This window comes from Pan troglodytes, chromosome 9 (genome assembly GCF_028858775.2).
Source record: "Pan troglodytes isolate AG18354 chromosome 9, NHGRI_mPanTro3-v2.0_pri, whole genome shotgun sequence".
In the NCBI taxonomy this organism is placed as follows: Eukaryota; Metazoa; Chordata; class Mammalia; order Primates; family Hominidae; genus Pan; species Pan troglodytes.
This window is the reverse complement of record NC_072407.2, coordinates 42,760,705-42,832,793: the sequence shown is the minus strand read 5'-3', so window position 1 is coordinate 42,832,793 and position 72,089 is coordinate 42,760,705.

The following is a 72,089-nucleotide window of genomic DNA, read 5'->3' as shown; positions in this document are numbered from 1 at the left end:
TATTAATTTTTCATGGAAAGACAGGGAATGTTAAGAAAGTGCAAGACTGAAAGGTATAGAATTAGAAATATTGCTATTCTGTATATGTAGTGATGGACTATGTGTCCTTCCTATAATCCAGAAAGCCAATACTATTTTTGGTCTTTGTCCTTCCAACTTTGGCAGCATTACCACATGTAACTACAAATGCCTTTATAATAGCAAAGTTTCAAGAATTCTAGATATTAGAGAAATATATAGCTTTAAAAGTTTGCAGAGGAAATCTAATCACTTGATATTTTATTTACTATAAAAGCAGTTAAACTGCTTAATGATTTTGTCCCTGGAGAAGAAGCATTACAGTGGCCATGTTACTTTGCAGTTACAATTATTTGCCCAACTAACACCTACCATCCATTCCTTGTTTGAACATAAATCCAACTTGTTTAGTTATCTTAAGATACCCCATTTTATTTTATTTTTTTTAAGTATATGACCTAATTTGACCAAATAAATTTTAATACAAGTATTTGTGGATCTTTTTGGAAATGCTATTTATTCATTTTGAGACGGCAATCAGAAGTAAGTTGCTTTTTAATCTCTGCTTCAATTTCACTGGATATTATCAGTCATGTATATGAGCTTCGTAGCTGCTGTAGCCATCTCATGACTGTAGTGAAAATGAACCTTTGAAGTAAGAAGGTAAATCCAAGAAATTTACAGGAAAACAGAATAAGAGCAACTCACCTTGGAAGAGAGTCAATTCTCTTAATTACTATTTGTGTGAACTAATAAATTTCCATATTTTTACAGTTTGGATGGGCCTATTAGTTTCCAGGGGCTTTGGTAACAAATTATAACGAACCTTATAACAAACCTGATGGCTTCAAACAACAGAAATATATTCCCTCACAGCTCTGGAGGCCAGAAGTTTGACATCAAGGTATTTGCAAAGTTGCTTCTTTCTGGAGACTCTGTGAAAGAATCTGTTCCATGCTTAACTCCTAGCTTCTCGTTAGCTGCCAGCAATGCTTGGCATTCATCAGTATGTAGACACATCACACCAGTCTCTAACTGAGACTTCTCATGTCCTTCTCTCAACTGTTCCTCTGTGTGTCAAATCTCTCTCTTCTCTCTCTTATAAAAACATTAGTCATTGGACTTAGGTCTCACCCTAAATCCAGAGTAATATCACCTAGAGATTTCTAATTTAATTCTATCTGCTAAAATCCTATTTCCAAATAAGGTCACCTTCACAGAAATTGGGGGAAAAGAGTTAGACATATCTATTTGGAGGGACACAGTTCAACACAGTTGAATTTTTGTTACTCGCAGACACAACCATTCTGATTGATCCAGACTCCAATTTTATTCAAATAAATAACTCCTTTATTCTGTACCAAAATTCTAGGATCCTGGTCCTTCAAGATAATATAATTCTACAATTAAACTTTTTAAAAAGTTAGTTATCTAATGTATTTCTTGCAATAAAAATTCTCTTCAGGGGGTTCATAAGCAATGGTTGTCATACTATTTTAATTACTCTGAAATTTATGTTTTTCATGATATCCAAATTACTTCCAGATAATTTTGATCATTTGAAATCTTCTGTGAACGAAAAAAGCATATCTTGTTTTTGAGGATCCCAAATTATGTGGCTTATCTATATGAAAGAAGACTTTAAATCTTTATTAGGGCCATAAAAGTATGGTATTAACAGCAATTTTCTAAAATAGTAAGCTAGATTGACAGATGGAAAAGAAAAAGATCTGCTTTAACAGTAAAATTTCTACACAGTTGACTCTAGGTGAGTTTACTATTAAAACTCAATAAATGTAATATTTTGTACTACTATGCATAGGGGATTATTTCAACTTATCCTGAGACATAAGTTGAAATGAACTTTGTGAACTTTGAATGGAAAATAAAATATAAATGCTTATTTTCTCTGTCATACAATAAAATGAGGGAGAGACATGGAACATCCAGAACTAAGACAGACAGAAAAAAATTCCATTAATTTAAAATTATGTTTATTTTAGGATATTTTACATGTTTATTTAATATGCACCCAATGGGATCAGTTCATGTGTCCTGCCATTTCCATTAAAAAAAAAACTACAGTTTTTGATGCTCTTGCAGTAGACATAATAACTTGTTAAAGAAATGGTGTTATACTTTTGAGCCTTTTAAAGCATCTTTGAAAGTAGTATCTGGTGAGCCAAATGTATAGGAGTTTTAACATGAACTATATGAGCAGAGTCTGAGTATAGAATACCATGTATTCCTGTTATTCTGAAGAAACAGACATGAACAAACTTCTGCCCAATGATCAACTTGCACACCCAGTCAGATGTCGTCCCCAAGGATAAAACCATGACAAAACACTTAACAAGTACATTAGTATATTAATGTGAAGAAAAAAAATCAATAAATATGTTAAGAAAATTTGGTATAGTGGGAGATACTCTTCATAGATACTTTTTTTTTGTTTTTCCTTTTTTTTTTTTTTGAGACGTAGTCTTGCTCTGTCGCCAGGCTGGAGTGCAGTGGCGCAATCTCGGTTCACTGCAACCTCTGCCTCCCGGGTTCAAGTGATTCTCCTGCCTCAGTCTCTTGAGTAGCTGGGACTACAAGCATGTGCCACCATGCCCAGCTAATTTTTGTACTTTTAGTAGAGACGAGGTTCACCATGTTGGCTAGGATGGTCTCGATCTCTTGACCTCATGATCCACCCACCTCAGCCTCCCAAAGTGCTGGGATTATAGGCATGAGCCACCATGCCCGGAGATAGATACTTTTGATTCAAATACTGCCTTCACCTTTTTCCAAGACAATGATCCAATTACTCAGTTTAATTTTTTTATTATAAAATAAAAATAGAGATTCATTTTGAACAACACTAAATTCTCCACTACACACTTATTAGAATAGTGAAAAGTCAAAACACTGACAACACTACATGCTGGCATGGAGGTTGAACAACACAAATTTTCATTTATTGCTGGCAGGAGTGCAAAATGGTCTAGTCTTTTTGTTTGCTTGTTTAAGTTTCAGGGGTATATTGCAGGTTTGTTACACGGATGTATGTATATTGCTGGAGTTTGGCTTTCTATTGATGCCATCATACAAATAATGAAAACAGTACTCAATAGTAGTATTTCAAAACTTCCCCTTGCTTCCTCCCTCCTGCTTTGAGAATACCCACTGCCTACTGCTTCCATCTTTATGTCTGTGTGTACTTATTGTTTAGCTCCCATGTATAAGTGAGAAGACGAAGTATTTGATTTTCTGTTTCTGCATTACTTCAGTTAGGACAATGGCCTAGCTGCATCCAGGTTGTTGCAAAGGACAAGATTTCATTTTTTTTATGGCTGGGTAGTATTCCATTATGTATATGTACCACAATTTTTTAATCCAATCCACCATTGATGGGCATCTAGGTTGGTTCCTTGTCTTTGTTATTGTGAATAGTGCTGTGACAACATAAAAGCACTGGTGTCTTTTTGGTAGAATGATTTATTTTTGTTTGGGTAGATACCCACTAATTGGATTGCTGGGTCAAATGGTCATTCCATTTTTATTTCTTTGAGAAATCTCCATGTTGTTTTCCCCAGAGGCTAAAATAATTGACATTCTCACTAACAGTGTATAAGTGTTCACTTTTCTCCACATCCTTGCCAGCATCTGTTAATTTTTACTTTTTAATAATAGCCATTCTGACTGAAGTAAGATAATATATCATTGTAGTTTTGATTTGCATTTCTCTGGTGTTTAGTGATGTTTGGCATTTTTTCATATGCTTATTGGCTGCTTGTATGTCTTTTTTTGAGAAGTGTCTGTTCATGTTCTTTGCCCACTTTTTAATGGGGTTTTTTTTTCATGCTGATTGGTTAATGTTTCTTATAGATTCTGTTTGTTAGTTCTCTGTTGGATATATAGTTTGCAAATATTTTCTCCCCTTCTCTAAGTTGTCTGTTTACTCTGGATAGTAAGAGCATCTTTTGCTGTGCAGAAGCTCTTTAATTAGGTCTGACTTGTCAATTTTTGTTTTGGTGCATTTGCTTTTGAGGTCTTAGTCATAAATTCTTTGCCTAGGCCAATGTCCAAAGAAGTTTTTCCAAAGTTTTCTTCTAGGACTTTTATAGTTTGACATTTTACTTTGAAGTCTTTGTCTTGAGTTCATTTTTGTCTGTGATGAGAAGTAGGGGTTCAATTTCATTCTTCTGCATATGGTTAACCAGTTTTCCCAGAACATTGTATTGCATAGGGTGTCATTTTCCTGTTCTTCATTTCTGGATTTCCTATTCTGTTCCATTGGTCAATGTGTTTATTTTTGTACCGCTTCCATGCTCTTTTAGTTACTAGCCTTGTAGTATAGTTTGAAGCCAGATAATATAATGTCTCCAGCTTTATAACTTTTGCCTAGGATTGCATGAGCTATTTGGGATCTTTTGGTTCCACATGGATTTTAGAATTGTTTTTTCTAATTTTGTGAAAAATAACATTGGTTATTGGACAGGAATAATATTGAATCTGTAGATTGCTTTGAGCAGTATGGACATTTTAACCATATTGATTCTTGGCATTTTTTGTGTAATCTATGATTTCTTTCAGCAGTGCTTTGTTAACAGTTCTTCTAGAGCTCTTTCACCTCCTTGGTTGGATGTATTCCTAGGTCCTTTATTTTGTTGTGGCTACTATAAATGGGATTGAATTATTGATTTGGCTCTCAGCATGAATGTTATATTGGTGTATAGAAATGCTACTACTTTTAGTATATTGATTTGGTATTCTGAAACTTTACTGAAGTTGCTTATCAGGTCTAGGAGTCTTTTGGAAGAATCTTTAACGTTTTCTCAGTATAGAATCATATTGTCAGCAAAGAGAAGTAATTTGACTTCCTCTTTTCCTATTTGGATACCTTTTATTTCTTTTGCTTGCCTGATTGCCCTGGTTCAGATTTGTTGTGCCTTGTCTCTGCCACAAGACAAGGATGTCCACTCTCACTAGTAGAAGTGAGAAGTGCTAGTTTTCAGGGGGAGTGCTGCCAACTTTTGCCTGTTCGGTATAATGTTGGCTGTGGGTTTGTCATGGATAGCTCTTATTATTTTGAGTTATGTTCCTTCAATGCATACTCTGTTAAGGGTTTTTATTATGAAGATAGATTAGATATGTTAGATTTTATGGAATGCCTTTTCTGCATTTGAGATGATCACATGGTTGTTGTTTTTAATTCTGTTTATGTGGTGAATCACATTTATTGATTTATGTATGTTGAACCATCCTTGCATTCCAGGAATAAAGTCCACTTGACCATGATGAATTATTTTTTTTTGATATGGTGCTTTATACAGTTTGTTAGTATTTTGTGGAAGATTTTTGCATCTATGTTCATCAGGAATATTGGCTTACATTTTTCTTTTTATGTTGTGTCCTTGCCAGGTTTTGGTATTAGTATAATACTGGTTTTGCAGAAAGAGTTAGAGAGGAATGACTCTTGGCACAGCTTTTCTTTGTATGTCTGATAAAATTTGGCTATGAATCAAAATCCATCTACTGTAAGGTTTTGTTTTGTTTTGGTAGGTACGTTTTTTTAAAATTACAGATTCAATTTTGTAACTCATTATTGGACTGTACAGGATTTCAATTTCTTTCTGTTTAATCTTGGGAGGTTGTATGGGTCCAGAAAATTAAAAATTTCTTCTGGATTTTTTAGTTTGTACAAATAGAGATGGTGAAAGTAGTTTCTGAAGATCTTTTGCATTTCTATAGGATCAGTTGTAATGTCACTTTTGTCTTTTTTAATTGTGCTAATTTTGATATTTTTTCTTTATTAGTCTGGCTAGCAGTCTATCAGTCTTCTTTATCTTTTCAAATAATCAACTTTTTAAAAATTGATTCTTTGTATGGTTTTTGTTCTCAATTTAATTTAGTTCTGCTATGATTTTAGTTATTTCTTTTATTCTACTAGGTCTGAGTTTCGTTTGTCCTTGTTTTCCTAGTTCCTTTAGGTGTGACGTCGAGTTGTTAATTTGAGATATTTTTAACTTCTTGGTGTAGACATTTAGTACTATACAATTTCCTCTTAACACTGCTTTTGCTGTATCCCAGAGATCGTGGCATGTGATGCCTCTATTTCCATTTGTTTCAAGGACATTTTTAAAATTGTTGCCCTAATTTGGCTATTTACCCCAAAATCATTAAGGGGCAAGTGGTTTAGTTTCCATGTATTTGTCAGGTTTTAAGAGTTCCTGCTGGTATTGACTTTAAATTTTATTCCACTGTCTTCTGAGAAGATGTATAGTATGATTTTGAATGTTTTGACTTTATTAAGAATTGCTTTATGACAGAGCATGTAATCAATCTTAAGAGTATATCCTTGTGTAGTTGAGAAGAATGTATATTCTGTGGTTGTTGGTGGAATATTGTAAAGGTGTCTATTAGCTCCACTTGGCCAGGTGTCCAATTTTAGTCTTGAATTTGTTAGTTTTGAGCCTTAATGTTTTGTCTAAATGTTGTCTGTGGGGTGCTGAAGACCCCCACTATTATTGTGTAGCTGACTAACTCTGTACATAGGTTTTATAGTAATTGTTTTATAAATCTAGGTGCTCCAATGTTGGGTGTATGTATAATTGGGATAGTAAAATCTTCTTGATGAATTGAAAGCTTGATCATTATGTAGTCCATTTTTTGCCCTGTCTTTTTTTTTTTTTACTGTTATTGGCAAACAGTCTGTCTCATCTGATATAAAAATAGCAATCCCTGCTTTATTTGTTTTTCATTGGCATTATAGATGTTCACTCATCCCTTTACTTTGAGCCTATGCATGCCATTAAAGATGAGAGCGTCTCTTGAAGACAGCAGAAGGTTGAGTTATTTTTTTTCTAATCCAATTTGCCCCTCTAAGTCTTTTAAGTGGAGCATATAGGTTATTTACATTGAAGGTTAATATTGATATGTGGGGTTTTGTTCCTGTCTTGGTGTTTTTAGCTAGTTGCTTTGCAGTCTTGATTTGTATTTGCTTTATATGGTCTGTGGGCTTTGTACTTACACGTGCTTTTGTAGTGGCAAGTATCATTATTTTGTTGCCATGTTTAGAACTGCATTAAACATTTCTTAGAGATCCAGGCTGGTGGTGACAATTTCCCTTAGTCTTTGCTGGTCTCAAAATACTTTATTTCTCCTTGTTTGTGAAACTTAGCTTTGTAGGAAATGAAATTATTGGATGGAATTTTTTTCTTTAGGAATGCTAAAAAATAGACCCTCAGTCTCTTCTGGCTTGTAAGGTTTTTGCTAAGAAAGCCACTGTCAATCTTAGGAAAATCCTTTTTTAAGTAATTTGACCCTTTTCTCCAGCTGCCTTTAAAATTTTTTATTTCTTGTTGATTTTGGATAGTTGGATAATTATATGCTTTGGGGATGGTCATCTTGTATAGTTTCTTACAGGAGTTTCTGAATTTCTTGGGTCTGCATGTTGACCTCTAGCAAAATTGGGGAAATTTTCCTGAATTAAACTCTTGAATATATTTTCCAAGTTGTCTACTTTTTCTTCTTCTCTCTCAGGAGTGCCAATAAGTCATAGGTTTTGCCATATTACATAATCCAATGTTCCTCAAAATCTTTGTTCAGTTTTTAAAGTTATTTAAAAAAAATTTGTCTCACTGGTTTGGTTCAAAGGAACAGTTTTCTTGCTGTAAAAGCCTTTCTCTTTCTTTGTCTAGCCTATTGTTTAGGCTTCCAACTGCATTTTGAAATTCCCGTAGTGAATTTTTCAATTCCAAAAGTTCTTTTTTGTTCTTTTTTGTTTAGCCATGCCATCTTTCATATCTTGAACCTTTTTTTGTGCTTGTTTGTCTCTTTGTTTTGGATTTCAGCTTTCTCCTCAATCTCACTGAGTTACCTCGCCATTCATATATTTAACTCTCTATCAACAATTTCGGACATTGCAATCTGGTTAGGACCCATTGCTAAGGAGTATATACAATCTTTTGGAGGTGACAAAACACTCTGGCTTTTTAAGCTGCCAGAGTTCTTGCTATAATTTCGACTTATCTAAGGGATCTCTTGCTTCTTTTTTTGAGTTTTCTATCATTTGGACGGGGTTTTAATTTTTTTATTCTTTTTTTCCCTTGAGGGTTTGACTGTGGTGTATGTTGTGTATAATTGAATGGCTTTGGTTTTGGGTGCTTTCAGAGGACCAAAGCTCGGAAGGGGTTCCTTGTTTGCAAATAGGTTCTTTGCGGTGACATTCTCAGATCCTGCTTGTTGATGTAATTTTTTTTTTTTTTGGTTTGGTGGTGCAATTCATGCTGAAGTCCTATAGATGGTGCTTAAGATTAAGAGCCAGTGAATGAGCTGATGCCCTACATACATGCTCTGATGGAGGTAGCAAGAAGAGATTTTGATGTGGTGCACTGAAGCACAGGGGGAAGAACCTGGGGAGGTATGAACAAGTTCCTCATCTTGAGCTAGCAAGAAAACAATCAGCTTCCCTATTACACCCCTGTCATGGGGTTCGCAGTCTTCTGTTTATGAAGCCTTCATCTTTGGTACCCAGCTGCAGCTTGGCTGTGGGCAAAGGAGCGTCTACCTTATGGCTATCACTAGAATGGGGTTGGTGGCAGAGCCACTTTTCCCTGTCCAGGGCAGGTAATTTCGCACTCTGTCCTCCCTTGCAGGGGTGCTAGAACTCTGTGTAGGGAGGGGTAGTTGGGTGCCTTCCTTTGTTTTCAGCTCTCTGGAAAAGCATGAGAAGCACTTTTTTCAGTGTGTGCTCACTTTCTTTGAGGATGGAGCCACCGGAAAAATGAGATAAATGATTTCTTTAATTGCTCACTCACCAGGCCCTGATAGGAAGAAGTACTACTGCATCTGACACAGTGTATGGAGAGGTGGGGGACAAAATATTACCCAATCTCCACATCACTTCCTAGTCATCGATGGGACCCCTTTTGCAGTTGGTGCCTCACCTGCATTTCCTTTGCCCCCGGAGGGGCTTTGCCAGGCCGTGTTCTTCACCAAGGGTTAGATCTCCAGGAGACTCACAACTTCCTGGGCTCCACCAGTTCCCTGTGCTTGCCAAAATCAGAGTGGGTTGTGGGGTATGTTTGTGAGTGTTCCGGTGGTGCAGTGGTTCAAGAGCAGAGGATCCCCAGGAAGGAGAGTTGCACCATGGGTACCCAACTGGTATGGTGCCCACCCTCTTAGCTTGGGTCTGAGGGGTATGTGGCATGGCTGCACAAGCTGACCACTCAGTTCTCTGTTTATGAGAAGTTCTCTGATTGCTACTGATAGTGCTACCATGGATTGCAAGGGCAGGGGGGCACCCAACAGTTTAGTAGTCAGCAGCTTGGCAGAGGGTTCTGGGAGGGGAGAAGCACTCCCACCTACCCTTTCTGCTGGGCTTTGAGTGTGTTAGGGGTCAGTCTAGACTTTTGCTGCTTTTTTTTCTATACCCCAGCTTCTTTCCATGGGTGCTCTGATGGATCCTGGCTCTCTTCTCTCCATTTTCTGTTTAAAACTTGGCCATGCACTGGTATCTTTGATCTAATTTCTGAGGAGAACTAGTATGTATGTCCCTAGTCTGCTATGCCATGTTAAAAAAAAAGATATAACCACTTTGGAAAACATTTTGGCAGTATTTTAAAAAATACACTTCAGCAATCATACTCCTTGGAATTCATCCAAATAAATTGAAAACGTATGTCCACAGAAAACATGCATTAGAATGTTTCTAGAAGCTTTATTCATAATTGCTAAAGTGTCCTTTAGTTGGTGAGTGGATAAATAAATTGTAGTACATTCAGACAATGGAATATTACTTAGCAGTAGCAAGAAAGCTATCAAGCCAAGAAAAGAACTGGAGGAAACTTGATGGCTTATCACTCAGTGAAAGAAACCAAACTGCAACTACTATAGACTGTGTAATTCCAACTATGACATTCTGCAAAAGGCAAAACTATGAAGTAAAGAAGATCAGTAGCTTCCAGGGGTTAGGAAGAGGGAGGGATGCAAAGACAGATGAGATGCTTTGGGCTCTCTGTCCCCAACTAAATCTCATCTCAAATTGTAATCCCCACATGTTGAGGGAGAGACTTGGTGGGAGATGATTAGATCATCGGGGCAGATTTTCCCTATTCTGTTCTTGTGATAGTGAGTTAGCTCTCAAAACAGCTGATGGTTTAAAAGTGTGTGGCTTTCTTCGCTCCCTCCCTCTCCTGCCACCATATAAGATGTGCCTTGCTTCCCCTTTGCCTTCCGCCATGATTGTAAGTTTCCTGAGGCCTCCCCAGCCATGCAGAACTGTGAATCAATTAAACGTCTTTTCTTTATAAATTACCCATTCTCAGGTAGTTCTTTATAGCAGTGTGAAAACAGACTAATACAGCAGAGAAAAGTGTATTTTCAGGGAAGTGAAATATTGTCTGATACTACAATGATGGATAATGTCATTATACATTTGTCAAAACCCATAAAATGAGTACACTACCAACAGTGAACCCTAATGGAAACTATGCAAATATATCCTAGGCAAATATGTAAACTATGACCTTTAAGTATTAATTTTGTGTCACTGTAGATTCATGGATTGTAACGAACATATGATTCTTATGCAGAATGTTGATAGTGGGGGAGTATGTGCATGTGTGTGGTCAGGGGCCATATAGAAACTCTATCTTTTTGGGGTGGAGCCAAGATGGCTGAATAGGAACAGCTCCAGTCTACAGCTCCCAGCGTGAGCAACGCAGAAGACGGGTAATTTCTGCATTTCCAGCTGAGGTACCGGGTTCATCTCACTGGGGAGTGTTGGACAGTGGGTGCAGGACAGTGGGCTCAGCGCACCGAGCATGAGCCAAAGCAGGGTGAGGCATCACCTCACCCAGGAAGCACAAGGGGTCAGGGAATTCCCTTTCCTAGTCAAAGAAAGGGGTGACAGACGGCACCTGGAAAATTGGGTCACTCCCACCCTAATACTGCGCTTTTCCAACGGTCTTAGCAAAGGGCACACCAGGAGATTATATCTTGCACATGGCTCAGAGGGTCCTATGCCCAGGGAGCCTCGCTCACTGCTAGCACAGCAGTCTGAGAAAAAACTGCAAGGCGGTAGCGAGGCTGGGGGAGGGGTGCCCGCCATTACTGAGGCTTGAGTAGGTAAACAAAGTGGCCAGGAAGCTCGAACTGGGTGGAGCCCACTGCAACTCAAGGAGGACTGCCTGCCTCTGTAGACTCCACCTCTGGAGGCAGGGCATAGCCAAACAAAAGGCAGCAGAAACCTCTGCAGACTTAAATGTCCCTGTCTGACAGCTTTGAAGAGAGTAGTGGTTCTCCCAGCACACTGCTGGAGACTGCCTCCTCAAGTGGGTCCCTGACCCCCGAGTAGCCTAACTGGGAGGCACCCCCCGGTAGGGGCAGAATGACACCTCACATGGCCAGGTACTCCTCTGAGACAAAACTTCCAGCGGAACGATCAGGCAGCAACATTTGCTGTTCACCAATATCCACTGTTCTGCAGCCTCTGCTGCTGATACCCAGGCAAATAGGATCTGGAGTGGACCTCCAGCAAACTCCAACAGACCTACAGCTGAGGGTCCTGATTGTTAGAAGGAAAACTAACAAACAGAAAGGACATCCACACCAAAACCCCATCTATATGTCACCATCATCAAAGACCAAAGGTAGATAAAAACACAAAGATGGGGAAAAAAACAGAGCAGAAAAACTGGAAACTCTAAAAATTAGAGCGCTTCTCATCCTCCAAAGGAATGCAGCTCCTCACCAGCAATGGAACAAAGCTGGATGGAGAATGACTTTGACGAGTTGAGAGAAGAAGGCTTCAGATGATCAAACTACTCCAAGCTAAAGGAGGAACTTCGAACCCATAGCAAAGAAGTTAAAAACCTCAAAAAAAAATTAGATGAATGGCAAACTAGAATAACCAATGCAGAGAAGTCCTTAAAGGACCTGATGGAGCTGAAAACCACGGCACGAGAAAACATTTTAAGGCCAGGCATAGTGGCCCACACTTGTTATCTTAGCACTTTGGGAGGCTGAGGTGGGAAGATCATTTGGGTTCAGGAGTTTGAGGATACAGTGAGCTATGATTATGTTATGGTACTCTAACCTGGGTGACAGAGTAAGATTCTGTTTCTAAAACAAAAAGCAATGACAAAAAAACCAAAAGATTTGCTGCATTTCATTCTAACTTATTTTTGTTTATATAGCATTTGTCCTGCATAATACTAAGTAATGCTAAATAGTACTATTATTAAATAATATTAAATATTATTGAATAATAACAATATTCAATTTTTAATTCTAAAACTATTTATTGTGTACCTATTATGGCTCCAAAACTCTTCTAGGCAATCAAAATACAATTATAAACTTGGAAGAGAAATTCTCTGTTTTCATGAAAGTTGAATTCTAATGAAAATTTAATACCCAGAAAGACAAATCTAGAAATAATATATTTGTATTTACTGATCAGGATTTAAAAAAATAACAATAGTAAGGAGTGTAAGAACTAATACAAATTAAACATAAGCAGCTTAGTTCTTCTTACTGGAAATAAAGGAAGAGGTATATCCTCCATTCTCTTTTCTGAGAGCATTTATTTTAGAAAACTGATCATTTTAAGTTTTTTTGTATCTCTTTGAAATGTACATAAATCTTTTTGAAAGTTAAATAGCCTCTTGACAGCTTTTAGACCCAGAGATATCTTTCCCAAGGACTGGGAAACTATGTAATTGAAATGTAATCAACAAAGATAGCACCTTACCTCCTCTTTTCCTCCTGTTTCTATGAAAGGGCAAGAGACTAACATCAGTGGGCGCCTTTCTCCAAGTTGCAAAACTAAGTGTTGTAACAAACATGTAAGAGGTTTATTTTTCTGTCAGATGAAAGTAATTAGTTAACACAGAAAGACACTCTATGAAGTGAATTTGTGCTGAACTATGTGTGACAAACAGTGCTGTCAAGTCCTCTTATGTGAGGCTAGCTGTTGTTTATCTTGAGAATACATTTGTAATGGGTTGTATATGCTTCTCTATGTAAAAAAGTGAGACTTCTGTCTTTGCAGTCTCTTAGTGGATTGCTTGTGATTTGTGTCACGTACTGTTTTAATTCTTATTAAACAATAAATTTGTGTTACTTCTCTTCCACCTTTGTGGTGGAGGAGAGACTTCTGGGCTTGAAGGAGATTTTGTTTATAATTATATTTTCTCAACATGGAATAGAAAATTATGCAATAAGATGTTTGTGAGGATGTGGATTTAGAGAGAATGGCCTACAAATTCTTTCTAGGGAAACGATAATTTGAGTAGAGATCTGAATGTTAGAAAAGAACTAGCTATATAAAATATCTATGGAAAAGAATCCAAGTAGTGAAAATAGCAAACATGATAGTTCTGAGACAAAGATAAGCCTGGTTTATTTTAATAACGGAAGTAGGCCAATGTATGTAAGGCTTAAAGAATGATAGGAAAAGTGATAAATAAGATCAGAAAGATAAGTTGACATCATGTATGGCTTGCTGTCATTAAGAAGACATTTTTTAAAAGATTCTATGTGTAATTGTATGCATCGCCTTGCTCATGATTTCAAAAATATTACTACTAGGTTTTCTTTGTACAGAATAGGCTATGAAGGGGAAAGAGCTGTAGCAAGGAGGTAATTAGGAGTCTATTATAGTTGTCCAGGCAGGAAATAGGGCTAGAATAACAGTGGTGGAGGTTTTGAGAGATGATTGAATTTGGAATAAACTTTGGAGATAGACAACTCCATTTGGAAAAGAAGACTATGAAAAACAGAGAAATCAAGAATACTCCCTAGGTCCTTGTCCTCTGCAATTGTATGAATGGTGACACCATCATAAACTGTGGTAGGCTGGGGAAGACTAATTTTAAGGGGGAAATAAAAAATTCCATTCAGCCATGTAATGCTTGAAACACTCATTAGATACTCAAATACTGACAGTGAGCAGCGAGAGAAAAAGAGTCTGGAGTTCAGAAATATATTTTAAGAAATCAATAGTGTAGACTGTATTGTAAACCAAGGGTCTGAATAATGTCATCTAGACTAGAGTATTGCTGGTGATAAAAAGATAGATGTAAGCTGTTCCCTGAGACACATAGGCATTTAAAGAACTGAAAAAGGGGGAGAGGCTAGGAAAGGAAAATGATGAGTCATTAGTACAGTAGGAAGTAAAAGAAGACTGTGATTTTACATATGCCAAAAAATGATTTTGAGTTGAAAGAAAGTTGTCAACAGTGTCAGAGACGAGTTCAAGGGTGATAAGAACAGATATTTGAATTTTGTATTTAGAAAGGTAGTCATTGGTGACCTTGATAAGATCACTTTCAATGGAATGATGGGGAAGAAAATCTAAATTGAGTGGAATAAGGAGGTGAGGAAAAGAAGACTAAATATAGGCAGCTCTCTTGTTAGTTGATGGGAAGCATGAAAAGCTGTGCATTTTTAAAAAATAACCAGGATTGATTTTATGTCAGATTCCAAGACTCCAGCTATTTTATTGTCTTTTTCGTTGTTGTCAATATGCCCCCACCATCTCTTCAGATACATAAATAGAGAAAAATGACAGAGACAACAGCAATAAATTCAGCATGAAAAATGACAATATATACACTCCAAAGTATATGCGTCATCTTGCAAACATAGGATTCTTAATATGAACACGATTTAGTGGGGTTGATTTATGCCACCTCCTATTTCTCTAGAAAAAGAATAATACCTATTTTATAAATGTTTAAAATCATATTAAAAATACTATATGAATTTTGTTTTTCTATCAACCACATGCTAGGTCTTTTCAGAATTTTTTTTTTAAAAATCCTGTAACCATAGTTTTCTTTTAAGCAAAACTAAACAACTTTCCGTCTCCCCTGATAAATTACTATTTTTTAATTTTAATTTTCCTCTCAAGTTATACTTAATATTTTTAAAAAATATTTTGGAACTTTTTTGAGTAGTTTATTCATGATGCATACCTGGGTGAAATGTTTTTTGAAGCTTCACATATGAAATTGTTTTTATTCTTTTCCAGAGTAATAAATAAGTTGGTTGGATACGAGGATCTTGGTACATGGCAGGCCTACTCACATTCTCTACTTATTTCCTGGGTTTTTTAAAAAAAGCTGGTTGATGTGTATGTTTCCAAGAACCTTTTCTTCTTTTGGAATTTTTGGAAATTTTTCTTTGACGTTAAAATAAAAAAGTATATCCTATTTAATTCTATATTTGCCCTAAAACATTTTGATTACTCTTTTTTTAAACTTTTCTCCCTTCTTTAAATTTTTTTTTTTTCCGGACAGGTCTCACTACATTTCTTAGGCTGTACTGGAACTCCTGGGGCTCAGCTGATCTTCTGCCTCTGCCCCCTGAGTTAACTGGTACTACAGATCTTGTAGGTTTTGTTTTGTTTTCAAGATAAGAAATTTTTTTCTTCTGCTAAGGAGTCTTCAGTGTTTCTTCTACTTTCTTTTTTGTTCAGACCTAATATGCATACTGTGCAATCCCAGTGTTAGTTTTACAAATATTTTCTATTAAAATAATTTTCAAACTGCATATTATTTTTCTGCAGTGTTCTGATATTTTTCCCTGGATTGTTTCTCAGTATTATAGGATTATTTCTTGACTTTCTCCTGCAAAATACAAATTTGATACTGTTGATAATCCTATTCACACTCATGCATGCTTCTGCATGCTTCTCAGTTCCCATGATTTCTTAAATCTTTTCCTTTACAAATCTAGTGTATGTGCCTTTCACTTGCAGACCCAAAATCAGTACTGTAGGGAAAAATACTAATTCCAAGATTTCTTCCCCACAGAAAACAGGAATTTTGTTGTTGTTGTTGTTGTTGTTGTTGTTGTTTGTTTGTTTTGATAATTCATTCTTCCTTGATATTATTTCAAAAGACACTGCCTCAAGATGGTCTATTTATTTTAATTTTTTATCTTCAACTTCCTTAGCCACGTTTAAAATTTTTAAGTTTGAGATATGCAGAAAGAAAGCCTCATATAATTTATCCCTATGATCTAGAACCACGTGTTTACTGTACTTTTTTTTTTAAGTTTCAACAGGTTCTTAATGTAATCTGCCCCCACCATCTCTTAAGATATGTAGAGAAAAATGAGAGAGAGAATAACAACAAACTCAGCATGCAAAATAACAATATATACTCCATTGTATATGTGTCATCTTGCAAACTTAGGATTCTTAGTATAAACACAATTTAGTGGGGCTGATTAATGCCACCTCCAATTTATTTAGAAAAAGGATAATACCTATTTTATAAATGTTTAAAATCATATTTAAAAATTACTATATGAATTTTGATTTTCTGTGAACCACATGCTAGTTTTCAAATTTACTTGATGACTCTATGTCTAATACCAAACCTATGTCAAGAAACATTAATTCTTTAATCGGAAAATAGAAATATGAGTGTATCTGACCACAGTAACTCTATAAAAATGTATATTCTTATATAAAATCACCTCATAAGGCAAATTATTTTTTATTTATTTTTTATTATTTATTTAGAGGCAGGATCTTGCTGTGTTGCCCAGGCTACAGTGTAGTAGTATGATCATAGCTCAGGCAGCCTGAAACTCCTGGACTAAGTGATCCTCCTGCCTCAGCCTCCCAAGTCAATAAAAGCAACATTTTGTCCAGAAACTAAAACCCTGGGAATCGGAGCAAAAGAGGAGGCTGCAGTGTTTGAATAAATCTATACGTGTGTGAGTGAGTGTGTGTGTGTGTGTGTGTGTGTGTGTGTGTGTGTGTGTATGCAGTGAATTTTTAGGCTATGATCTACCTAGTTAAATCAAGTAGGAGAAGACAGACTTAAGCCTAATTAATGAGGAATCCATCTGACAGAACCAACACTCAGTATCTCCCAGTAAAGAACATGTTCTTAGCTATACCCACTGATAACTAGAAATTTTTGCTGGAAATACAATTTAAAAATATAAGCAAAGTAAAATTCTTGGGAATGAATAAAAGGCTCAATGATTAGAGCTGGGGGCAAAGGCCAGGGCTGCCATATCATTGAGAGTCACTCGATGGGGGATCTTAGATGCTGGGCTGTCTGTCACTACAGCACCAATGGATGACTGAACCCTTCTTCACGTTAAGTCAAGAATTGTACCAAACAGCTTTGAAACAGCTTCATGATTGAGTAGTGCTTGGAAAATAAGCAGGCAGTTATGTTGTTTTTAAAGGTTAATGAAATACAAGTCCCTGGAAAATATCCTTCTAAGCAGTTGATTACAGTATACTGAGAAAAGAATAACTGTTGAGGGTGCCAAAACTATTAGCCCTAATGAACAGGTAGAATAAGTGACTTTCTACACTGGATAATTTCAAGGGCCACAAAAGCCTCAACAAAACTCCATATTATCCTTCAACATTACATTCATTTATCCATTCAACACAAGTTGATAATAATATATTTTTTTCTTGCCAAACTGCAGATCCCCGGAATGAAGATGGGGAAGATGGTGTTTCTGTGAATTAACAATAATAATAATAAAATAAAAAATACTTGAAATTCTTTTCAGTCATAGAAATGTTGAAATGTTTTGTTTAATTTTTCTTTGTGTATTTATTAGCATAGTGGTTGAAATGTTGTGGATTCTCATAGAATATTTGTGTAACTTTCATGTAGGGTAAATATAAAAACAGAAATCAGAAATCAGGCTGGTAGGAAAGTACCAAATGATGGTATTCCTTAAGGGGATGCATTAAGTTCATTGTGTCAGGGGTTACACATGAGAATAAGAAAACTAAGTGTGCTAAATACAAGACCTGCCTTCTTTACAATATGATTGTGGACCAGAAAATGATCAATACTAGGCCTCTTTGCAAACATTGTACAACTCCCTCTCATTATTTTCCTGTCTGGAAAAATTCTCCTTGTGTATGCAACAGACATCTCATTCCTCCTTCTGTCCTTTAAACTGGAAGAACTCCTTATGTTGTCTATGCATGGATAAAACAAGAATCAACCTAAACACAAACATTTTTTTTCTATCAATCAATTAAGGTATTCAGACTGAATCTTAAAATGAAATTCTATTTCATTCATTCCCCAGCACATCGTGGCTGAGAAATGCAACTGGTATTATAAGTAAATGAGTCATGTTAGGAGAGTCCAGACATTTAACATCTACTCCCGGAAGCCTTCACGTGCCCTGTTCAGACAATAAAATCCTCTAAAAATGCTATGATGTATTTCATCTATGAAATGTTTTTATCCAATTTGTAAAACTCAGGATGTGAGTCAAGGCAACCAGAAGAATTCAGTTTGAGATAATCTTAATGATTTAAAGCCTGCAATGACTGATTAGGAATTCTGAGCTTTTTTGATGTAACCTTTAAAATATCCTTCAAAAATCTTCCTATAGCTTGAACTTGATATCTATACTCTTTTTTTTTCTGTACTTTGTTTTTATTATTATTATTATTATACTTTAAGTTTTAGGGTGCATGTGCACAATGTGCAGGTTTGTTACATATGTATACATGTGCCATGTTGGTGCACTGCACCCATTAACTTGTCATTTAGCATTAGGTATATCTCCTAATGCTATCCATCCCCCCTCCCCCCACCCCACAACAGTCCCTGGAGTGTGATGTTCCCCTTCCTGTGTCCATGTGTTCTCGTTGTTCAATTCCCACCTATGAGTGAGAACATGCAGTGTTTGGTTTTTTGTTCTTGAGATAGTTTGCTGAGAATGATGATTTCCAGTTTCATCCATGTCCCTGCAAAGGATATGAACTCATCATTTTTTATGGCTACATAGTATTCCATGGTGTATATGTGCCACATTTCCTTAATCCAGTCTATCGTTGTTGGACATTTGGGTTGGTTCCAAGTCTTTGCTATTGTGAATAGTGCCGCAATAAACATATGTGTGCATGTGTCTTTATAGCAGCATGATTTATAGTCCTTTGGGTATATACCCAGTAATGGGATGGCTGGGTCAAATGGTATTTCGAGTTCTAGATCCCTGAGGAATCGCCACACTGACCTCCACAATGGTTGAACTAGTTTACAGTCCCACCAACAGTGTAAAAGTGTTCCTATTTCTCCACATCCTCTCTAGCACCTGTTGTTTCCTGACTTTTTAATGATCGCTATTCTAACTGGTGTGAGATGGTATCTCATTGTGGTTTTGATTTGCATTTCTCTGATGGCCAGTGATGGTGAGCATTTTTTCATGAGTTTTTTGGCTGCATAAATGTCTTCTTTTGAGAAGTGTCTGTTCATGTCCTTCGCCCACTTTTTGATGGGGTTGTTTGTTTTTTTCTTGTAAATTTGTTTGAGTTCATTGTAGATTCTGGATATCAGCCCTTTGTCAGATGAGTAGGTTGCGAAAATTTTCTTCCATTTTGTAGGTTGCCTGTTCACTCTGATGATAGTTTCTTTTGCTGTGCAGAGCTCTTTAGTTTAATTAGATCCCATCTGTCAATTTTGGCTTTTGTTACCATTGCTTTTGGTGTTTTAGACATGAAGTCCTTGCCCATGCCCTGAATGGTAATGCCTAGGTTTTCTTCTAGGGTTTTTATGGTTTTAGGTCTAACGTTTAAGTCTTTAATCCATCTTGAATTAATTTTTGTATAGGGTGTGTCCTCCATCCCTTTATTTTGAGCCTATGTATGTCTCTGCACGTGAGATGGGTTTCCTGAATACAGCACACTGATGGGTCTTGAGTCTTTATCCAATTTGCCAGTCTGTGTCTTTTAATTGGAGCATTTAGCCCATTTACATTTAAAGTTAATATTATTATGTGTGAATTTGATCCTGTCATTATGATGTTAGCTGGTTATTTTGCTTGTTAGTTGATGCAGTTTCTTCCTAGCCTTGATGGTCTTTACAGTTTGGTATGTTTTTGCAGTGGCTGGTACCAGTTTTTCCTTTCCATGTTTCATGCTTCCTTCATGAGCTCTTGTAAGGCAGGCCTGTTGGTGACAAAATCTGTCAGCATTTGCTTGTCTGTAAAGGATTGTATTTCTCCTTGACTTATGAAGCTTAGTTTGGCTGGATATGAAATTCTGGGTTGAAAATTCTTTTCTTTAAGAATGTTGAATATTGGCCCCCACTCTCTTCTGGTTTGTAGAGTTTCTGCTGAAAGATCTGCTGTTAGTCTGATGGGCTTCCCTTTGTGGGTAACCCAACCTTTCTCTCTGGCTGCCCTTAACATTTTTCCTTCATTTCAACTTTGGTGAATCTGACAATTATGTGTCTTGTAGTTGCTCTTCTCGAGGAGTATCTTTGTGGCGTTCTCTGTATTTCGTGAATCTGAATGTTGGCCTGCCTTTCTAGATTCGGGAATTTCTCCTGGATAATATCATGCAGAGTGTTTTCCAACTTGGTTCCATTCTCCCCGTCACTTTCAGGTATACCAATCAGATGTACATTTCGTCTTTTCACATAGTCCCATATTTCTTGGAGACTTCGTTCATTTCTTTTTATTCTTTTTTCTCTAAACTTCCCTTCTCACTTCATTTCATTCATTTCATCTTCCATCACTTATACCCTTTCTTTCAGTTGATCACATTGGCTCCTGAGGCTTCTGCATTCTTCATGTAGTTCTTGAGCCTTGGCTTTCAGCTCCATCAGCTCCTTTAAGCACTTCTCTACATTGGTTATTCTAGTTATACATTTGTCTAATTTTTTTTCAAAGTTTTTAACTTCTTTGCCATTGGTTTGAATTTCCTCCTGTAGCTTGGAGTAGTTTGATCGTCTGAAGCCTTCTTCTCTCAACTCGTCAAAGTCATTCTCTGTCCAGCTTTGTTCTGTTGCTGGTGAGGAACTGTGTTCCTTTGGAGGAGGAGAGGCGCTCTGCTTTTTAGAGTTTCCAGTTTTTCTGTTCTGTTTTTTCCCCATCTTTGTGATTTTATCTACTTTTGGTTTTTGATGATGGTGACATACAAATGGGTTTTTGGTGTGGATGTCCTTTCTGTTTGTGAGTTTTCCTTCTAACAGCCAGGACCCTCAGCTGCAGGTCTGTTGGAGTTTGCTAGAGGTCCACTCCAGACCCTGTTTGCCTGGGTGTCAGCAGTAGTGGCTGCAGAACAGTGGTGGCTGTAGAACAGCAGATTTTCCTGAACCGCAAATGCTGCTGCCTGATTGATCCTCTGGAAGTTTTGTCTCAGAGGAGTACCCGGCCGTGTGAGGTGTCAGTCTGCCCCTACTGGGGGGTGCCCCCCAGTTAGGCTACTCGGGGGTCAGGGACCCACTTGAGGAGGCAGTCTGCCCGTTCTCAGATCTCCAGCTGCATGCTGGGAGAACCACTACTCTCTTCAAAGCTGTCACACAGGGACGTTTAAGTCTGCAGAGGTTACTGCTGTCTTTTTGTTTGTCTGTGCCCTGCCCCTAGAGGTGGAGCCTACAGAGGCAGGCAGGCCTCCTTGAGCTGTGGTGGGCTCCACCCAGTTTGAGTTTCCCGGCTGCTTTATTTACCTAAGCAAGCCAGGGCAATGGCAGGTGCCCCTCCCCCAGCCTCGCTGCCGCCTTGCAGTTTGATCTCATACTGCTCTGCTAGCAATCAGCGAGACTCCGTGGGCATAGGACCCTCCAAGTCATATGCAGGATATAATCTCCTGGTGTGCCGTTTTTTAAGCCTGTTGGAAAAGGGCAGTATTAGGGTGGGAGTGACCTGATTTTCCAGGTGCTATCTGTCACCCCTTTCTTTGACTAGGAAAGGGAACTCCCTGACCCCTTGCACTTCCTGAGTGAGGCAATGCCTCGCCCTGCTTTGGCTCACGCCCGGCGCGCTGCACCCACTGTCCTGCACCCACTGTCTGGCACTCCCTAGTGAGATGAACCTGGTACCTCAGATGGAAATGCAGAAATCACCCATCTTCTGCGTCGCTCACGCTGGGAGCTGTAGATCGGAGCTGTTCCTATTTGGCCATCTTGGTGCCACCCCAATATCTATACTCCTTATGAAATAATAGAAATAGAAGATATATCTAATTTTTCTGACTCTTGTAAAAGGAGTAAAATGATAAGGGAAAAACTAATGTTGGAACGAGGGAAATTCATAAAAACAAACATCAGCATCAAAAGTCTTGCAAGCTGCCTGTTCCAAAAAGCACCACATTTCATAGGGCAAGAAGAGCCTCTGCCTCCATCCCATGCTTCAGAGCAGTGCTTCTCAAACTTCAACGGGCATACTTACAGATCCACTTAAAATTCATATTCTGGTCCAGTAGATCTGAGGCAGGCTTGAGCTTCTGCATTTCTTATGAAATCCTAGGTGAATGTTTCTTAAGCTCAACACCACTAGCATTTTGCACCAACTGATTCTTTGTTTTGGGGACCGCTCTTGTGTACCGTAGATTTTTTTTAGCAGCATTTCTGGATTCTACCGACTGGTTGCTACTAACACTCTCCTGAGCAGTTGTGACAACTAAAAGCCCCTCCAGATAAGGTCAGATGTACTTGGGAACTATTGTTTTAGGAGATGCTGATGCTGCTGGTTCTAAGGAGAGAGATCTTTAGAGGGCTCCACCTGGTATCTCCATATTTAATTCACTTTTCCACAGAGTAAGAATTCTCTGGGTTATGAGAAGGATACATCCTAAGCCTATGCTTCCCTACTTCATGATGCTCTAGGTAACTAAAACTTGGGGATTTCCTGCTGACATGATCTTGACTTCCTTCCAAAATTCATGGTGCCCCGTCTACTGGATCGGTTTCCCCAAGGAGCGCGTATGTCACTAGGCATATATGTAACCCTTGGCTTTCAGCAGGGTTGGCCAAGGAGAGATGTTCTGAAAATGGGTGGACAGAGCTGAGGCATGTGTGTTGGGATGTCCACATGGATGCATTTCTATCGCAGCACATGAATAATTGAAATGGAGAAGAAAAGCCTATGGGGAGTCACAGAGTGGAGCTGAGGCCATGTCCTCTCCATACTGCCATCTTTTAGTGAAGAAACTTAAAAGTCTAAAAATTTTAATTTCAAGTTTGACTTTCTAGGTCAATGTGAAGGCATACTTATCGAAATAGGATGGTACAACATATTTAATTGAATGATTTTGGAGGATTGATTTATTATTTTAAAATGAATCACATATGTGCCTCCATTTAACTCTTGCCTTGAGAGGCCATAAATGCTAAGGACTGTCTTAGTTTCAGAGTTGGTGGAGAATTCTGAATGTTTGATATCACAGTAAGGTCCTGATGACGGGGGAATAAAGAAAGTCTTTTTTTTTTGTTTTTTTCAGAAGAGAAAATTCAGTTGTTTAACCTGAAAAACACGTTGGGGATTATAAAACGTAGCACAAAATGTAAAGCTTAACCTGGAACACAGTTTCTCATGAGTCTATTTTACTCAAAGACCATTTTCATTGTGCTGCATTAGACATTGGCAAGTTTTGCTGTAAAGTGTCAAATAGTAAATATTTTAGGCTTGGCAGGCTAAACAACTCTGATGGAACTACTCAATGCTGTTGTAGCTAGAAAGCAGACATAGATAATATATAAAGGGATGTTTGTGGCTGTCTTTTAATAAAACATATATTTTTCAAAAAACTGGCTGCATTTTTCTAATCCTTGTGTTATATTCCCCCTCAGTACAAAGGGACTTTAAGGTAGCATGTTAGTGTGACACAATATTAACTGTTAAAATCAATCTATTCACTATGGAGAAGGTACAGATCAAAATACATGAGCCAGATTTTTGAATTTTTGCCCACTTAGTCTCAGAATCTTGACTGTAATAGTATTTGTCTTCTATTTAGATATGATAATCTCTCTGTAATGATGCATAAAGGTGCTTTTGTAACATGAGACTGATAAAGACATACATACATACCATGCACACATACATACATAAACAAAAAAATAAAACTGACTGAAGGCACACTCTGAGATAAAATCATATATAAGTTGGGCGTGGTGGCTCACGCTTGTAATCCCAGCACTCTAGGAGGCCGAGGCAGGCAGATCACCTGAGGTCAGGAGTTCCAGACCAGTCTGGCCAACATGGTGAAACCCTGTCTCTACTAAAAATACAAAAATTAGCTGGGTGTGATGGTGGGTGCCTATAATCCCAGCTACTCAGAAGGCTGAGGCAGGAGAACAGCTTGAACCCAGGAGGCAGAGTTTGCAGTGAGCCAAGATAGGGCCATTGCACTTCAGCTTGGACAACAAGAGCGAGACTCTGTCACACACACACACAAAAATCATATATAATGAATATTGAGTTACCTTAAATTTGACATAAATTTATCAATACTTCTTCATTTGGAATTGGCATAGATCTTTAAAATAAGATTCTAAAAGAATGTATTTTTTTGTTCTTTTCTGAATTATTTTTCAATTTGTGTTTTCTAAGTTTTCTTGATACAGGTCTATGTATTGTACTTTTCTCAACTCACTTCACTGTATGTCAGGATGTCATTCTCTACTACAGAGATACACTGGGGATAGAGGAGGCCAAGTTCCAGACAACTGGAATAAAGTGAAAATTACAATAAAGTTAGCCAAAACTTTTTTGGTTTCCGAATGTATATAAAAGCTATGTTTATGCTGTATGGTAGTCTACTAAGTATTCAATATCGTCATGTCTAAACATTACTGTATATACCTTAATTAAAATATTTTGTTGCTAAAAATTCCTATAATCATGTGAACCTTAAGCCAGTCATAATTTTTTTTTCTGGTGGTGGGTATTGACTTGATGCTGACGGCTGCTGACTGATCAGGGTGGTGCTTGCTGAAGGCTGGGATGGCTGCGACAATTTCTTAAGACAACGGTGACATTTTCTGTATTAACTCCTCCTTTCAGAAAATACTTCTCTATAGCATGGGATAATGTTTGACAGCATTTTACCTATGATAGAACTTCTTTCAAAATTGGAGCCAATCCTCTCAAATTATGCTGCTTTATCAGCTAAGTTTATATAATATTCTCAATCTTGTATTGTTATTTTAACAATGTTCACAACATCACAAGGAATAGATTTCATCTCAAGAAACCACTTTCTTGACTTGTTCATAAGAAACAACTTCTCATTCATTCAAGTTCTGCATGAGATTGTAGCAATTTAGCCTCATATTCAGGCCATAGTTCTAGTTCTAGTTCTCCTGCTATTTCCAATGTATCTACAGAAACTTCTTCCACTAACACTTGAGCCTCTCAAACTATTTATAAGAGTTGGAATTAACTTCTTTCAAATTCCTGTTAATGTTGATATTTTGACCATCTCTCACAAATCATGAATGTTCTTTTTTTTTTTATTATACTTTAAGTTTTAGGATACATGTGCACATTGTGCAGGTTAGTTACATATGTATACATGTGCCATGCTGGTGCGTAGCACCCACTAACTCGTCATCTAGCATTAGGTATATCTCCTAATGCTATCCCTCCCCCCTCCCCCCTCCCCACCACAGTCCCCAGAGTGTGATATTCCCCTTCCTGTGTCCATGTGATCTCATTGTTCAATTCCCACCTATGAGTGAGAATATGCGGTGTTTGGTTTTTTGTTCTTGCGATAGTTTACTGAGAATGATGGTTTCCAGTTTCATCCATGTCCCTACAAAGGACATGAACTCATCATTTTTTACGGCTGCATAGTATTCCATGGTGTATATGTGCCACATTTTCTTAATCCAGTCTATCATTGTTGGACATTTGGGTTGGTTCCAAGTCTTTGCTATTGTGAATAATGCCGCAATAAACATATGTGTGCATGTGTCTTTATAGCAGCATGATTTATAGTCCTTTGGGTATATACCCAGTAATGGGATGGCTGGGTCAAATGGTATTTCGAGTTCTAGATCCCTGAGGAATCGCCACACTGACTTCCACAATGGTTGAACTAGTTTACAGTCCCACCAACAGTGTAAAAGTGTTCCTATTTCTCCACATCCTCTCCAGCACCTGTTGTTTCCTGACTTTTGAATGATTGCCATTCTAACTGGTGTGAGATGATATCTCATAGTGGTTTTGATTTGCATTTCTCTGATGGCCAGTGATGATGAGCATTTATTCATGTGTTTTTTGGCTGCATAAATGTCTTCTTTTGAGAAGTGTCTGTTCATGTCCCTCGCCCACTTTTTGATGGGGTTGTTTGTTTTTTTCTTGTAAATTTGTTTGAGTTCATTGTAGATTCTGGATATTAGCCCTTTGTCAGATGAGTAGGTTGCGAAAATTTTCTCCCATGCTGTAGGTTGCCTGTTGACTCTGATGGTAGTTTCTTTTGCTGTGCAGAAGCTCTTTAGTTTAATTAGATCCCATTTGTCAATTTTGGCTTTTGTTGCCATTGCTTTTGGTGTTTTGGACATGAAGTCCTTGCCCACGCCTATGTCCTGAATGGTAATGCCTAGGTTTTCTTCTAGGGTTTTTATGGTTTTAGGTCTAACGTTTAAATCTTTAATCCATCTTGAATTGATTTTTGTATAAGGTGTAAGGAAGGGATCCAGTTTCAGCTTTCTACATATGGCTAGCCAGTTTTCCCAGCACCATTTATTAAATAGGGAATCCTTTCCCTATTGCTTCTTTTTCTCAGGTTTGTCAAAGATCAGATAGTTGTAGGTAAGTGGCGTTATTTCTGAGGGCTCTGTTCTGTTCCATTGATCTATATCTCTGTTTTGGTACCAGTACCATGCTGTTTTGGTTACTGTAGCCTTCTAGTATAGTTTGAAGTCAGGTAGTGTGATGCCTCCAGCTTTGTTCTTTTGGCTTAGGATTGACTTGGCGATGCGGGCTCTTTTTTGGTTCCATATTAACTTTAAAGTAGTTTTTTCCAATTCTGTGAAGAAAGTCATTGGTAGCTTGATGGGGATGGCATTGAATCTGTAAATTACCTTGGGCAGTATGGCCATTTTCACGATATTGATTCTTCCTACCCATGAGCATGGAATGTTCTTCCATTTGTTTGTATCCTCTTTTATTTCCTTGAGCAGTGGTTTGTAGTTCTCGTTGAAGAGGTCCTTCACATCCCTTGTAAGTTGGATTCCTAGGTATTTTATTCTCTTTGAAGCAATTGTGAATGGGAGTTCACTCATGATTTGGCTCTGTGTTTGTCTGTTGTTGGTGTTTAGGAATGCTTGTGATTTTTGTACATTGATTTTGTATCCTGAGACTTTGCTGAAGTTGCTTATCAGCTTAAGGAGATTTTGGGCTGAGACGATGGGGTTTTCTAGATAAACAATCATGTCGTCTGCAAACAGGGAGGAAGTCTGCAATTTGACTTCCTCTTTTCCTAATTGAATACCCTTTATTTCCTTCTCCTGCCTGATTGCCCTGGCCAGAACTTCCAACACTATGTTGAATAGGAGCGGTGAGAGAGGGCATCCCTGTCTTGTGCCAGTTTTCAAAGGGAATGCTTCCAGTTTTTGCCCATTCAGTATGATATTGGCTGTGGGTTTGTCATAGATAGCTCTTATTATTTTGAAATACGTCCCATCAATACCTAATTTATTGAGAGTTTTTAGCATGAAGGGTTGTTGAATTTTGTCAAAGGCTTTTTCTGCATCTATTGAGATAATCATGTAGTTTTTGTCTTTGGCTCTGTTTATATGCTGGATTACATTTATTGATTTGCGTATATTGAACCAGCCTTGCATCCCAGGGATGAAGCCCACTTGATCATGGTGGATAAGCTTTTTGATGTGCTGCTGGATTCGGTTTGCCAGTATTTTATTGAGGATTTTTGCATCAATGTTCATCAAGGATATTGGTCTAAAATTGTCTTTTTTGGTTGTGTCTCTGCCCGGCTTTGGTATCAGAATGTTGCTGGCCTCATAAAATGAGTTAGGGAGGATTCCCTCTTTTTCTATTGATTGGAATAGTTTCAGAAGGAATGGTACCAGTTCCTCCTTGTACCTCTGGTAGAATTCAGCTGTGAATCCATCTGGTCCTGGACTCTTTTTGGTTGGTAAACTATTGATTATTGCCACAATTTCAGATCCTGTTATTGGTCTATTCAGAGATTCAACTTCTTCCTGGTTTAGTCTTGGGAGAGTGTATGTGTCGAGGAATGTATCCATTTCTTCTAGATTTTCTAGTTTATTTGCATAGAGGTGTTTGTAGTATTCTCTGATGGTAGTTTGTATTTCTGTGGGATCGGTGGTGATATCCCCTTTATCATTTTTTATTGTGTCTATTTGATTCTTCTCTCTTTTTTTCTTTATTAGTCTTGCTAGCAGTCTATCAATTTTGTTGATCCTTTCAAAAAACCAGCTCCTGGATTCATTGATTTTTTGAAGGGTTTTTTGTGTCTCTATTTCCTTCAGTTCTGCTCGGATTTTAGTTATTTCTTGCCTTCTGCTAGCTTTTGAATGTGTTTGCTCTTGCTTTTCTAGTTCTTTTAATTGTGATGTTAGGGTGTCAATTTTGGATCTTTCCTGCTTTCTCTTGTGGGCATTTAGTGCTATAAATTTCCCTCTAAGTACTGCTTTGAATGCGTCCCAGAGATTCTGGTATGTTGTGTCTTTGTTCTCGTTGGTTTCAAAGAACATCTTTATTTCTGCCTTCATTTCGTTATGTACCCAGTAGTCTTTCAGGAGCAGGTTGGTCAGTTTCCATGTAGTTGAGCGGTTTTGAGTGAGTTTCTTAATCCTGAGTTCTAGTTTGATTGCACTGTGGTCTGAGAGATAGTTTGTTATAATTTCTGTTCTTTTACATTTGCTGAGGAGAGCTTTACTTCCAACTATGTGGTCAATTTTGGAATAGGTGTGGTGTGGTGCTGAAAAAAATGTATATTCTGTTGATTTGGGGTGGAGAGTTCTGTAGATGTCTATTAGGTCCGCTTGGTGCAGAGCTGAGTTCAATTCCTGGGTATCCTTGTTGACTTTCTGTCTCGTTGATCTGTCTAATATTGACAGTGGGGTGTTAAAATCTCCCATTATTAATGTGTGGGAGTCTAAGTCTCTTTGTAGGTCACTCAGGACTTGCTTTATGAATCTGGGTGCTCCTTTATTGGGTGCATATATATTTAGGATAGTTAGCTCCTCTTGTTGAATTGATCCCTTTACCATTATGTAATGGCCTTCTTTGTCTCTTTTGATCTTTGTTGGTTTAAAGTCTGTTTTATCAGAGACTAGGATTGCAACCCCTGCCTTTTTTTGTTTTCCATTTGCTTGCTAGATCTTCCTCCATCCTTTTATTTTGAGCCTATGTGTGTCTCTGCACGTGAGATGGGTTTCCTGAATACAGCACACTGATGGGTCTTGACTCTTTATCCAACTTGCCAGTCTGTGTCTTTTAATTGGAGCATTTAGTCCATTTACATTTAAAGTTAATATTGTTATGTGTGAATTTGATCCTGTCATTATGATGTTAGCTGGTGATTTTGCTCGTTAGTTGATGCAGTTTCTTCCTAGTCTCGATGGTCTTTACTTTTGGCATGATTTTGCAGCAGCTGGTACCGGTTGTTCCTTTCCATGTTTAGCGCTTCCTTCAGGAGCTCTTTTAGGGCAGGCCTGGTGGTGACAAAATCTCTCAGCATTTGCTTGTCTGTAAAGTATTTTATTTCTCCTTCACTTATGAAGCTTAGTTTGGCTGGATATGAAATTCTGGGTTGAAAATTCTTTTCTTTAAGAATGTTGAATATTGGCCCCCACTCTCTTCTGGCTTGTAGGGTTTCTGCCGAGAGATCTGCTGTTAGTCTGATGGGCTTCCCTTTGAGGGTAACCCAACCTTTCTCTCTGGCTGCCCTTAACATTTTTTCCTTCATTTCAACTTTGGTGAATCTGACAATTATGTGTCTTGGAGTTGCTCTTCTCGAGGAGTATCTTTGTGGCGTTCTCTGTATTTCCTGAATCTGAACGTTGGCCTGCCTTGCTAGATTGGGGAAGTTCTCCTGGATAATATCATGCAGAGTGTTTTCCAACTTGGTTCCATTCTCCGCATCACTTTCAGGTACACCAGTCAGACGTAGATTTGGTCTTTTCACATAGTCCCATATTTCTTGGAGGCTTTGCTCATTTCTTTTTATTCTTTTTTCTCTAAACTTCCCTTCTCGCTTCATTTCATTCATTTCATCTTCCATTGCTGATACCCTTTCTTCCAGTTGATCGCATCGGCTCCTGAGGCTTCTGCATTCTTCACGTAGTTCTCGAGCCTTGGTTTTCAGCTCCATCAGCTCCTTTAAGCACTTCTCTGTATTGGTTATTCTAGTTATACATTCGTCTAAATTTTTTTCAAAGTTTTCAACTTCTTTGCCTTTGGTTTGAATATCCTCCCGTAGCTCAGAGTAGTTTGATCATCTGAAGCCTTCTTCTCTCAGCTGGTCAAAATCATTCTCCATCCAGCTTTGTTCCGTTGCTGGTGAGGAACTGCGTTCCTTTGGAGGAGGAGAGGTGCTCTGCATTTTAGAGTTTCCCGTTTTTCTGTTCTGTTTTTTCCCCATCTTTGTGGTTTTATCTACTTTTGGTCTTTGATGATGGTGATGTACAGATGGGTTTTTGGTGTGGATGTCCTTTCTGTTTGTGAGTTTTCCTTCTAACAGACAGGACCCTCAGCTGCAGGTCTGTTGGAATACCCTGCCGTGTGAGGTGTCAGTGTGCCCCTGCTGGGGGGTGCCTCCCAGTTAGGCTGCTCGGGGGTCAGGGGTCAGGGACCCACTTGAGGAGGCAGTCTGCCCGTTCTCAGATCTCCAGCTGCGTGCTGGGAGAACCACTGCTCTCTTCAAAGCTGTCAGACAGGGACATTTAAGTCTGCAGAGGTTACTGCTGTCTTTTTGTTTGTCTGTGCCCTGCCCCCAGAGGTGGAGCCTACAGAGGCAGGCAGGCCTCCTTGAGCTGTGGTGGGCTCCACCCAGTTCGAGCTTCCTGGCTGCTTTGTTTACCTAAGCAAGCCTGGGCAATGGCGGGCGCCCCTCCCCCAGCCTCTCTGCCGCCTTGCAGTTTGATCTCAGACTGCTGTGCTAGCAATCAGCAAGATTCCGTGGGTGTAGGACCCTCCGAGCCAGGTGTGGGATATAGTCTCGTGGTGCGCCGTTTTTTAAGCCGGTCTGAAAAGCGCAATATTCGGGTGGGAGTGACCCGATTTTCCAGGTGCGTCCGTCACCCCTTTCTTTGACTCGGAAAGGGAACTCCCTGACCCCTTGCGCTTCCCAGGTGAGGCAATGCCTCGCCCTGCTTCGGCTCGCGCACGGTGCGCGCACCCACTGGCCTGCGCCCACTATCTGGCACTCCCTAGTGAGATGAACCCGGTACCTCAGATGGAAATGCAGAAATCACCCGTCTTCTGCGTCGCTCACGCTGGGAGCTGTAGACCGGAGCTGTTCCTATTCGGCCATCTTGGCTCCTCCCCCGAATGTTCTTAATGGTATCTAGAATGTTGGATCTTTTCCAGAAGGTTTTCAATTTCAGATACATGAGAGGAAGATCAAAATATTTAATTTAAATTAATTAATTTAATCTTCTATTTATGACAGCTATATCCTTATGGAATGTATTCCTTAAATAATAAGACTAGAAATTTGAAATGACTCCTTGATCTATGGGCTGCAAATGGATGTTGTGTTAGCAGGCGTGAAAAAAAAAAAAAGTTAACCTCCTTGTATCATCAGAGCTCTTGGGTGAGTAGGTACATTGTCAATGAGCACTAATGTTCAGAATGAAATCTTTCTTTCTAAGCAGTTGGTTTCAACAGTGGGCTTAAAATATCCAGTATGGGCTTAAAATATGCAGTAGACTATACTGCAAAATAGATGTGCTGTCATCCAAGCTTTGCTGTTCAATTTGTAGAAGACAAGCAGAATATATTTAGTATCATTCTCAGGGGTCCTAGGATTCTTGGAATGGTAAATAATGGTAAATGAGCATTGGATTAAACTTAAAGTCATCAGCTGCATTATCCCCTAACAAGAGGTCAGTGTTTCTTTTGAAGCTCTGAAGACAGGCATTGAGTTGTCCTCTCTAGCTGTGAAAATCTGAGATGGCATTTTTTTTCCAATATAATGTTGATTTGTCTCATTGAAAAACTCTTGTTTAGCTACCTTCATCAATTATCTTAGCCAGGTCTTCTGGATAACTTGCTTCAACTTCTACATCAGCACTTGCTGTTTCACCTTGCAATTTTACGTTACGAAGGTGGATTTCTTTTCCTATACCTCATAAACCCACTTCTACTAGCCTCACACTTTTCTACTGAAGCTTCCTCACTTCTCTCAGATTTCAAAGCATAAGGAGAGTTACAGCCTTTCTCTGGATTAGGCTTTAGTTTAAAGGAATGCTGTGGTTGGTTTAATCTTCTATTCAGTTCACTAAAACTTTCTCTATGTAAGCAATGAGACCATTACACTTTCTTATCATTATGTGTGTTCACTAGAGTAGCAATTTTAATTTTTTAGGGTTAATTTCCTGGGTTTTGTACCCAAGTTAAGATTGTTATTGTTCTTTGGTTCAGTGGGAACAGGAAGGGTACTATAATCTCCTACTATTGAAGGAGAGTAACTTACTAATTGCAATATGAGTTAAAACTGATTCTCCTATTGGGAAAAATATGGAAGAGATCCAATTTCTGAAGCAAAATCATTATATACCTTTCTTGGCAGCTGCAGCTCACCATCACGTGGGCTATTAAGGCTGTTATATAGTTGTATATAGCAGTATAAGAAGAATTACCCCTTTTTTTCATTTTGCAGCCAATTCTAGATTTCTTAATAATTTTTGTATGAGGGTCTAAAGGTTTTGCATTTCTCATAGTAGAATATCTGTTTAACAGTGTCTTTTTGGTTCAAGATATCTGTATGCAACCACATGACATAACCTATTCAGATAGAACACCCCCACACACACACCCTTGAAAAAAGGAATTAAAAATTGAAAATGAGTACTATATTCTCATTTTCTGTCTTTCACTTGCAATATACGTCAGGCTCTGGTAGGGGAGAGAGGCAGGCTGATAAAACATTTGCAAAGCAGTGAAAATGTGTTCAGGCTAATAGATTCAAAAATACATCTGCAAGGCCAAAAGGAAATATATTATACAGAATACAACAAGAAAAGTGCTCCAATGATGGAAAACCAAGGTTCCCTGCTTATTTCTACCTAAAACACCTTTAAGGTCCTAATTCTTCTTTTTTTGTAGCTAACACATTTCCAAAACTCTGCAATTATCACACATGAGTAAAGCAGTGAAAATGTGCTATGCTTTCTACAGAAATTCTCAGGCTATCCTTGATAATAACAATGGTGATGGACAGGAGTTTTATTTCTGGAAGCACGGTCACCATGTAAAACCAAGTTATCAGATTTCAGGGCCAAAAAGAACATTTTGTTGGATGTAATAGTTATAAATCATTCCTCTCTAGAATACTGGAAGTTGTGGCTTTTAGCAAAGAAATACATCAAATGTAGTTTAATATTGATTTTTTTCCCTTCAGAAATGCATTTCAACCAAGAGGACCCCAAAGCTTAGTAAATCTACATGTAATTTTTATGCAGACTACAGTTACACTTTTCTCCTTATTTTATTGAGAAATGTTTGTGACAGTTCATTCAATTTATTCTCCTAAATCTGACTTGCTTTTCATAGGAGAGCATCATGAGGACTGTGGCCTCAGATTTATTGGGAATATCAGAGTATGTGTATTGGAAAGAAGTGAATGATCCCCTGAGTAAATGCAACACTCACCACAGGTCCGCTGTAAAGCTTCCTCCCTCAAGATGTGTCTAATACATAGGTTACCATACTTTCTAATGTGAGGCTCCAACACTCAAACAATAAATGATTGGACTATGGACAAAAAGATAACCCTCTGATAGGCTATGCAACTGTCTTATTGGATTTTGTCTTAAAATACAAAGGAAGAAATTAAACTAGTAGCAAAATATTAAATCTAAAATGTATAAATGTCATAAGAAAATGGAAGGTACAAATAAGCATGAACCTTAAAGTAGAATGAACTTTATATCAAATGCCTTCCATAAAACTTTTCACATGGTGTTCATAGACAAGAGATATGATTGCATCATAACACAAATATGGAAAATGCTGGGTTAAATTACATTGAATTTGGTTTTCAAACTTCAAGCCTTCTCAGCATATTTAAAGTAAAAATATGAATTATGAATCTCAATAGAGAGTAATAGTCAAAATGTTGCCTGTAGATTTCAAGTTATGTTGTAAATCAGCTTGTTAACATATCATAAAATACTAGATTAACATGAATACAGTGTATACAATGCTGAAATATTGAAAAGAATATGAAGGAGAAAGAGACAGACAGAGATAAAGATAATTTTTTTTTAAAAATGGAGAGGCACTGAATCACCCACAATTGGTGAAAAGATAGAGTTGGCTAAAATAGAGAGCAATGGACACAGGTTTCAGGAAGATGACAAGTTACCATATCACTACACTATTGCTTTGCTTAAAAGATCTTGAATGCTACTGAATTTTACTTCAGTTTTATAAAGGTGTGCTCTGAAATTCCAAACTCTCTCTTATTCTATTATCCTTATTAGAATAGCCATTAATTGAGCATGTAAGATCAACATGAAACAATTTATCTATTTCAAAGTTTCATCTAAGAACAGACTTTGTTCCCTAATTGGGTGGACATTTTAATGGAGATATTTAAATGAATGCAAAGGGTATGGATTAAAAATTCCAAGCTTGATTGTTGCCTCCTGCCTTTCCTTGAACCATCAGTGAAGAAATGGGAGCCTCCTAGACAGTAGTACCATGGAGGGTTGGTGCTTTTCTACACCAAGTAGAGTAATAAAGTTGGGAATAGACAGACCGTGGTGTGGCAGTAGTTGTGACTACCAAACCAGGGCCTTCCATTAGGCTTAGGTTAATGGAAGAGAATAGTCATTATGTTATCATTGTCATTCTCTACTTCTTCTTTCTTTCTTTTTTTTTTTTTTTTTTTTTTGAGACGAAGTCTCTTCTGTCGCCCAGGCTGGAGTACAATGGCACGATCTCAGCTCACTGCAACCTCCGCCTCCCGGGTTCAAGTGATTCTCCTGCCTCAGCCTCCTAAGTAGCTGGGATTACAGGTGCATGCCATCATGCCTGGCTAATATTTGTATTTTTAGTATAGACGGGGTTTCACTGTGTTGATCAGACTGGTCTGGAACTCCTGACCTCGTGATCTGCCTGCCTCGGCCTCCCAAAGTGCTGAGATTACAGGGATTACAGGCATGAGCCACCACGCCTGGCCTCTCCTTCTTCTTTCTAAGAGAACCCTCACCACCACCACCACCACCTCCATCACACAAAATTATTGGAGGTAGCAATTTGTCTAGTTAAAAAGTAGTGTTTACCAGCTTTCTTTGTAAATGTATGTGGGCAATATGACATTAACACAAGTAGGAGGCGGGGGTTCTTAGGAAACTCTCTTTGTCCTTCCCTTTTCTTTTTTTTTTTTCTGCCTGTTGCCTGGAATGTGATTATGGAGGCTTAAGTGCCTTCAGCCATTTTTGGGAGTGGAAGGCCAAGACTTGTACAAATCAGATCTCTCATGTTTAAAAAGCTGCTAAACCAAAGCTAGAATCCACCCACCTTCATATTTCTGATTACAAAGAAAAAAGACTTCTCTCTTTTTATAGTCAGATATTTTTAATTGAGTATTTTGAGGCCTCTGTTTATAGATGCCTACCCTCATTCCTAACTGGATAGCTTGGTCTCACTAGGTATCGAAGAATGGCAAAGACTAGGGACATAATGTGTTATCTCAGACTGATCCAACGTTATGGCCCCTAGGCTTCCATGTGTCTAACAATTACTGGTTTCTTATTGCCTCCTAATTAGAGAGCCCGGCACTTAGGGGCTATCAGGTTACCTAGGCACAGGTAACATTTTACAATATGTAGCTCTAAATCCATGATGCACTCAATTGAAACACAGCCTTTTCACTTGGGTCCGAAGTCTTGCATTAAAGTCAATTGCCATCAACTTGTTTTATATTTAAGAGTACAGGATACTACTAATCAAAGATATAACTTTATAATAAAAAGGGAAACATTTTTTGAAGTGACACTTGTTTTTCAGACCCAAATACAAGACAATAAGTTCCATGTCAATACTGGGTAGATCCTGAACATGTTAATAGTGGGTAGGTCCTGACCATGTTAAGTTCCCAGATTCATGTCAATTCTGGGTAGATCCTGAACATGTTAAGTTCCATGCAACTTAAAGAACATAACTAACACAGAGAGCAGAAACTATGATTTCTTGTCCTTATACCACATTTGAAGGATTCTTGGTATTAAAACAAATAATGCTTTTATTTTTATGTTCTATCATGTGATGACTGTAGATAAATTTTTACTAATATTTGAAGAAGAGATTACCATAAAATGTCATGTTATACATTTGAAGATATGTGTGTGTGTGTGTGTGTGTGTGTGTGTGTATACAAATGTTCATTAGAAACCCAACATGCCTTTATACAGAAGGAATTAAGGGATGGAAATAAGTCTTCTGAGAACAGATAATGGTAGAAAATTTAAGAAGGCTTGGATATAACTGGAGATGAAAGATTGGATAGGTATATTATAACTCTTAGTCCTATAAGTTATGTCTATAGTTATAACTAGCTTTCAATTAATATAAGTATTGATATATGTATTTGCAACCAGTATGTTACAAAAACTTGAGTTTTGCATGCAATCATGAAAGCCATTGATTTTTGTCACCATTGTCACTTCAGGATTTATTAAGAGAGAAAAACTTTTCCTCTGCCATTGGATAAAAACACTGAAGGAAAGACAGGACCCCCCCTATCTTTTCTTGCCACTCATAAGTAATAAAAAACTAAATTTCCATTTAACTAACAAATAATTAGTTATATTCTTGATTATAAAATGAGTCCATTATTTATTATCCGATTTTCATTCAAAGGAAAGACCACTGACACAGACTTCCCAACTAGGCCTGGCCTTAGTTTATTAATTCCTTTGCTCCAGAGCTTTCTGGATTTGGAGTATAGGGAAGAAAGCAGGAAAGTCAGGCAGCATGTCTTTACCATCTGCCTTGTCTTTGCATTCTTTGGGGGTTTGCTATTAATTAAGGAAGAAACGTTTTTACATGGGAATATTCTTGTTTTCTATGGAGGATTCTGGGTGGGACACTCTGATTTTGATGCCCAAACTCACTCTGCTTCAACACACTGCTCCTATTCTCCCCTCAGACTCTGATTTCTGTCTTTCTACTCCTCTTAGACTCTCTCTGCTAGATCGTCCTATGTTATCTAGGATACCCCTATTAGACAAACTCCCAAAGTGATCATGCAATATGCTGACCTGTGGTTCTGTGTTTGTTCCCCAAGATTCACATCCCTGGACAAACTACTGGAGGAGGGTGCAATTATGTTCTTTAGGAGCAGCACTTAACTTTGTGGTACCTGCTGCTCAGAGCCATTGCCATCCTCCACCTTTAGAATACTCAGACTAGTGTATTATGGGAATTGAAACAGATCAGGAAATATGCAAAAGTGTTAACAGTTGTTATTTCCTAGTCCTGGTTACATAGAAGCTTACATTTTCTTTCTCTGTATTTTCCAAATTATCTACGATGTGACACAAAATACATTTAAACCAATAATATATTTAAAGTAATAACCAAGAAAAACTATAATGCATGTGACAATTAACTCAATGTTTTAAATTGATAATAAATAAGATTTTGAAGAACCTTCTAAGAAGTAAAAGGAAATCAGCAAATGAACTTAAACAAACCACAAAAATCTGTTTGAGGAAGGATTTTAGGAAAATATGTGCTCAAAAGACCAGAGATAAGAAAGGAGACAAATCACTTCCAAACCTCTAGAAGCTTATACAGAAATAAATAAGAAGCCAATGGTTCGGACATATTTACGTAGAATATTATCTGGTGTGAGAATCGGGCTTAATAACTGTATTTTCAATGAATCACTGAGAAGAATCATTACTTATTAGGTTCAATATGAGAAAGAAAGAAAAGGGAATCAAGACATTCTTATGAAATCGTAACAGGTATCTTGTGATGTGAATGTCTGTCTATAGCAGGGCCAATGAATACACATTTATATATTAAAACACACACACATATACATACACCTACACAAAACAAGTTCTATAGGCTAGGGTTATTAAAGAAAGATTTTTCTTCACCAAAGATAATGGGGTTAATAATTTTGTATTCAAAAGTAGTTATTTTTAATATACATGGTAGGAAAAAAATCAAAAGATAAAATTACAGAGTATATTTTCATTTATAAATCCTGTTTTATTTGTAAAATATTTTATTTATAAATTGATGCATATGTGATTATCAATTTATTGGTTTCACATCTATACACGCATTTACTTTCAATTATAATGGCAAATATATATACACAGAGAATGAAAGACATATATTCATATATAAAATAAGTATACATATATTATGTCATATATAATATTCAGAATACATATAAATATACATAATCAAGACATATACACAGAAATATATAAGCTTCATATGTATACACACACATATATATTACACATTTATCCTAATAAAAATTATATAAGATAAGGTAACATAATTTTAGTGATAAATGAAAAGTCAATCAGCACTGAGTGAGTTGGTTAAAGCATAGAAAATATAGAGAGCTTACATCTATCAAGGACAATTACTCAGAATATCATTGGAATATAAACCTCAAAAACAGCCTCTGAAGATATATGTAAAGTAGATGAGAAGAGTGGAAAGAATGAGAGGTTTTATGCTGTATCATCCTCCATTAAATTCTGTACATGCCATGGACCAGTGTTGGCAGGTTATTGATTTTACCTCCTTCCTTAAAGTTGATACTGGTATTGTCCTGATCCTCCCAGGCTATGGAATAGTGAAAAGCCATCTGATACTTGGTATCTTTAACTTTTAATTCTGGCTTCTCAGAAACATGTTCTAATCAATTGAGGTAAATCTGAACAACCAGTATGCTTCGTCAATCAGGACATTTAATTTGCAAATAAAAAAGAAACAACAGTAAAGAAAATCATAGGGGGATGAATTCATCAACTACCCCATCTGTTGTCCCTTGGGTGCCATTTTGTTTTGTTTTACTTTCTCTGTCATGGTAGGTGTGTTTAGTTTGTGTACAATTTCCAGAGCCTATGTTTTTAGTAAATTGTGATTAAATTTTGATACCAAGAACATTCCTGTATAATGTAACTCCATGCAATTTTTTTCTATTCATTTACAGACCATATGGAGGGATTGAGGAAGTAGATGGAGCTTCTATTTTTCAGTTTTAATTTGTAAAGAGATTATTTAGGGGCTAATCATAGCAGTATACTGCAAAGATGACCTGCAGTGAAGATCTTTCTATAGAAGATTTAAAATGCACTCAAGGTGTTGGCTTCCTCTTTAAATTGCTGCTAATATTATTTTCCTTATTTCAGACTATTTCTCAGAAATGCTCATTTTACTTTCAAATAGTTTCAAATCAGTCTTCTAATTGTTATCACAACAATCTGTGAGCTTTATAGGGCTGGTATAGTCCTTGCTTAATACATGTGAAAAATAAAGTGCAGAGATCTTAAGGTGATTTTTTCATGGTTTACAGTGACAGTAAACCAGATATCCTTATCCCGAGTCTATAGTATTTTTGTTTGACTCAAAGCATCAAAGTGATGCAGTAGGACATCACCTTCTTCTTACTGTCAGTTGCTAGATAATTAAATTTGTTAAGAGTCAGGTCTTTGTTGAAAATCATATGGAGAATTTGTCTCCTATAATGACAAAACAATCACAGAATATAGCCATCTCATCTTCAAGGAAGCATTGAACACAGATTTGAGATTCAAAATATACTATAGCAAATTCCATAAAACCCACCTGTTTTTTAAAGAGTTTATTTGAAATCCACATTAAACTGAGAAATTATTCAAGGAGCCCAGTGAAATAAAAAAAAATGTTGAAAATTACTATAAAGATGTCTTGAAGTTTAAAAGCTTTGTCCAAAGAAGCTTGAAACCTCTTTGTAATTTTTCTCTTCTGCCTATTTTAGTTACAGGAGCTCCTGAAATTTTCTTTCCTGGGTGTGAAATTTAATTGATCTGTATACTAATGCTACTTTTATTATTATTATTGTTATTTGACAGGGTCTTACACTGTCACCCAGGCTAGATTACAGTGGTACAATGGGACTCACTGCAGCCTCAACCTACAGGGATAGAGTCATCCTTCCACCTTTACCTCCCAAGTAGCTGGGACTACAGGGACACACCACGATGCCTGGTTGATTTTTTTTATTTGTATTTTTGACACAGACAGAGTCTCACTAGGTTGCCAAGGCTGGGTTCGAACTTTTGGCCTGAAGTAATCCTCCCACCTCAGTCTCCCAAAGTGTTGGGATTACAGGCGTGAGACAGCACACCCAGCCTTCTACTTTTATTATTAAAAAGTAATTTAGATATCTGATTCTATCCCAAGCTCTCACTTTGTTCCTGATTCTAAGTATTCTTTTACTATATAGAAATAGCAAAGCTAATACAAACATAAAAGTTAATTCTCATTAATATTAACATTCCAGCAAAAATGTTTTCAAAATTAAAGTGAGAACTAGTTTCCTTCAATATACCATGTGTTATAGTTAAATTATCTTTGCATCCATATAATATCTACCTTCTTGCTGAAAGCATACATGTTTAGTTGTACAAATAGGTAATAAAATGCAGTTGGAACAATGGTGGGAGGAAATCTCTATGTAGTCTTGGAGTAGCTGAGTGTCCTTATCAATTGACTTGAGCACAAGAATAATTTTAAAAGCACTACTAACTTTCTAATGGAACCATACAGAGACTTCTTTTGTGATATGAAGAATCCCTTCCATATGTAACAGTTTATTCCCTAATTAAAATTTGCAATTTGTGTAAACAAGTTTCATTAACTGAAGCACATTTATATATCATAGATATGACCTTATCTTTGTAATAGCTATCAAATAATAAGTAAATGCTTCTCTGTAATAAGTTTAATTTTATCCATCCTGGCCCAAGTGCAAAGGTGCACCCTTGCCAAAGAATAGCTTTATACAATGTGTCAGACAGGTGAACTCTAGGGAAATAACAGCGTTGGACAGATCAGCCTGGAATGAGCTATCAGCAAAGAGGCCTCTTTTTCAAAATTCGAAATTACCAAACTGAAAATGCAAGTGGATTTCAATTATAGGCTGTAGCTTTTAGAGAGGTATTGTTCTGTTGTGGGTTTTTTTTTTTCCTTTCCATTTATATACAGGAAGCAATCACTGTCAGCATCATCAACATGAAATATGAATGACAGTGATGTGTGAATACTGAGACAGGCTCACCAAAGACAGTTACAGTAGGGGTTATGAAGAAGGGGAAGAATTTGGGAGATGAGATGAAGCTAAAAGTGACAAGTAAGGCAAAAAATAGATGGATAGAATTTCTTTTTAAAGGACTCTGAGGTTTACAATTTAAGAAGAGGTGAGGTGACAAGGCCTTAGTGAAAGATGAGTAGCTCAGCTGTGCTACTGTAAAGCAATAAATGCAAATGTGTCATTAATGTGAGGCCTTTATTTACATGAACTTAAAAATAATAACAATAACCAAACAGTAATAAATAGCAGGTAAAATAAAAAATTAGAAAAATAAAAGCATATCATTTCTTCTATTGTGTTTTTATTGTTCTATAAAAATGGATATCTTGATCTTTAAGAAATTTGTTCTTTGTGGAATTGTATGGAACAAATGGGAGACTGATAGTTTCTAGTAAAGAATTTGATTCTATTGTGAAATTGAAATACAGCTTCAAAAGGCATGGAGCTGGACAGGTATAGACATGGGGAAAATCATGAAATGGCTTCATTCTGTCTGGGAAAAGCTTGTCACAGAAAAACTGAAAGTGTCAACCACTCTCTTTTTCACACCACCCTCCCTTTTTCCTTGAACACGAAGCTACATAGAGCAAATGCCAGTCTTCTGTGTCAAAAAGACAGGTAACGATTGGATGGTGAGATATACAGAGTGAAGCACAGCCCAGCAAAATGAAAATATCACATTTTATAGCTGAAAGATACATCAAAGATTATTCAGTGCACTACTATAGCTTAAGATGAGAAAACTATGGCCTGGGAACCAGATGTGAGACACTCTATTTTACCAATGATAAATGACTGAAGCATATGTGGTGTATTAGTCCGTTTCACACTGCTGATAAAGACATACCCGAGACTGGGCAATTTACAAAAGAAAGAGGTTTGATGGACTTACATTTCCACATGGCTGGGGAGGCCTCACAATCAGAGCAGAAGGGGAAAGGCAGGTCTCACATGGCAGCAGACAAGAGAAGAGAGCTTGTTCAGGGAAACTCCCCTTTTTAAAACCATCAGATCTTGTGAAAGTTATTCACCATCATGAAAACAGTGCAGGAAAGACCCATCGCCATAATTCAATTGCCTCCCACTGGTTTCCTCCTATGACATATGGGAATTGTGGGAGTTACAATTCAAGATGAGATTTTGGTGGAGACACAGCCAAACCATATCCTAATGGCTTAAGCATTTTTCATTTTAGAAGACTACACGTGTTTTGAAATTTATAACCTTTAGGTAAATATTTTTTACCTTGGGTGGTGAGCTACTTCTCAGGTCTTTCTAGCCACATTGTTATGCAAAATTGCTGATGCTGAAATGTGCTGAAATATATAGTCAGAACCAGCCAGCTGAAGTCTGGCCAATGTAGTCCAGCAATGTACATTACTCAAGAGGGAAAGAATAAAATGTATCCAGGCATTCTGGAAAAAGTTGATGCTCAAGGAATCCAAACACATCAGTGATAGAGAATGTGAAACAGATTCTGTGTAAAGCCAGCCATAAAGGAAAAAGAAGGGAATAGAATCTAGGAAGACCAAACTCAATTGCTCTAAGAGGTCAAATATGTAGGTCCAAGTCTTAGTCCCACTGTGATATGATAATTGCTCTTAGGATAGATAATGTTATCTTATGACTTAGTGTGATGGATTCTCCTCAGTGTGGACTGGTCAATACTAGTAAGAAAATATTGTTTTCCGGGGCGTGACACCCGCTTATAATTGATATTCTTTGGTATGAGGCAGACTAAAGAATGTGTACTAGTGCAAACACTGGGCATTGTTAGAATCCTTTTTATTCCTAAAAAAAAAAAAGGAGAACTGAAAGGTCCTAATCATGCAAAGTAGTAATGTCTGCAACTATGCAAATTAGAGACATTTTAACAGAATTAACTCATTTTACATATGAAATGGGATTGGGAAAATAAGAGACCCTGGAAGCTGGGGAAAGGTGTAGCAAGCTGCAGGGAGCTGTAGATTACAGGGAGGTTGGAGATAAGGGTAGGTGACTCTTTGAAATAGAGAAAGATGAATATAAGGTGGGAAAAAGAGAAAACAGCCACCTTTATAGAACTTTGATTCACTTTTGTGCTGTGGGTTTTAATGTTACACTCACCTCTATTATCAAGGAGCTACTTACTCAACAGTGCTTTGGGGACTGGATTTATGTTGCTCATTCAGATATAATGAAGTGCTGAGGCAGATATCCAGGCCAGGAAAACTATGAAGGCTGAACTACAAAGGGTGTAGAGACAAACATGGGTTATTGTGAGAGAAAGAGTCTCTAAGAAGAGAAGGGACGTATTGATTACCATTTCCAAAAACCTATTTTTATACCTTCAAATGTAATCCCAAATTTTAACTAGGCATTTTCTTTGTCTTGGAATTTTAAGTGTTTACCTTAGAAAACAAGTTCATGGAAATGTGTGTTCAAACATTACACTCTACTGGGAGTCCAGCAGCATAAAATATAAAACCATAAACCGTGTATTTCAGGGAAAGTTAATTCATCACCTTATATGAAACTATAGAGAATAAATCAAATGTTCACCTAAGAAATGAGTAATGATACATTTACACATATTTCAAATAGCATGTCTAAGTTTACTTATATAGCCTTTTGCAACTACTACATAATGATGATACCACATGAACCTTTGGACCTGATCAAAGTTAAGTCAAATTATGTAATGTTTATTTAAATGTGGAGAAAAAAAGATTCATAGACTTTTAAAATCATGGAGTGAATTCCTAAAGTATATGAAAATAAATCGGAACACATTATCAAGATTTAGAGGAAAAACTGGAAAAAATACATTATTTTTTTCATTGTTAAGACCAATACAAACAAAACCTTTAAAACTTATCACCAGGCTGGGCGTGGTGGCTCATGCCTGTAATCCCAGCACTTTGGGAGGCTGAGGAGGGCAGATCACCTGAGGTAGGGAGTTCGAGACCAGCCTGAACAACATGGAGAAACCCCGTGTCTCCAGGTTCTTTGATGTTTCCAAGTCTTCCAACACAGCTCGTGTGTTTGCCTAGTTCTCTTGGAAATTGTCCTTTATTTTAAAAATAATTTTAGTAAGTCAGTTAATATTATTCTGTACCTACATAATTGAAACAGTCAGGTTTTTCTCCTTACCCCACCTTGGTGTTCTAAAAATAGGGCAATTGCATATGCTGGCTTATTTCTTTTTTTTTAAACCAATCAACTTCAGTATGTTGTAAAAATACAAAATTTTTTCAGTATTTGTAAAAATATAAAATTAGCCAGGCATGGTGGTCCATGCCTGTAATCCCAGCTGCTCGGGAGGCTGAGGCAGGAGAACTGCTTGAACCCGGGAGGCAGAGGTTGCGGTGAGCAGAGATTGCGCCATTGCACTCTAGCCTGGGTAACAAGAGCAAAACTCTTTCTCAAAAACAAAAACAAACAAACAAACAACAGCCAAAAAAACAGAACAACTTATCACCTGAGAAACTTTCGTGAAGTCTTTCATTCCTGATGCTGTTAAATACCCACTTTAAAAAGAATCAAGAATGATTATGGATATCATCAAATACACATTGATAACTTCAGTAAGGATTTCAGATTTCAAGGTTTTTAACATATAAAATCATCACATTTTATAGTTTAGATTTTATTGCTGGATTTGTAATGAATTGGTCATAAAATCATTTCCTTTAGTTCCTTTTTTATTATGATTATATGGTTAGATATGTTATTGAAAAATTGACATTATTTTATAATTGCAGGAGATTACCATGAAAACTGGCAAATTCTTTGGAGCAAACAATCATAATTGGGGTCTAGGGGGAGGTGTATGGTATTGAACACTAATTATACTCCAGAAATGCTGGATTGGTGGTTGACATTTTTATTAAAATAAAAATACAGAAAAAATTACCTGTTTCTAGCATGAAATCTGTTATTTACCACCAAGCTTTGGTTTTCAAAATTGCACTTATCATAATGTCTAATAGAAAACCTGAACCTTACAATAAAATAGCACAATTACATTGGAGGAAAAAAATATTAAATACTGAACCATTTGCTTTGTTTTTTTTTAACTATTGTAATTCAAATAGAAATATTTTTTATTACATACTGAAGTTGATTGGTTTTAAAAAAAGAAATAAGCTAGCATATGCAATTGCCCTATTTTTAGAACACCAGGGTGGGGTAAGGAGAAAAACCTGACTGTTTCAATTATGTAGGAACAGAATAATATTAACTGACTTACTAAAATGATTTTTAAAATAAAGGACAACTTCCAAGAGAACTAGACAAACACACTAGCTGTGTTGGAAGACTTGGAAACATCAAAGAACCTAAAGCTTCAAGGGTCAAACACAAAGATTATAGCTCATTACTATATACCTCAAGTATTGACTGAAAACTGCTAAAAATTAGTGATGAAATTGTCTCCATTTTCTTGATTTGATGAAGTGCTTAGGGACAAGGTTCTTGAACATGATTTTTAAGCAAAACATCAAAATTCAATAGCCTTCTTGTAAGATTACTTGAGATAACTTTTGCTTTATGTTTTGCCTGAGTCTTCCATTTGGAAGTTTGTAAATGACCACATAGGATAACTATTGTGAGATTTTGTTGAAATGATTTTTACTAAGTGATCTTTTATCTCAAACATATATAAGGTGAAGGAGGTCAGCAATAATGAATGCAACTATTATCTATCAATTTTTACACATTGAATAATAAAATATTTATTATTCATGTTATTAATCTTATCTTTTATTGCTACCTTTATCCAAGTATTTTTAAGGACACAGCAACTAATGCTAATTTTATAACTTGTATAATCAGTAGCCTGCATGGAACAATATACGTTTACCAAATTTTCTCCTATCTTATGAACCAGATCAGTAGGCATGTATTTATAATTAAAGAACTGAACATAATGCTTCAGATCACCCTCACTCATCTTGACCCTAAGAGATTCCCTATCAACATGTTCTCATGGCCAAGAGTCTTTGAAAAATATGCAAAAGCAGGATATTTTCACCACAATTTTTTAAGACCTATTTTTCTTTCCAATCCAACTTCCCATATGTCACGTACTTTTCTTCTGTCAAATGACTCATATTACAAAATTGAAATGGTATGAAGAACTGATTAAAGAAAACACAACTAAAAGTGTATGAAGAAAAATCGTATGTGATAAACATTTATTATGTCTTTGCTACTCAGCTAGGCTCTTTAGGGATAATCTTATTTCTCCTACATGAAAGCCCTTTGAATCACATATTCGTATAATCATTTAAAAATTATTTTCAGAATAAAGATAATTGATGTTTAATTTACTAATCAAGATATAAAAACATAGACTAGATCATTTTAACTGTGACATCTAAACTTTTGATTTCAATAAGACTATTAATTCCTCAATGTCAAATTTGACAGAAAAAGTAATTCATTTTAAAAAGTGTGCTGTGTTTGTATTGCCCTAGCTTTTGGTTCAAACTTCCAGTTAAAATTAGGAAAATAAAACGAAGAACACTGGAAATAAATATAAGTTCCAGGTAATTTTGAATGGTAGGAAGCAAATGGTAATACATTGATGCGCAGACGTACACACACATTGAATGGCACGTTATCACAGAAGACGCTCAAAGCAGTTATGAGCCTTTACAGGGAAAATGTCGAAATACCACCTCTTTGGAGACAATAGACAATAGATACAGAGGGTGGTCTTTCTTATTTTAACATTTAAGAACAGCAGTAGAACCCTAGATGGTGTTGTCTGTCCCTTTCTCTGTACATAATGTATCTTAAAAAGTGAGTACTGGAATATGATTCTTAATGAATCTGATCCTCTCTTTCAAGAAACAGAAAAGAACTTTGTAAGAATCTACAGCAAACTTAGAGCAGGAAACATATTTTTTTAAATAACAATAGCTCTAGCAAGAAAAAAACACTCCATACACAAAGATTTTTGTTTCTTTTAAACCAAAGATTTCACATCAGGAATTGAATGCTGCACAAAGTTGAGGACATCAAAGATAACATATGAGTATATGATAACTGTGACCACTGGGGAAAACCAAAAACACAAAACAAAAAGAAAGACAAATAAAAAAATCTCTAGATGGGGACCACCTCTGGGCACCCAGCTAGTGGGAACAGCTTGGGGAATGAGGACAGTGGGGACGCTGAGAAGACTTTTCTTCTTTTTACGTCTATTCTTATTTTAAAATGTATCACTCTGCATAGTGCATCTATTTTGATAGTTTTTCTCTTAAATTACTGTTTTTGTCTTTATATACATGTGTCAGTTGAAAAGCTGCTTTAGTATCTAACCACTAGGGGGTGCCCTCATTGCACATATTGATGCACAACTGGTACAGGGCTGATCTGGACAAGGGATGCCATGAGATAAATTTTACTTCAGGCTAATGTCAATCTGAACTTGTTTCGCTGTTTAATGTATACATATAAAATCTGATCTGAGGACCTGACATCTTGACATCACTGTATTCTTCATAGTGAGACATAAAGCCACTTTTTTACATTTCTGTTAATATTCAGAATTTTGCAGGAAAGAATGAAACACTGGAAGCAGTTACTGAAGCTCAGATTCCTGTTCTCTTCAGGAGACACATAAACCCTCATACATATGCAGCCTCAGTTTTTAAAATATTACATAGTTGCTTATATTTATTCCTATCAGTTTAAAAAATATTTATATAAGCTGATTATGACATCTATTAATATTTTAAAAATTCAAATTTTTCTTAAAAATTGTTATCCCCTCAAATGTAAAAATATTAAATTTTGCTATATTATCACTAGTGTAAAGAACTTATTGTTGTATTTGTTAATCTGTTAGAACATTTTAAACATTGTTAATATTTCACTTTTATTCAAATTTTATGTTACAATTACACTTACAATTAATAAATAGCTTACTATAATGTTCTGGTAGGGAATTCCTTAGTAAAATAATGCACAAGAATATATTAAAGTTTATATAGAGTAATTGATATTATTTTTCCATAAGGGCCAATGAGATTAAATGAACCTTCTTTCTTCTTTTCTTTTCTGTTCTTTCTTTTTTTTTTTTTTTTAACCTCCTGCTCCCGGGTTCAAGCGATTCTCCTGCCTCAGCCTCCCCAGTAGCTGGGACTACAGGAGCCAGCCAGCACACCTGGCTAATTTTTTTGTATTTTTAGTAGAGACAGGGTTTCACCATGGTCAGCCTGGTCTTGAACTCCTGACCTCAGGTGATCCACCCGCCTCAGCCTCCCAAAGTGCTGGGATTACAGGCATGAGCCACCACGCCTGGCCCCTTGTTTCTTATATTTAGAAATATCAACATAAAAATTTAGAAACTTTAATAAATAATTAATGTGAAACTCCAAATACAGTCTTGGCCTTAGAAAACATCAAGAAAAATTTGGGGAGCCTTTAAAATGAGGGAAAAAATAATGGGTGTGTTGTCTAGATTACTCATTCAGGTTATTTACATCTTTGATTGTCTTTGAGCTATTTTGAAACCAAGTAAACTGTAAAAAAATGCAAATGATTTTTTTCTATAAATCCCAATTAATTGTACCTAAGGAATGAAATTGATTATTGTCCTGTAGATGGGCCTTTAAAAAACTTTGTAAATTCATTTTCAGAATTTCTTTTTTTTTTATTATACTTTAAGTTTTAGGGTACATGTGCACAACGTGCAGGTTAGTTACAATATGCATACATGTGCCATGTTGGTGTGCTGAACCCAGTAACTCATCATTTAACATTAGGTATATCTCCTAATGCTATCCCTCCCCGCCGCCACCCCAAAACAGGCCCCGGTGTGTGATGTTCCCCTTCCGGTGTCCATGTGTTCTCATTGTTCAGTTCCCACCTGTGAGTGAGAACATGCAGTGTTTGGTTTTTTGTCCTTGTGATAGTTTGCTGAGAATGATGGTTTCCAACTTCATCCATGTCCCTACAAAGGACATGAACTCATCATTTTTTATGGCTGCATAGTATTCCATGGTGTATATGTGCCATATTTTCTTAATCCAGAATTTCTTATTTCATAGGTATGTGTGCTTCTTGAAATTCTCTTTTGAAATGGTTGTAATGGTTTCCACCCTTATTTTATTATTATTTGGAAGGAGCTTCTTTTTTATTTTTTTACTTTTATTTTATTTCATTTTTTTTGAGACAGGATCTCACTCTGTAGCCCAGGCTGGTGGGTGGTGGTACAGTCACGGCTCATTGTAGCCTCTGCCTTCTGGGCTCAGCCTTAGCCTCCTGATAGTTGAGACTACAGGCGTGAGCCACCATGCCTGGCTTCCTCATTCGTTATTGACATAGCATCTTTGACATATGTTTATCTTGTGTTTGTATAAGAGTTATTATTTTGCTATTGTTTGAAAATAGTCTAAAAGATTAGCAAGATTATGATCTAAAATAATGGATGAGGACTCGGATCAACAAATGCTGATCAGATTCCATTAAAACAAAAGCTATTAAAAGATTTAAAAAAGAGTTTTATTCTTAAAAGTCTATCTAATAAGACTTGAATTCTTTGAATATATTAAAATACAACATGAGTTTTACCTAGATAAGCTTTTAAGAAACTATTATCTTTTCCCAGCCTTGGGGTTTGAAAGCTCAAATTCTTTGCACACAAACTCTGATAAATCCCCATAATCAATGTCAGTGTCATATACATCATATTGTTTGATACTTTAGAATAAAATGCATATGGATCTTAGATATGTGAACATACTTAGGTAGTAAGATATCTATCTCTATATATCTATATCTATATCTATATCTATATCTATGTTAGTACTATTGCAATATAATACAATAACCTCCTCTAGCCATCCCTCACACCCACCCAACTTATTCGTTCTGAATCTGGTAGGAACAAGTCTAAATAAAAAACTTTACAGTACAGCCCAGGCATGGAATATTTATTTCCTGATATTCTCAAATTTGTTTTTCTCATGCCATAGTTATTGCTTGATGTATGACTGGGCTAGATGTAAGTGTATTTATAAGAATAGGCCTACAGTTTGAGGGTGCTACATAAGGAACAAAGCATTTATTCTCCCTGGGGATGGCCCAGATTGCAGAGCTTTTTAGAAATCATAACTTCAAAGAAATACTGTTTTTTTTTTTTCCAAACTGAACAATCCTTGGGCTTTAGTCCATGATTGCTCCAGCTTCTGAAGGCATATGTCTGTGGCCAGTGGTTGCTGGCTGAGCAGCATTAGGTGCAAGCCAATAGGGCAGTTGCCTACAGCAACAATCTTTGGAGAGTACAAAAATATTGCTGGGCTGCTAAAACATCACTAGAAATATAAGTGGATAAAGGAAATGTGTTTATCAGCAGTAGGAGGATATTAAGATGGGACTCTCACAGTTTGTCTTTATGGAAACAAAAGAGCAGGGGATGAAATGTTCAGATGCACTTATGCCACATTCTAAATCAAATCCAAGGCATGGCCTTGGATGTGTGCCGTGTAAAGTAGGTGACTCTCAAGTAGTCCCTTAGCCCAGTGGTTCTCAACCAAAAGCATTTTTGCCCCCTAAGGAGTGTTGGCAATATCTGGAGATATTTATGGCTTGGGTGGTGTGGAAAAGATGCTACTCACATCTAGAGTATAGAAACCAGCAATATGTTAAGCATTCTGTAATGTTCAGGACCACCCTACATAACAAATAATTATTCAATCCAAAATATCCTTAGTGCTGATGTTGAAAATCCTAGCTTAGTGTAACAATACTCTTATGATTATAGAAGAGCTGAATTAGAGAAGTCAGGAATCACAATTTGTTTGAATAAAGGTGTTAGATTTATGTGGAATTTTAATCTCAATTAGGGAGAGAGGCTTTCTTTACACATCAGGTTTAGTTGACAGACTTTTAAAAGAATCTGTCCTTGAAAAAATTAGTATTTGTCTCTTGAATTTGAAGAGTCAGTGGCATCAGCAATTAGTCATGTCTGAGAAGAACATTTATGAAAGGCACCCTTACAGCCAGCTGCTCTATGGCCATGTGAGAAAGGGTGACCACAAGAGGTAAACCTGCACTTTTAAGACCTAAGGAAATATGTTTCTCAGGAATCAGATTAGAATCTTTGATACAAGGGTTTGTATTCAGTCTTTTTGAAAGGGACTATGCCTGACTAGGTGCAGTGGCTCACACTGTAATCCCAACACTTTGGGAGGCCGAGGTGGGTGGATCACCTGAGGTCAGGAGTTCAAGACCAGCCTGGCCAACATGGTGAAATCCCATATCTACTAAAAATACAAAAAAAAAAAAATTAGCTGGGCATGGTGGTGGGTGTCTGTAATCCCAGCTACTAGGGAGGCTGAGGCAGGAGAATCTCTTGAACCTGGGAGGTGGAGGTGGCAGTGAGCTGAGATTGCACCATTGCACTCTAGCCGGGTCAACAGGAGTGAAACAAAAAAGAAAGAAAGAAAGAAAGAGAGAAAGAGAGAGGGAGAGAGGAAGGAAGGAAGGAACGGAAGGAAGGAAGGAGAAAGGAAAGGAGAGGAAAAGAAAGAAAGGAAGGAAGGAAGGAAGGAGAGAGAGGGAGGGAGGGAGGGACTGTGCCCAAAACTGTAATCTGGGTTGTGTTTGGGAGTGGAGGCAGGTCTTAAGGACCCCACCAGATCAAGCATCACTGGTATTAAAAACTTTGCTTATGAGTAGTGTCTAGGGATGGAGAAAGTCTTATCTCCAAAGGGCTTAGAAAGCACCCGTTTAAAAAAAGACCACCTTCCATGCCACTACACTCCAGCCTGGGCAACAGAGTGAGACTCTGTCTCAAAAAAAAAAGAAAAGAAAAAGGAAGAAATGCTCAAGTCAGATAAATGGAGGTCAGCAGACCTTGTCATGTCAATGTAGTCCTCTTAGCCTGAAGCAGAACCAAGCTGGAGGAGAAGAAGGTTTTAGAAACTTATGAATTAATTAACTTAAAAATAAGTTTAAATCATTATGGGTACATAATAGTTGTATATTTTTGTGGGGTACATGTGATACATTGATACAGACATACATTGGGTAATGATCAAATGAGGGTAATTGTAGCATCCATCACCTCATGTACTTATTATTTTTTGTTAGGAACATTCCAATTTCACTCTTTTAGTTATTTTAACATATATTCACACAATAAACGATTGTGAACTAAACCCACCCTATTGGTCTACCAAATACCAGATCTTATTCATTCTGTGTGTTTGTCTCCTTTAACCCTTCTTACATTATCCTTCCCTCACTGCTATGCTTCCCAGACTTCTAGTACCCATCAATCTACTCTATATCCCCATGAGTTCATTTTCTTTTAGCTCCCAAATATTAGTGAGAATATGTGAAATTTGTCTTTCTGTAACTGGGTTATTTCACTTAACACAATGTCCTCCAGTTCCATCCATGTCATTACAAATGACAGGATTTCTAATGCTTACATGATAGTCCATTGAAGCTACCAGAAAAAAGCACTGGACATCGGTCTGGGCAAAGATTTCTTGAGTAGTATCTCAAAAGCACAGGCAACCAAATCAAGAATGGACAAATGGGATCACATCAAGTTAAAAAGCTTCTGCACAGCAAAGGTAACAATCAACAGTAAAGAGACAACCCACAAAATGGGATAAATATTTGTAAGCTACTCATCTGACAAGGGATTAATAACCAAGATACAAGGACCTCTAACAACTCAATAGAAAATAATCAAATAATCCAATTAAAAATGGGCAAAAGATCAGAATAGACATTTATCAAAAGAAGATATACAAATGGCCAACAGGTATATGAAGAAATGTTCAACATCTCTAATCATCAGATAAATGGAAATCAAAACTACAATGAGATATCATCTCACCCAAGTTAAAATGGCTTTTATCCAAAAGACAGGCACTAACAATTGACAGCAAGGATGTGGAGAAAGAGGAACCCTTCCTTGTACACGGTTGGGGGAAATGTAAATTAGTACAACCACTATGGAGAACAGTATGTACTGTGGGATCTGGCCAGCAGCCCACAATGCAACGGGGCTCTCTCTTTGTTCCCAGGTGGATCGGCAGGTTGAGAAATAATAGACACACACAAGATAGTGAAAGCTGGGTCCAGGGGGGTCACAACCTTCTGGTCCCACAGTGCCAACAATGCACTGGATATACCAGCATTTATTATTAAGTTTAGTGAGGGCAGGGGTAGGTTGGTGAGGGATTAGAGTCATTTGATTATGAGGTGAGATGGTCACATGGGCATGAAGTAATTTTTTAACATAACATTTGTATGTAGAAGTACAGTACATTTGTATGTAGAAGTACAGTATACAGAGATAAGAATTTACAATATAGTGTGTGTGTCAGTAATTTCTAACAGAGCCTGAAAACAGAAACACAATTTTTCCATAACCTATGATTAGCAAGATATTAATCGGCAATAACAGTTGCAGCAAAAGCTGGTTACAAACAATCCATAGAAACAGGACATGAAGCTAGACAACCGGTTAGACCAGAAATTCTCAGAAGGGAGTATGCCTTAACCCTAAAGAGGCCTAGAAGAGCCGTGGCAAGGTGAGGGCATTTATAGCCCTATCTTATCCATATGGACAGGTGCCCCGCCATGCGTCTGTTTATAGGCTCTCCACAAGTTCCCAGAGCTATGAACATCTGCTTTTCTGGGATAGGAATCTTGGTGATGTGAAACCTCCCTGACTGCATGGCCATTCATAGGCTCTCTGCAGGGGGAAGTACATCACACGCTGTTGGCTCATTCTGGCAGTCCAACCTGGCCTTGTCTTTACACAATCCTGCATGCAATTTTGTATTTACAATAATCAGGAGCATTTCATCTTTTATTCTGTAGCCATAGTTTCAGGGGGTCTCCCTAGAAGTATGGAGGGTCCTCAAAACACTAGAAATAGAATTACCATATGATCCAGTAATCCCACTGCTGGGGATATATCCAAAATAAAGGAAATCAGTATGTCGAAGAGATCTGCACTTGTATGTTTATTGTAGCACTATTCACAAGACCCAAGGTGTGGAATCAACCTCAGTGTCCAACAACGGATGAATGCATAAAGAAAATGTGATATAAATACACAATAGAAATTTATTTTTAATTGCTAGACTGTAACTATTTTGAGGACTAAAGCTATTGTGGAAGAATTTTCATTTTTTCAAAAGATATTTCCCAAATTAGGAGTTTTATTTAAGACACAAGGAAGAAATAGTACACAATTTGCATTTGAGAGGACAGTGGAGGAAGAGTAAATCGCTTTCTGTTTGTATCTCTGCTGTAGTAATAGCAGATGATAGGTAACGATGGCATTTAATGAAGGAAATATCTAAAAATGATGAGCCTAATTGCAGAGGCTTTGTTTTGCTAAGTGAAGTTTGCAAGCCTGAGGTCAAGAAAGTCCTGATTATTTTTAAAGCTAAGTAGGGATTCCACACTACATGCTACAGCTTTTTTATATTTTGTTCTCTTGCGCAATTAAGAATTTTAAGTGTGGCTATCATCAGCCTGCCTGGATCTTGGTTTGGACCCTTCCTTTCCAGGACACTTGCATTCCTTGCTACATGAGTTCATGAAAGATTATTTCTCATATTCATCTTTACACATTGCTTTCTTGTTCAACACTAGATTTTTTTCTAAACTAAAAACTACTGCTTCAGTCTAATTTTATCTACTCTCTGTTAGAATAGTTCTTAATGCATTAGTGATAAAAATTAATTCATTCCTTAATTTATGCTTTCCTTCAACTTATTTATGAAGCACATTTTTTATGCAAAAAGCTATCCTTCATGTTGTATATTCAATAGCAGATGAAAGAGATCCAATCTCTTCTTTTATGTAGCATACAGTCTGTTATATTATATTAAAAGTATTTAGTCCCAACAAAGTTCTTGGTGTTGTACCAAGGTATTGCATACATGCAGGTGATGAAAACTAACATTAACCTAACTAACTAGCATGGAATTTAAAATCTAAAGTTGCAGAGAAATAGTGATGGTGGTAGATTAATTGTTGTGATATCAGCTCAAATGTTTTCAGTGTGCCACAATGAAACACAATGAAAACGTAATTTCTGGGAATCCCATGAAGATACTCTATATTGTCAGAAAACTCATCTGAAATTTTCAAATTAAGGCATAAAAGCATGCAGTACATCCTTTTAATGCAAAATGGGAGCAACAGTTACCCAGTGATGATCTAGGGGAAGGTACTTAGCTTGTCTCACAGTTTATTATTTATTAATGTCCCAGATTCCATGTTAACTTGAAGACTTTTTGGTCCAGTAGACTTTTTGATCTAGTAAAGATGCAAATAATGTTCCTCTGGTAGACCAGATAACCCTTAAATGTTTATGACCCTGTCATACATAAATCAATATTGTATCTAATCCAGCAATCTTTTTCTAGCGCTGTTTATACATGCTTAGTTCATAATGCCCTCCAAACTGGCCACAATATCTTACTTTTTTCCTCATTAAATAATAAATTAAACAAATCTCTAACTGGCATTTATTTTATATTTGTCTGAGCACCATGATTTTTACCTACTGGAAAATTACACCTAAAAATAACAAGCTTATGGCAAATATATATTATAATATATTATAGCTACATGACTTATAGGTTTTTATTTTAATCAAGGGTGGTTATTAAAATTGTTGTCAATTTGTTATTTATAGTACCTACCAAGATGATATCAAATTTTTTTAAATCTCTTAAATTAGTGAAATGTTGCTAATAATTATTTTACTATCAAGCCACCTTTATATTTATGGGATAAATAATACATTTAAAAAGCATTATTTAAAAATAACTCTAGATTCAAATTGGTAATACTTTATTTAGAAGTTTTTTTGTGTGTATGTTAGTATTTGAGTTCAGTCTCTTCTAATTTTAATTGTAGATGTAATACTCATGTTTATGTTATTATAGAGATTGGTAGGCTTTTTTTTTTCCCTCCTATATTTTGAAATACTTTAAGCAATGTCTTTTGAAGTTTGATAGAATTTTATTTTGGAAAGATTTTAAATCTGTGATTATATTTTCAATTTATTCTATGAATATTGGCCTACTCAATTTTTCTACCTGATTTTAGGTCACTTTTTAAAATATAGATTATCTTACTAAATTGTCCATTTTATCTAGATGACCACATTTATTGGTAAACAGTTTTATATATAGAGAGAGTATTATTTTATTAACTTGAACAAATTGTGAAAGAAATACTTACACATATACCTGTGTTTCCATCCTGATGGGTGTTCATATGTATGTATTTTTCTATATGAAGGAATAATACTGAGCATATTGTTCTATAACTTGCTAATTTGCAACATGCTGCAATTTATGATATGCTCCCACATCTTTCCATGACACTTCATGTAGATTTCTTTCATTTTATAATACTTAAGATAATTTACTTTAATGGTGCATAGACCATGTGGAGTAGAAATTCTAGATAAGACAATTATTGTACTATTGATAGACATATGAGTAATTCCAAATATTTTTTAGTAACAAACAATACTAAAGTGAATTTAGTTTTGCATATTTTGTGTGCAGGTGGTATTATTGTGGAACACATACCCAGAAATGCAATTATTGAGTCAAATGTTTTGCATATAAATTTTAAAAATAGTATGACATTTTCTGGCTGAGTGCAGTGGCTCACGCCTGTAATCCCAGCACTTTGGGAGGCCAAGGCAGGCAGATCACGAGGTCAGGAGATCAAGACCATTCTGGCTAACATGGAGAAACCCCGTCTCTACTAAAAATACAAAAAAATTAGCCAGGCATGGTGGCGGGCACCTGTAGTCCCAGCTACTCAGGAGGCTGAGGCAGGAGAATGGCATGAACCTGGGAGGCGGAGCTCGCAGTGAGCCAAGATCACGCCACTGCACTCCAGCCTGGGCGACTGAGCGAGACTGTCTCAAAAAAAAAAAAAAAATAGTATGACATTTTCCTCAAAAAAGCCTCCAATCAGTTTGCACTCCAATCAGCATGTCTCACCAAACTAGATATTATCAAGCATATTCATTTCTATAATTGCCAACATGGCGAGTAAAATGTGTATCTTACGTATAATTGCATCTTCTTTATTTTAATTTGTAAACCTTTTATTAAGTCCCTCCATGATATGTGTTTTTCATTAACTTTTACCTTCATATTAAAGCCACTTTATTGAGGTATAATTGAAATATGAAAAGCTGCATATATTTAACATATAGCCATTCATGAATTTGGAGATGGGTGTAAAATAAATACACCCATGAAATGATCACCACAGTCAATGCCATAAATGCACCCATCACCTCCAAAATTTCCTCTAGCCTTCTTTATTATTATTACTGTTGTTGATGTGATAAGAATACTTAACATAAGAGCTACCCACTTAGCAAGTTTTAAAGTACGTAATGTAGAATTGCTAACTATAGGCACTATGCTGTACAATAGATTTTTAGGACTTATTCACCTTGCATGAGTGAAACTTTATACACCTTGACCAATAATTTGACTAATACTACATGATCATAACAATAAGATAATGGCATAAAAATGACATATAATTCAATGGAAGAAAATAGAAAGGCTAGAAGTAAACACATTCATATAAGGTAAACTAATCTTTGACAAAGATGCCAAGAAAACACAATGGAAAAAGGACAGTCTCTTCAATAGGTAGTGTTGGGAAAACTGAGTATCTACATGCAAAAGAATAAAACTGAGTTCTTATCTTATAGCAGATACAAAAATCAACTCAAGGCCGGGAGCGGTGGCTCACGCCTGTTATCCCAGCACTCTGGGAGGCTGAGGCGGATGGATCACCAGGCCAGGAGTTCAAGACCAGTCTGGCCAACACAGTGAAACCCCGTCTCCACTAAACGTACAAAAATTAGCAGAGTGTGGTGGTGTATGCCTGTAATCCCAGCTACTTGGGAGGCTGTGGCAGGAGAATCATGTGAACCCGGGAGGCAGAGGTTGCAGTGAGCCGAGATCGTGCCATTCCACGCCAGCCCAGGCGACAGAGGGAGACTCTGTCCCCCTCCAGTAAAAAACCAGCTCAAAATGGACTCAATCCTTAAATGAATGACCTGAAAATGTGAAACTCCTAGAAAAAAAACATACAGAAAGGCTTCCAAGACTTTGGTTTTGCAATGATTTTTTCGATATGACAACAAAAGCATAGGCAGCAAAAGCAAAAATAGACAAATGGGACAACATCAAACTAAAAATTGTCTAAACAGAAAAAGATCATTAAAATATAGACTGGGCACGGTGGCTCACACCTGTAATCCCAGCACTTTGGAAGGCTGAGACAGGCAGATCACAAGGTGAAGAGATTGAGACCATCCTGGCCAAAGTGGTGAAACCCCGTCTCTACTAAAAATACAAAAATTAGCTGGTGTGGTGGTGAGTGCCTGTAGTCCCAGCTACTAGGGAGGCTGAGGCAGAAGAATCACTTGAACCCAGAAGGCAGAGGTTGCAGTGAGCCAAGATTGTGCCACTGCACTCCAGCCTGGCAACAGAGCGAGACTCTGTCTCAGAAAATAAATAAATAAATAAATAAATAAATAAATAAATAAAATATAATAAAGATATTTGCCAGCCATTTATCTGATAAAGGATTAATAATCCAACACATATAAGAAACCTTTCTTATTTTTATCATTACTTTTATTGAATTTTTTTTAAACTTCATGAGAACATGAATATCCAGATGGTTAATTTTCAGCTTCTCTGCCTTATTTTAATATGCTTATTGGCTATTTTAATTTTCTTCCCTACCTATTTTTCATTAAATCATTTTTGCCTTTTTCATAAATCCTTATCCATCTTGGTTATAAGTAGATAAGGCTTAAAATTTCCAGTAGGTAAAGACAATAAACACACTGTTTTGTCACTCCCTTAAATTGTTTTTTTTTTTTTTAGAAGCCATGAGCTTCTAATGTTTCTGCCCCATCTCCAATTTTATCCACCCATCCTTTTTTCTGGTTTTCAAATTATCTTTGCTTTGAGTCAGTGTTATTCACTGGAAAAGCAAAGTGACATACTCCTACAGAAGGACTGTCGACTCTCCAGTCACGTTATGCTTCCCATCACTACCACATTATAGAAGTATCAATTAGAGGTGATGACAAGATGTTCTACCAAATACATATTTTCTCAAAATGAAGCAGGCATATTAGAGAAAATCTTTGACAAAATGCCATTCATATTCCCGTAACTCCTGTCCTTGATTTTGCATGCTAGTCAAAAAACGTTAACACATAGTCAACACTTTGAGTTGGCGTGTTCCCATGTTAAATAAACCACTTTCTAAGTCAAAATTATTTTGGTTATAATTAACAGAAAATCATTTGAAAACAACTAAACAAAAACCAGGAATACAGGGATATCTTATAGATTTATATTGCAGGAAGCTCTCCTGAGGGTCTGCAGTCAATATTTGGAAACTGCCAGTAATGAAGACCAACGACTCTTCCTCTTCCTCTTTCTCTCATGGCCACTTATTACTTACATCACTGATTTATTTTTGCATATGCTTCATTTTTCTTTCTAAAGAATCGTTTTCTCTATTATCTCCATGCCAAATAATAACCATTCGGATCCTGTGTGTATAAGTGCTCTATTCACTTGTAAGCGTTTCGAAGAAAAATTGCATTGGACAAAGTTAAACAGGCAAGGAATATCTTATTCAAAACCATTGTAACAGGAAATAGAGATTGAACTCAACTCCAGTGAAAGAAAAGGAGGTTTGTAGCTGCTGGTGAGCTAGTGGAAAAGCACTGGAGGATGTTAGCAGGGAGACAGTTCTATGGGATTATATTAAGCACAATGCCTCATTCTTAAGTTTACAAATGTTTTGTTCTCTGTAATTAGGCTATTCGGATATGCTCATTGGTGTCAATTAAAGTTAGGTTCCTACTCCTACTCAACAGCAACTGGGGTATGGAATACTATTTTTCCTGATGACTACATTTTGAACGGATGGCTCTCAGGTCTTCAGAGAGGAACGTTTCTGAATTATTAAACTGGTGAGAGCTAGGAGAAGATATATACACATTTCATAGAGGCAGAGAGCATTTGGACAAGTGTTCTGAAGTAAATCCTCAAAGAACAGGAAGATGGGGCCTATAGTATGGATTAAACCAGTCTAAACTTTAGTCTAACTGAAGGAAACTTTAAGCCATCTTAGTAAAGCCCAAAGTTATAATCAGTTTTCATTTGGATTCCAAATTCAAAGGTGAGTAAAATTGATTGCCTCAGGGAAGGTTAAATGTCTAATCCAGGTCCAATCAGAATTATCTGTTCAAGTTGTATAATGTGGCTTCCCAGGTAGTTCTCAGAGGCATGGGTTATAGTTGAGTAATTCTGCAAACATTTATTGTACTATTGTTCTGAAAATGTTGTTTATTATTTTGAATACTTAAAGCATTAAAGTTACATCTCCAAGCAAACCTCTGAAATGAGAACGTGTAATAAGCAAAGATACTAATGGACCTTAGTGTTATGCAACCAATTAACAGAATATGGACATAAAACAATATACAGTAATACTGGAAAAAGATGTAGTTTATGTATAATCTGATGAGCTACCTGAAGCTATTTTTCTAAAAACATAGATTTTAGGTTCAGGGGTACATGTGCAGGTTTGTTACATAGGTAAACTCGTGCCATGGAGGTTTCATGTAAAGATTATTATGTCACCCAGGTATTAAGCCTAGTACCCATTAGTTATTTTTCCTGATCCTCTCCCTCTTCCTGCCCTCCTCTCCAGTAGACCCCAGTGTCTGTTGTTCTCTTTGTGTCCATGTGTTCTCATTATTTAGCTCCCACTTATAAGAGAACATGTGGTATTTGGTTTTCTGTTTCTGCATTAGTTTGCTAATGATAATGGCCTCCAGTTCCATCTATGCTCTTGCAAAGGACATGATCTCATTCTTATTTATGGCTGCATAGTACTCCATGGTGTACATGTATCACACTTTCTTTATCCAGTCTTCCACTGATGGGCATTTAGGTTGATTCCATGTCTTTGCTGTTGTGAATGGTGCTGCCATGAACATAATGCATGCATGTGTCTTTATGATAGAACAATTTATATTCCTTTGGGTATATACACAGTAATGGGATTGCTGGGTCAAAAGGTAGTCCTTGTTTTAAGTTCTTTGAGGAATCTCCCCATTGCTTTCCACAATGATTGAAGTAATTTACACTCCCACAGTGTATAAGTGTCCCCTTTTCTCCACAACCTCAGTAGCACCTGTTATTTTTTGAATTTTGAAATAATAGCCATTATGACTGATTTGACTTGGTATCTCATTGTAGTTTTGATTTATTTCTCTAATGATCAGTGATGTGAGCTTTTAAAAAATATGTGCTTGTTGGTCACATTTATGTCTTCTTTTGAAAAATGTCTGTCATGTCTTTTGCCCACTTTTTAATGGGGTTGTTTTCCTCTTGCAGATTTGTTTAGTTTCCTTATAGATGGTGGATATTAGACCTTTGTCAGATGCATAGTTTTGCAGATATTTTCTTCCATTCTGTAGATTGTCTGTTTACTCCGTTCGTAGTTCATTTTGCTGTACAGAAACTCTTTAGTTTAATTAGATCCCGCTTGCCAATTTTTGCTTTCATTGCAATTGCTTTTGGCATCTTTATCATAAAATCTTTGCTTGTTCCTAAGTCCAAAATGGTATTGCCTAGATTGACTTTCATGATTTTTATAGTTTGGGGTATTATTTTAAGTCTTTAACCCATCTTGAGTATATTTATATATATATGGTTTAAGGAAGGGGTCCAGTTTCAATCTTCTGCATATGGCTAGCCGGTTATCCCAGCACCATTTATTGAATAGGGAATCCTTTCCCTGTTGCATGTTTTGTTGACTTTTGCTGATGATCAGATGGTTGTAGCTGTGTGGCTTTATTTCTGGGCTATTTTCTTCCATTGGTCTATGTGTCTATTTTTGTATGAGTACCACTCTTTTTCAAATACTGTAACCCAGTAGTATAGTTTGAAGTTGGGTAGAATAAAGCCTCCTGCTTTTTTCTTTTAACTTAGGATTGCCTTGGCTATTTGGGCTCTTTTTTGATTCCATCTGAATTTTAAAATAGGTTTTGATAGTTTTGATAGTTCTGTGAATGCCATTGGAAGGTTCATAGGGACAGCATTACATCTCTAAATCGCTTTGAGCAGTGTGACCATTTTAATGACATTGATTCTTCGTATCCATGAGCATGGAATATTTTTCTATTTGTGTCATCTCTGATTTCTTTGAGCAGTGTTTTGTAATTCTCATTGTAGAGATATTTCATCTCCCTTGTTAGCTGTGTTCTTAGATATTTTATTTTTTGTGGTAATAGACTGCATTCCTGATTTGGCTGGCCTGGATACTGTTGAGGTATAGGAATTCTAGTGATTTTTGTTCGCTGATTTTGTATCCTGAAACTCTCCTAAAGTTGTTTATCGGCTGAAGAAGCTTTGGGGCTGAGATTTTGGAGTTTTCTAGATATAGTAGCAGGTCACCTGCAAACAGGGATAGTTTGACTTTCTCTCTTCCAATTTGATGCTGATATGGTTTGGCAGTGCCCTACCCAAATCTCATCTTGAATTCCAATGTGATGTGGAAGGGACCTGGTGGGAAGTAATTAAATCATGGGGGCAGGTCTTTCTCATGCTGTTCTTGTGATAGTAAATAAGTCTCACAAATTTGATGGCTTTAAAAAGGGGAGTTTCCCTGAACTATCTCTGTTCTCTTCTTTGCTGCCATATGAGACAGGTCTTTCACCTTCCACCATGATTGTGAGGCCTCCCCAGCTGTGTGGAAGTATAAGTCCAATAAACCTCTTTCTTTTGTAAATTTCCTAGTATCAAGTATGTCTTTATCAGCAGCATGAAAATGGACTAATAGAGTAAATTGGCACCAGAAGTAAGGTGCTGCTAAAAAGATACCCAAAAATGTGGAAGCGACTTTGGAACTGGGTAACAGGCAAAGGTTGGAACAGTGTGGAGGGCTCAGAAGAAGACAGGAAAATGTGGGAAAGTTTGGAACCTCTTAGAGACTTGTTGAATGGTTTTGACAAAAATGCTGATAATGATATTCACAATAAAGTCCAGGCTAAGGTGGTCTCTGATAGAGATGAGAAACATGTTGGGAACTGGAGCAAAGGTGACTCTTGTGTTGGTTTAGCAAAGAGACTGGAGGCATTTTGCCCCTGCCCTAGAGATTTGTGAAACTTTGAACTTGAGAGAGATGATTTAGGGTATCTGACGGAAGAAATTTCTAAGGAGCAAAGCATTCAAGAGCTGACTTGGGTGCTGTTAAAAGCATTCAGTTTTATAAGGGAAGCAGAGCATAAAAGTTCAGACAATTTAAAATCTAACAATGTGATACAAATGAAAATTCCATTTTCTGAGGAGAAATTGAAGCTGGCTGCAGAAATTTGCATAAGGAATGAGGAGCCAGATGTTAATCCCCAAAACAATGGGGAAAATGTCTCCAGGGCATGTCAGAGGTCTTCACAGCAGCCCTTCCCATCAGAGGCCTGGGGATATAGGAGGAAAAAATTGTTTTGTGGGCTGGGCCCAGGGTCCCCGTGCTGTGTGAAGCCTAGGGACTTGGTGTCCTGCATCCTAGCTGCTCCGGCCATGGCTGAAAGTGGCCAACATAGAGCTCAGGCCATGGTTTCATACAGTGGAAGCCCAAAGCCTTGGCAACTTCCAGGTGGTGTTGAGACTGAAAGTGCATAGAAGTCAAGAATTGAGGTTTGGGAACCTCCACCTAGATTTCAGAGGCTGTATGGAAATGCCTGGATGCCCAGACAGAAGTTTGCTGCAGGGGTGGGCCCTCATGGAGAACCTCTGCTAGGGCAGTGCTGAAGTACAACTTGGGGTCAGAGCCCACACACAGAGTCCCTGCTGGGGCACTGCCTTGTGGAGCTGTGAGAAGAAGGCCATAATCCTCCAGACCCCAGAATGGTAGATGCACCGGCAGCTTGCACTGTGCACCTGAAAGAGCCACAAACAATCAACACCAGCCTGTGAAAGCAGCCAGGAGGGAGGCTGTACCCTGCAAAGCCACAGAGGTGGAGCTGCCCAAAGCCATGGGAGCCCACATGTTGCATCAGTGTGACCTGGATTTGAGACATGGAGTCAAATGAAAACATATTGGAGCTTTAAGATTTGACTGCCCCGCTAGATTTTGGAATTGCATGGGGCCTGTAGACCCAGTGTTTTGGCCAATTTATCCCATTTGGAATCGCTGTATTTCCCCAATATGGGGACCCCCATTGTATCTAGGAAGTAACTAACATGCTTTCGATTTTACAGTCTCATAGGTGGCAGGGACTTGCCTTGTTTCAGGTGAGACTTTGGACTGTGGACTTTTGAGTTAATGCTGAAATGAGTTAAGATTTTGGGGGACTGTGGGAAAGATGTGATTGGTTTTGAAATGTGAGGACATGAGATTTGGGAGGGAGCAGGGTTGGAATGATATGGTTTGGCTGTGTCCCCACCCTAATCTCATTCTGAATTCCCACTTGTCATGGGAGGAAGCTGGTGGGAGGTAATTGAATCATGGGGGCAGATCTTTCCTGTGCTGTTCCTGTGATAGTGAATAAGTCTCATGAGATCTGATGGTTTTGAAAAGGGAAGTTTTCCTGCACAAGCTCTTTTCTCCTGTCTGCCACCATGTGAGAAGTGCTTTTTGCCTTCTGCCATAATTGTGAGGCCTCCCCAGCCACATGGAATTGTAAGTCCAATAAACCTTTTTTTTCTTTTGGCAAATTGCCCAGTCTCAGGTATGTCTTTATCAGCAGCATGCAACAGATTAATACAGATGCTCTTGCCTGATTGCTCTGGCCAGTACTTCCAGTACTATGTTGAATAGTAGTAGTGATAGAGGGCATCTTTGTCTTGTTTCCAGACAAAGATGTCCTGTCTCACTACTCCTATTTTCCAGGGGAATTATTCCAGCTTTTGTCCACTCAGTAAAATGCTGGCTGTGGGCTTGTCATAGATGGCTCTTATTATTTCGAGGTATGATTCTTTATTTTACCTAATTTTTTGAGAGTTTTTAACATGAAGAGATGTTGAATTTATAGAAATTATTTTCCACATTGAGTGAGATGATCATGTGTTTTTTGTGTTTAGTTCTGTTTAAGTGATGAATCACAGTTATTGATTTTTCTATGTTGAACCAATCTTTCACACTAGGGATAATGCCTACTTGATTGTGGTGGATTAGCTTTTTGATGTATAGCTGGATTAAGTTTGCTGGTATTTTGTTTAGGATTTTTATGTCAACATTCCACGAGTGTATTGGCCTAAAGTTTTCCATTTTTGCTGTGTCTCTGCCAGGTTTTGGTATCAGGATGATACTGGCCTCATGTCATTAAGTGGGGAGGAGTCCTTCCTCCTCAATTATTTAAAATAATTTCAGTAGGAATGGTACCAGGCCTTCTTTGTATATCTGATGGAATTTGGCTGTGAATCCATCTGGTCCAGGGCTTTTTTTTTTTTTTTTCCGTTGGTAGGCTATATATTACTGATTTAATTTTGGAGCTCCTTATTGGTCAGCTCAGGGATTTAGTGTCTTCCTCCTTCAGTCTATGAAAGAGGTATATGTCCTGGAATTTATTCAATTCTTCTAGATTTCCAGGTTTGTGTTCATAGAGATGTTCATAATAGTTTCTGATGTTTATTTGTATTTCTGTGAGGTCAGTGGTAAGATCCCCTTCATCATTGCTGATTGTGTTTATTTGGATCTGTTCTCTTTTGTTCTTTACTATTCTAACCAGTAGTACATCTAGCCTTCATTTTTTTCATAAAACATCTCCTGGCTTTGTTGATCATTTAAATGGGTTTTCATGTCTCAATCTCCCTCAGTTCAGCTCTGATTTGGGTTATTTCTTGTCTTCTGCTAGCTTTGGGGTTAGTTTGCTCTTGCTTACCTAGGCCTTTAGGTGTGAGAGTAGGTCATTAATTTAAGCTCTTTTAACTTTTTGATGTGGACATTTAGTGTTACTGTCTTCCCTCTTACTACTGCCTTACATGTGTCACAGAGATGCTGGTATACTGCGTCTTTGTTCTCATCAATTTCAAACTATGAATGGATTTTTGCCTTCTCATTATTTACCTAAAAGTCATTCAGGAGTAGGTTGTCTAATTTGTTTTTATTTGTATGGTTTTGAGCAATTTTCTCAGTCTTGAATTCTATTTTTATTGTGCTGTGTTCTGAGAGAGTTTTTGGTATAATTTTGTTTTCATTTGCTTATTGCTTTATGTCAAATTGCGTGACCATACTTAAAATATGTGCCACATGTAGATGAGAAGAATGTATATTCTGTTGTTCTGGATGGGGAGTTCTGTAGATATCTATCAGATCCATTCAGTCCAGTGTTGAGTTCAGGTCCTTAATATCTTTGTTAATTTTCTGCTTCAGTGATCTGTCTAATAATGTCAGTGATGTGTTGAAGTCTCCAACTATTATTTCATGGAGTCTAAGTTTCTTTGAAGGTATCTAAGAACTTGCTTTATGAATCTAGGTGCTCCTGTGTTGGGTGAGTGAATATATATTTAGGATAGCTAGGTCTTCTTGTTGAATTGACACCATTACCATCATGTAATGCTCTTTGTCTTTTTAAATATTTGTTGGTGTAAAGTCTGTTTTGTCTGAAATTAAGATTGTAACCTCTGCTCTTTTCTATTTTCCATTTCCTTGGTAGATTTTTCCCCATTCCTTCATTTTGTGCCTCTAGGTGTCATTGCATGTGAGATGAGTTTCTTGAAGAAAGCATACCATTGGGTCTTGCTTCTTTATCCAGCTTGCCACTCTATGCCTTTTAGTTGGCGTATTTATCTCATTTACATTCATAATTAGTATCAATATGTGTGGATTTGACCCTGTCATCATTTTAGCTTTTTATTATTCCGACTTGTTTGTGTCGTGGCTTTTTCATGTCACTGTTTGGTGTTCTTAAGTGTATTTTTGTGGTGGCTGGTAATAGTCATTCCTTCTCGTTTAGAGTTTCTATCAGAGGCTCTAGTATGGCAGGTCTGGTGGTAATAAATTTCCTCAGCATTTGCTTGTCCATAGACTGTATAAAGAAAATGTGGCACATATACACCATGGAATACTATGCAGCCATAATAATGGATGAGTTTATGTCCTTTGCAGGGACATGGATGAAGCTGGAAACCATTGTTCTCAGCAAACTAACACAAGAACAGAAGACCAAACACTGCACGTTCTCACTCATAAGTGGGAGTTGAACAATGAGAACACATGAACACAGGGAGGGGAATATCACATACCAGGGCATGTTGGGGGGTGGGGGTCTGGGGAGGGATAGCATTAAGAGAAATACCTAATGTAGGTGATGGGTTGATGGGTGCAGCAAACCACCATGGCACGTGTATACCTATGTAACAAAACTGCATGTTCTGCACATGTACCCCAGAACTTAAAGTATAATAATAATAAAAAATAAATGATGTACAATACTGATCTATGCTACAACATAAATTAACCTTAAAAATACTATATTGAGTGAAAGAAGTCAGTCATAAAGGATAATATGTTGTATGATTCCATTTATGTGAAATGCCCAGAATGAGTAGGTCTATAGAGACAGAAAGTAGATTGTTAGTTGTCTAGGGCTAGAAGGATGGCGTAATTAGGGAAGGATGACTGCAAATAGGTAAGTGGTTTCTTTTGGAGGTGATAGAAATGTTTTAGAATTGATTATGGTAAGGGTTGCACAACTCCATGAATATGCCAAAAGCTATTAAATTGTACACTTTAAGTGGGTTAATTATATGTGAATTATATCTCAATAAAGCTGTTTAAAAATTATGACATTTTTGAAACTATTGGAAATTTGAATATTGGATATATGATGGTAATAAATTGTTGATATTTTAACTGACAATGATCATATGCCTGTTTTTAAAGATTTCTTATCTTTTACAGAAAAATATTGAATTATTTATGGTTGACATTATGTGATGTATAGGATTTGCTTCAAAATAACTCAGTCATGAGCAGTGTGTGGCAATATAGATAAAACAAGATTGGCCATGAGATCATTATTTTTGAAGCCAATGATGTATATGTATGGGTTCACTATATTACTCTGCCTGAATTTTTGTTTGAAATTTTCTCATTAAATTTTACTTTGGTGATTAAAATAATATGCACCCCCCCTCAAAAAAAGAAAATAATTTTATTTCTCCTTTGCTTATGAATATTAGTTTGGCCAGATATTAAATTTTTGGTTGAGCCTTCTTTTCTTTAAGAATGTTGATTATAGGCCTCCAATCTCTCCTGGCTTGTAGACTTTGTCCTGAGACGTCTGCTGTTAGTCTGATGGGCTTGCCTTCATAGGTGACCTGTCCTTTCTCTCTAGCTGTCTTTGACTTCTTTTTTCTTTTTTTCTTAACTTGGAGAATCTGATGATAACGTGTCTTGGAGATAATCTTTTTGATATTTTTGTGAAGTATTTTGCAGGTGTTCCCTGAATTTCTGAATTTGAATGTTGGTTTTGCTACCTAGGTTGGGGAGTTCTCATGGAAGATATCCTGATATGTGTTTTCCAAGTTATTTCCATTCTCCCCATTTTTAGCAAGGATGCCAATGAGTCATAGATTTGGTTCTTCACAGAATCCCATATTTCTTGGAGGTTTTGTTTGTTCCTTTTTATTCTTCTTTCTCTACATTTCTCTGACTGTCTTATTTCAGAAAGCCCGTCTTTAAGCTCTTTCCTTAGCTTGGTGTATTCTGCTGTTAATACTTGTGATTGCATTATGAAATTCTTGTGTAATATTTTTCTGCTCTATCCTGTTGGTTACATTGTTTTCTATACTGACTATTGTGTCTGTCATCTCCTGTACTGTTCTATTATGAGTCTTAGCTTCCTTAGGTTGGGTTTTAATGCTCTCTTGACTTTCAATAATTTTCATTGCTATCCATCGTCTTAATTCTATTTCTGTCATTTCAGCCACCTCAACTGGGTTAAGAATCCTTGTTGAAAAACTAGTGCAGTCATTTGCAGAAAAGAAGACACTGGCTTTTTGAGTTGTCAGAATTCTTGCAGTGTTTCTTTCTCATCTTTGTGGCCTGATGTTCCTTGAATATTTGAAGTTATTGACCTTTGGGTTTTTTTTTTTCCTTTATCCTAGTTGATGACCTTGGGGGGTTGATTGCATTATAAGGTAAGTTCAGTCAACTGGCTTCATTACTGGAAGATTTCAGGCAGGCAAGGCTCAGCTCAGGACTCCTGGATTATGTGCTCTAACTCTAGGGGACTGGTATTGGGCTCCAGCTTTGATCTCTGGCTCCTCAAGTTTTGGATTGTGCTGCACTGTTGGGGCTGAGGTGCTCTCGGACTTCTGGTCACAACACTCTGATAGTTGTTACCAGCCAAAGAACTTCATAGGATTGTTGTAGTAGGATCTGTTCTTGTTTGCATGTTCCAGGAGCAGCAGCAGTGGCAGTGTGGTGGAGTGCATGCTCAGCAGCTGCAGCAGGGTGCTAGCAGGTGACAGGGTGTCAGCCTCCTTGCAGATGTTCACACCAGCAGTGGGGGCAGGATATCTTATGGGTACCAGAGGCCCCTGCTGGCAACTGTGCATGTGTTTATACCAGTGGTAGTTTAGCATGGGGTTAGGGTGCTGGCTGGTACAGGACTGCATGCACCCTCTTTGTGTGTTCAACTTGGCGATAGTGGTTGCTCAGGACTAGGGACAGGTCCACGGTTTTCTGTGCCTAGTTTTGTGCAGGTGGCCCCAGTTCAGGGTCAGTGTGCTGGTTGGGGTGGGACTGACAGGCTCCCTGCTGCCAATGCTTGGGCAACATTGGAGGTACAGTGGGAAGAGGGGCTGTGATGCACTCAGATAGGCAGCAGTGACATGGAAGGATATATGCGCACACACATACTGGTGAAGAAGGGAAGGCCAGGTCTCCTGCTGCACACACATGCCGGCAAAGTGATGTAGGAGGTGGCTGTGGGTGAGTACCTTCAAACAAAGCAGCATGGAGGAGGCTGCGGTTGAGGTAGGGCATGAGTGAGCTGGTGAGTGTCCATGGGGGCCACTCTGCTGGAGCACTCTACTGGTCAGGTGGTCCGTCAGCACAGGAGCTATGATTTGGGCACCCAGGAGATACCAGGGGGCTGTACTGAAAGCAGGCATGGCCAGGTTGGGAGCCCGAGAGAGGCCAGAAGATCAGAGGCTGCTTGAGGGGTCTTTCCCTGTCTCATGAGCAAGACTACCCTGAAGAGTTCAGGTCTGACAGTTCTGCTGGGGCTAAAGTCTCCTACAGAAGCAAGTTGAGCCTAGGGGGATGAGTGACCCTGGCCATACTCGACTATAGATGCTTCTGCACCAAATTGTCTATGCTCCACTCTGGTTGGAGCTTTGCCCCTATGACTTCTCTAAGCAACTGTCCCTGCCAACTCAAGTTTCCTTGATGATTGAGTGATCACCTCAAGGGGATTCCAGAGGCCTGTGGTGAGAGTGGCTTGCTCCTTGCCTGTTCAACTCACCCCCTCCACAGGAACTGTTGGGGGCCAGGAATAAATCCTGATGTGTGGTAGCCCTGTGAAGTGTTCCCAGCTTCCTCCCACTTCAGCCCAGCTTCTGTGTGTTTCCTCCATCCACTTTCAATTCCTTCCCTCTGAAGATCTGCTAAAAGCGCACTAGTCTTCCTGTTGCCCTGGTTCATTGGTGGGAGATGTTCCTCCTGGCTGCATCTAGTTGGACATTTTGGAGCAGGAATCACCTCCCCCCTTTTCAACTTAATTTATCTGAGATTATATGTCTGTAATATTGAAACTCTGAAGTTTATACTCCTTAGAATGCTATTTAGTAAACATATGAATATACTTACCAGTCATTCTTTTAATCAATGTTTATTGAAACATTTACATAGATCAGAAACCAAAAAAATACTCCCCAAAGAAAATTTTAAAACAATATGAAAAGACAAAATTACAGAGATGCTCACAGTGCTATGGAAATAAAATGAAGGTCTGCCTAATCTAACTGGGGGGAGAAAAGAGGAAAAACAAGTTTGCTAAAAAAGCTGACCCTTAAATCGAATATGTCATAAGAACATGAGGAAGAGTATTGCATACAGAAGGTACAAAGTGAGTAAGCAGACAACATATAAGCATTGGGAATTACAAAAGTTACTTATACAAAATTAATTTCTAAGTTAAGAAGTGTGAGAAATGAGACTGTAGAAGTAAGCTCTTATACATCACATTTAAAAATTTGAATTTTTTACACACAAATCTTATCACAGAAGCTCTTATTTGCACACACAAATCCTACCATATAATGTCCATTTGTAACAACCTGCAGTGACTCTTGCAGTTCTTCCAAATGTTTCCATCATGGTACACATTGAAAGTAATAAAATTCAAATAACACCCTGAGAAAAAAAGAAAAGGCTGCTTGCTCATCCCTTTCCCCCATCCCATCTCAGGGCTCTCTCCGACTGTACCAAGGGCTGAGGATACAATTTGTCACAATAATCGCAGCTGTCCAGTGAAAGGCTTTGGAATGCCATTACACAGAGGGAAGATGGATGGCTACAAACCTGACAGCAGGGAGAAAAGTTTGGGGCAACATAAGAGCTGAACTTGGGGCTTCTAAGAGCTAAACTTAGAAACCGAGAAGGATGAGGAAGAGAAGTAGTGAAAGTGGGGGAAGAGACATGGATACTTTCAAGAAATATTTAGGAGATAAACTTGACAGGGCTTGAAGAGTGATGACAAGGCAGGATGAAG